Source organism: Mesocricetus auratus, unplaced genomic scaffold, assembly GCF_017639785.1.
Source record: "Mesocricetus auratus isolate SY011 unplaced genomic scaffold, BCM_Maur_2.0 Super-Scaffold_15014, whole genome shotgun sequence".
NCBI lineage: Eukaryota > Metazoa > Chordata > Mammalia > Rodentia > Cricetidae > Mesocricetus > Mesocricetus auratus.
In genome coordinates this window covers 6,307,704-6,369,728 of record NW_024429186.1, presented here as the reverse complement: position 1 = coordinate 6,369,728, position 62,025 = coordinate 6,307,704, and the positions used below count along the sequence as shown (strand labels likewise).

Below are 62,025 nucleotides of genomic sequence, written 5' to 3'. Positions count from 1 at the left end.
TACAGCTGGCACTCACTCAAGCGGTTCCTCAGCGGAGGCTCCTTCCTCTCTGGTGACTCTAGCTTGTTCACGCTGACACACAAGCACAGCCGGTCCGCTCTGGATACCTGGAACAGAGAGAGGCTTCCGGCAGCTGACTCTTGCAGCGCCGGGCTGCTGGGGCACCTAGGAGATGTCGTTCGCAGCTGTCTGTGCACGCCACTACATAGGAGACTAATTCATGGGCTTTGTAAAAACACTTGCTCAAAACTAACCACGCATTTTCTTTAAGGCAGCCTGATTGCTAAAGTGAGGACTGTTCACATCAGGTAGAGGTCATCCCAGCTATGACTGCGACATCTGTGGGGATGAAATGATGGGAATTCTAAAGCACCGAGCTGCTGCTTACACTTTTAAAAAAATTACGCTAAGGAGAGAAAAGTAAAACTATTTAAGATGGAAAAACCCAATGACAAGATGGTATAATGCCAGGTGTGGTGATGCCTGCCTATAATCTGAAAACTCAAGACGACAGCAGGAAGAGGGATACAAATCTGAGACTAACCTGGGCTGTCCAGTGAGAACTTGTCTCAAAAAAAAAAAAAGGATGGCTGTTTTTAGGAAGTGTAAATTGTTTTTAGGAAGTATAAATGCATTGAGGGATGAGTACCACTTTTTTTTCAGTGCAGACAACACTGGTTTTTGGTTGGGTATTGAATGCCATGGGACTTCCCCACTCTGCCCTGGCCTTCCTCAGTCAACCCATGCAAGCAAGACGACTGTATTTACCTTCCATTCCAACTCCCCTGCCCTTGTCCCGCCCTCCCGTGACCAGCTTCCCTCCAGAACTTGGGCCATTTGCATTCTTTGGTTTATATTTTTTTAATTGGCGGAGATTGAGGTCAGCTCCTATGTTTTATTCCTTCCATACTCTGTGTCCAAGTGCCTGCATGTGTGTGCACCATGAACTGGAGTGCCCAAGGCAGCCAGAAGAGAGCATCAGATCCCCGGAAACCGGAGTTGCAGAAAGTTGTAGAATATCACATGGGTGCTGGGAACTGATCCACAGTCTCCTGAAAGAGCTGCAAGTGCTGAGCCATCTCTCCAGGCCCCCAAAGTGATTATTATTATTATTGTTATTATTCTATTTTATTGGCTTTTTGAGGCAAGGTTTCTCTGTGTAGCCCTGGATGTCCCGGAACTGGCTCTGTAGACCAGGCTGGCCTAGAACTCACAGAGATCCACCTGCCTCTGCCTTCCAAGTGCTGGGATCAGAGGTGGTTGACTAAGTTTTTATTTTTAGTTTGTTTCTTTTAGATATGGTCTCATGTAACCCAGGCTGGCCTTAAACTATGTGGCTTGTCTTCTGCCCTGCCTCTACCTCTTAAGGGCTGGGATTACAGCTGTGTATCACCATACCTGGTCAATTGTTTTTTTTTTCCTTTTTGATGTTATAATTCCATCATTTCCTCCTCTCCTCTCTTTTCTCCAAACCCTCTCATATCCTACCTTGCTTTCTCTCAAATTCATGACTTCTTTTTGCATCGATTATTGTTACATGCATATATGTATGTACACACACACACACAAATTATAACCTGCTCAGTCTGTACAACGTGACTAGTGTGTATGTTTTCAGGGCTGTCCATTTGGTATTGGATAACCAGTTGGTGTGTCCTCCCTGGGGAGGAGCATTCCTCAGTTGCCTTTAGTTCTTTGTGTGGAGTTGAGACCCTCCTGGTCTTTCCCCTGCCCACTTTGGTCACTGGAATTTTGAAAGAGCTTTTTCCTCTCCCTGTATGTCTGGAAAGCGTTCTTGATGGCCTTATATATGCAAGAAAATCTGTCTGGGTAAAAACTGTGGGTTATATTTTCTTCTCAAGAGCTGTTTCTCTAAGCTTTGAGTGCTGCTAGGGAAAAAAAAGGTCAATTTTCTATTTTTGTGGGGGAGGAGGAAGGACGAAAGGGCTTATTTTAGCTTACAGTCCATCATCAAAGAAAGCCAGGACAGGAACTCAAAACAGGAACCTGGAGGCAGGAGCTGAACCAGAGGCTGTGGAGGATGCTGCTCACTGATTTGCTCTATGGCTGGCTCAGTCTGCTTCCTTGTATACCCAGGACCACTTCCTGGAGTGGCCTACAGGCCAGTCTAATGGCGCAATTCCTCAGGGGAAGTTCTTCCCAGATGACTCTAGTTTGGGTCAAGTTGGAAAAAATGATCCTCAATTGGCCCCTTGTCAAGTTAAGACACAAACACAACACAAAATATAATCTTACCTGTTTGTCCTCAAGATCATGACAACATGCAGTATAACTTTGAAAGGCCTATAATCTTTAAACATTTCAATACTTAAAAGTCAAAGTTCTCTAGCCTCCAAAACAACACACGAGAAACCCTGTCTCGTAAAAACCAAAAAAAAAAAAAAGTCAAAGTTCTCTTTAAAAATCCAAAGTTTCTTTTTTGTTTGTTTTTAGGTTTTTTTTTCCTTTTTTTGTGAGACAGGGTTTCTCTGTGTAGCTTTGGAGTCTGTCCTGGAACTTGCTCTGTAGACCAGGCTGGCCTTGAACTCACAGAGATCCACCTGTCTCTGCCTCCCAAGTGCTGGGATTAAAGGCGTGCGCTGCCACCACCTGGCAAAAATCAAGTTTCTTAATTGTGGGCCCCTGTAGTAAAATGAATTAAACACTTTCTTATTCCAATAGGGAGGAGCCAGGGCACAAGGATAACCATATTAAAGCAAACCAAAAGCAACAGTGTGGAAATCTGGCATCTGGAGCTCACGCATGATCTTCTGGGCTCCAAAAGGCTTTCGATGCCCTACCATGCTGGTTCTCCATCTCCAGCAAACACAGCTTGTGCATTAGGCTCAGACCAGGTCCACTCCACAGCTCAGCCAAGATCATGGGGAGAGGAGGGAGATTTGACACAGTCTCTGTTATAGCCCTGGTTGTCCCAGAACGCACTCTGCAAACCAGGCTGGCTTCAAACTCAGAGTTTAATTCAGTGCTGGAATTAAAGGTATGTACCACCACACCAAGTGCTCCTTTTTGTTTTGTTTTTTGTCCTTGTCTGTGATATTCTTTTTCTGAAAGGTGGTTTCCGTTATCCTTAGAGTTCAATGACACACACGAGGCAGACGTCTGATGGCTTTGCTGTGTCGATGTGCTGGAACATGCTGTGGGCCTCTCCCACACAGGCTTCTCCCACACTTGTCTGCAGCTTAACTAACTCTGAGCGCTTTTGATTTCCTAGGTACCATAGGCTGGGCTTCTCCCATCCCTCAGCATGCAGCAGCTGGAGACATTGCTTTCAACAGGGCAGCTCAGGTCACCAGAGCACCCAGGGGCAAGCCCCATATCCCACAACACAAGAAAGTCCTGAAATGGGATGTGGTCCCACTTCCCCGCCGCTGGGGACCCCATATGCCTTTTTTCCTGACCCCTCTGGAGATAACAGTGCCTCTGCTGCTGCACCTCCTCGGCTGCCTTAAGACCACATGGCGTTGCCCGCTCGCTGTCTGCACCGCTGCTATGTGGTAAGCTCCCATGGCAGAGGCGGTGTGACCCCCTAGTGTCTGACACTGTTTGTAGCATGAAAAGAGGCACTCAGAAAGTTGAATGGGTTCCACTGATAGTTTCCATAGTTTTGTCTTCTCCTGAAGTGACATGAAACTGTTCTCCTCTTACTTGTTCAACAGTTTGCCTCTGAGGTGTGCTGTGACACATAGGCACTCCCTGGCACCAAGTCCCCCCCCCCAGTTTGCTTTGCCATCGTCTGATGCCTCCACATTGCTAGGATCTAGAAGGCAACGCACCCCAGTGACAGAATCTTCTGTCCCTTCCATGGCGTTTTCTTTTCTGCAGGATGTCCACTGTGCCTCTTGTGAAAGGTATTCCTATCAAACGACTTGGTGGTGGCCTTGCCACTTCCTGAGTCACCCCTCCCCACTGCACAAGCAGCTCTCCTGTTCCTGTCGAGTGGCTCTGCTCCCTTCTTCCCTTCTGCGCTGAGATCTGCTAGCTTCTGAGCTAGGTCGTCTGCCTTCTCTAGCCTGGAGAAAGGAAGACCGTCAGTTGAGCTCCACCCTGGGGAGCTCTGGAGATCGCCAGCTTGGGATTCAGAAGTCTCCTTCCGACGTCTCTCCCCAAGGAAAAGGACTGAGACCGAACCTGGGGCCAAAGGGCCGCCATGTTATCCGCCTGTGGAGTGGGGCAAATGGAGATACTACGGGGTATGCCAATTCTATGCCCCCACTGCCTGGTGTTATGTGGTAGTTTTGTAGGAGTTCATTTTGCAGTGGTGTGGGGGGGGATTCAAGACAGGGTTTCTCTGTGGCTTTGGAGCCTCTCCTGGCACTCGCTCTCGTAGACCAGGCCGGTCTCGAACTCACAGAGATCTGCCTGCCTCTGCCTCCCAAGTGCTGGGATTAAAGGCATCGTGCACTGCCACCACTGTTCAGCAGTACTTTTGTTTTGTTTGCTTTTAAAGACAGGACTTTTCTGTGTAGCCTTACTGTCCCGGGACTCATTCTGTACACCAGACTGGCCTCTGCCTCCCAAGGGCTGGAATTAAAGGTGTGTGCTTCCACTGGCTGGGTGTTTGATTTTTTGAGACAGGGTCTATTTAGTCCTGCCTGTCTTGAAATTCACTATGTAGACGAGGCTGGCTTTGAACTTACAGAGATCTGCCTTCCTCTGTCTCGAGTGCTTTGATTAAAGCCATGTGCCGTCAGGCTAGGCCCCGTTTGGAAGCTCTGTTGGCCGGTTTGTCAGGCAGTGATAAAAAGAGAGGCCCTATGCTGCATTCACCTGAGGTAGCCCCGGGAGACCAGCTCTCTCACTTTCCCCACATGGGGAAGACGGCCTGCTTGTGGTTTTCTGTTCTCCCGAACTCCGACCAGTGCCCAACAGAACACAAGCACCTGGGTCATCTGTCCCCTGCCCCCTTCTCCCAGGCCCCTCTCAGCAGCTTTGTAAAGCTACAGTTCCTGACTGGTAAGGCTGCTTCCAGTGGCGTTTCCTCTCAGCACTCAAGGAGGTGGCCTAGGCCTTGAGACCCTTCCTAGCTTGGGTCCAAGTGCAATGCAGATTTCTTGCCTTGGTGATGTGCAGGGCATCAGCCCTGACTCCTTGCCCCTTCCCCCCTGTCCTCCCGTGGTGGCCTGCAGTGCTTTGCCCAGATCCATTACTGGGCTCCACTTCGTGCTCCACAAGGGTGCTCCCACTGACTTTTGGCAGCCATGGGCTTTCTCTGTCAAAGTGACCCACAAACTCAACCAGGACACCACCTTTTATCCTCTGCCCTTGGGGTAATGCCTCAAGTACGCCACTCTCCACAGACCTCAGATGAGCACAAAGGCTAGCCCATAGTCACAAATGCTTCTGGATGCTACAACGAGGTGTCTTCCTCCACAGAGAACTCACTACTGCAGCCCTAGTGTGTGGGTGAGGTGTGTGTGTGGGGGGGGGTTGTCTGAGGCTGGAGGCTTATGTGGAGACTTCAGCTGGCGCCCTTGGGAGGGATTTGAAGGCAGAAGGTTCACCGAGGCTTGGCAGTTCAGGAGCACACCTGCCTCATTAGAGGATAGTTATGATGTTTAAGGATGACCAAGGAGGTTGGATGATCAGGACCCCTCTAGGATTTGGAGAGTATCCCTATGAGAGATTCAGAGAAGGGCTCACATAAGAAACTCCCAGGGAGCCCCAGAAGGGCCCACCTCGACAGGTCACCCAGGTATGCTGAGGGCCTTTTGGAAGGGTACTCCCTGGAGGGCCACCTGGGGGGATGCTGAAGGCTAGGTGGGCATGGGGGTCAGGAGGACCACGTTCAACGGCTGCTGAGGTCCAGGATGCATGGGCTACTGGAGGAAGCCAACTAGCACTCCGGAGGGGTCTCGGGGGACCATGGGTGATGCCTAGGTTCACTCTGGAAGGGTTGCAGGACGGCTTCCCGGGGATGCAGGGCTTGGGCCTCCTGAGGACCACCTGGGGATGCCACGGGCCACTCAAGCTTCGAAGCACCTCCCAGGAAGAAAGAGCAGCTGGAAGGCCTCCCCGGGATGCCCAGGGCCAGGTGGGAGGGCCACGCGGGGATGCTGAGGACCACTCAGGAGAGGATGCGGGAGGGCCACCCGGAGATGCCAGGGCCCGGCGGGCGCGGGGCCAACCCCAGGATGCCGAGGGCCGGGCGGGAGGGGTCGTGGGAGGGCTACCCGGGGCAGCCGAGGACCAGGCGGGCCGAGGGAGGGCTCAGGAGGACCACTCGGCCAGGCGCGCGCGGGCCGGCTCGGCGCGGGGTCGGGTAACGGCCCGCGCGGTGGGCGGCGGCGCCCGAGGCCCCTCCCCGCCGCCCGCGGCCGCTCCTCCTCTTCCTCTCCCGCCCGCGCCGCGGCCCTCCCGTCCCTGCGCGGCCTCGGCGGCCTCGGAGGCGGCGGCGGCGGCGGCGGCGGAGCAGCGCGGTCCCTTTAAACCGCCCGCCGGCGCCCCCGCGCCCGCCCCCGCCCCCGCGCCCGGCCCCGCGCCCGGCCCGCCGCCCGCGCCCAGTTCCCCGCGCCCCGCGGCCCCGCCGCCGGCCCGGACATGGCCGCCAACATGTACAGGGTCGGAGGTAAGGCCCCGCCACGGCCTTTATGCGCCGCGGGCCCGCCGCCCGCTCTCCTGCTCTCCCGCTCTCCCTCGCTCGCTCGCTCGCCAGCCTCCCGGCCCCGCGCCCCGCGGCCTCCGCGCCTCCCCCCACGCCGCCCTCGCGCGCGGCCCGCGCCCCTCCCCCCCGGCCCGCCCCCGTCGCGCTCGCGCCCCGCCCGCGAGGCTCGGTTCTGGTCTCCGGTGCCCGTCCCGGCCCAAAATGGCCCCTGGGCCGCCGGAGCCTCCGGAGCGGCCGGGAGCCGGGCGCGCGCGCTCGCGCGGGGGACGAGCGGCGTTGGGAGGGGGCTCTGCCCACCTGTTGGGGGCCGGGGGTGGCCCGCGGGACGCGGGCGGAGTAGCGGCGAGTGGCCGGGGCATCCCGGGGGCCGGCGGGCCCGGCGGCGCGAGGCCTGGGCCTGGGTCCGGGCCGGAGTCCCCGAGCCGGAGCACGTGCCTCTCTCCCGAGCGCTGGCCGCCGTCCCGCGAGCCGGAGTTTGGGGGGTTTGGGGGGGCGAGCGGCGTCGTCAGGGGCCGCGCAGGGCGGGCTCGGTGTGCAGGCTCCGGGAGCCCCGCCGTCGCAGGGACCTCAAGCCGGTGGACGAGCCCCTGGAGCGCGGCCGAGGGGCTTTCCCGAGCAGGGGTTCCTGGGGGAGGGTTGGCCACAGCAGGAGGGGGGGACCTTCATTCCCAAGCGCGGGTCTGAGCCACCCCAAACTTTTCTCAGCCCGCTGCTCACCCTTAGCCCAGCAAGGAGGCACTTTGCAGCTAGCCTTTGGGAGGGCAGAGGTCCCCACGGGGCCGGGCCCCCCCTGTTTGTTGGCCCCTAGGAAGCCCTCTCCCGGCTTGCGTGTGGGTGATGGGGACACTCTGGGATGGCCTTGCACACATTGAGTCCAACGCTGACCCCCTAGGCATCTCATCCCATAGCCTTCTGCTCCCTCCCTGCACTTCCAGACCCTTCCTGGGGTCACAGCCTAGATGCGCATGGGTCTCTGCTGTTGTCTCCCCCACTAGCGGAATTGGGCTCTGCTGTGAGACTGATGGAGTGGGAGAGGCCGCCCAGAAGCACCCATCCCCACTACCTCATGTGACCCCGGCCCATCTCACAGCAGCAGGACCCAGCCAGCCCAGGTCTGGCCTTGGGCACAGTGGTGCAGCTGTCCCCACCCGGATGGGTCACCACCCACTCACACAGCAGGCGCCCTGAGGGGCTCTTGTGCCCTGTCAGGGAGTTCCTGGCCTTACACCTTCCTTCCCACCACAGGGCACACAGGCTGGAGTGTTGGGGCCCTGTGAGGAGGGGCCGGTCCTCACTGAAGCTTCACAGCCTTGCCAATCCCAAAGGAGGGGGTCAGAGCACTGGCTGCTCCAGGCTTACTGGCCTGCCTCTGCCCCGCTCCTGACTCCCCTGGTGGCCCTCTTCCAGATGCTGTGGCAGGTGGACCATCTTTCCCTCATTCACCTGTGGAAGGGTCCCGTTATCCTAGTCCCTGGTCACCCCTTCCCTTCCTGGCCATCATGCTGAAGAAATGAATGAGTGAATGAATGAATGGCGAGAGCGGGGAGATCTGGGCTCCTGTATCTGACTCAGGTAGGGGGAGGTGATGAGAGCCAGGACGATGGGCTGCAGGGCACTGGGTCCTCAGCCCACATGCACACGACAGCCCTCCAGAGCCCTTCTTACCCAGGCCTGCCTGGCAGAGCAGTCTGCTAGAGAACTTCAGCCAAGGCCCCAGCAGGCTGATGAGGAAGAGCTGCCCATGCCTCAGTTTCCCCGTGGATAGGCATCCATCTCTGTTTTCGCCCTGTGTCCTGTGGCTGTTCCCCCAGGGCATGCCTGGTGCCCCGGCCTGTCTGTGGTCCCATACGGGTGGGCGTCCGGACCCTGAGCTTCCGTGCCAGGCAAGGGGTAGGTTGGCATTCCTGTGCGTATGCTGGCTGAGGGGCACAGCCTCGCTGGGCCAGGGGTGCTTCTGCAGTGCACCAGTCCCCAGAGCTAGCCCTGAGGTGTCTGTGGCAGGAGAAGGGTCAGCACCTGTAGAAGGAGTGTCGTCATGCCCTGCTGTCTAGATAGGGAACTCCAGTGCCATCCTGTGGGGCCCGGCAGGGCCTTGTGATGATGACACTCTGGGTGTCAAGCCCCCAGATGAGGGACACACGGGCTCTCTGAGCAGGCCTTGGTTCCATCAGTTTTTGCCATCCGGGATTTAACCCTCTGGGAAGTCTGCTTTGTCCTGAGGGAGAGCTGGCAGGGACCTAGCTTGGGAAATCTGCCCGAACCTGCACTCCCCTCTTTCCACACGTGTAGCAAAATACAGGTTTAAATTGCAGAAAAACAGCCATGCCCTAACGTGTGTCCCAAATGTTGTCAAGGCTTGGACACTAGAAGAATTGGATTTGCAGCACAGTGTGTGGGCGCCCTGTGTTCTTCCTGGCATGCTGTCTGGGGACCTTGTCAGGGTGGCCCAGGCTGGGTGACGGTGTAGGAGAGGTTGCAGAAGACCACTTGGGACAGGTAGTCAGCCAGGGAGGGATCGTGGACTGCCACTTTCTCAAGAAGTGGTCTCGCTGAATAGTTTCTGCCTGTCAGTGCTAGGCAGGTAGCAGATCTGAGGCTGTTCCTCTGAGAGCTGGGATCTTGCCAAACCAGAACCAGCCTGTGACGGCTGAGGGGTTTCTTACCTGTGCGTCTATTATGAAACCAGCTGGCATTTGTGAACAGAAGACTCTGCCTTAGAGCTGCCTGCACGTGGGAGCCTTTTCCCTTCCCTGAGGGGCTGCCGCTGTTCCCTCTGGAGTATTTTTTCCCTCTCATTGCAAGAAGCTAACCCCTATACTTTTGAGTGGCTTTTGCTTTTATTTTATTGTGCTTGTGAAAGATGACAGGAAGTGACAACCTGCAGACCACAGCCACATCATAGCTGGCCGTGTCCTGCGTTGGTATGGTGTTTCATGAGTCCAAAGCCAGCCCCTTGGTTTCCTACCTTGGGGTTTTCATTTAAAATCATCAATTTGTTGTTTTGTTGTATTTAATCGTGGTGTTAGACACAGTTTTGGGTTCTGCTTCAGTATTTTTGTTTTTATTTGTTTGCTTTGGTTTTTTTGAGACAGGGTTTCTCTGTGTGGCCCTGACTGTCCTGGAACTCTGTAGTCCAGGCTGGCCTTGAACTCAGGGTGCCTCCAGAGCGCTGGGATCAAAGGTGTGTGCCACCATTGTCCAGCCTGGTTTTGTTTGCTTGTTTTTTAATATAGTGTGTGGTGCTGGGGACCAAACCCAGGCCTTGTGTGAAATAGTGAAGACTAGGACCACGGAGCTATAGATTCAGTCCCAACAATTTTTTTCAGTTGAAAGTTTTTACTAATATGTTTCCATAATTGAAAACTAGGGAATACCCATACTGTCAGCCAGTGCAGTGTCCTAGTGTCTCTGGTATCCCCTAGCACAGGGCAGGTTTTGAAGAGCCCTGTTGAAGCTCTGGGTCCTGCCCAACTCTTTGTCACAGCACGTGCTTCAGGGAAGACCCCACAAGTGTTGACTCTTCCCCCAAGCCTGCATCTGTAGCAGGAGTTGCAGAAGTCGGCCCCGCCCAGGGCTGCAGCGCCTCTGGAGTCTGCACAGCCTCTGAGCCGCAGAACTCTCCGCTGAACTTGGGCTGGAGGGCTGCAGGACCTTGCTGCCCTTCCTCTCTCCCTGCTGAGCACAGCTAGCCTACCCCCATGTGGGGCCGGAGGTGGGCTGTGTGCCTGCTTCTAGCCTTCGGAATTGTTTTGGTTGAGAGGGAAGATCTTGGCGTTGAACTCCTGTATTAACAACAAAACTGACATAAATGGTCCAAAGACACAGCTCTCAGGGCTGAAGCCTAAAACATGGCGCCTCCTTCCATATAGGCTCATGGGGCTGGTGCCATCTACAGTGACCTCCAAGGGGGTCCCAACTGGGCAGGGTGCTGGTGACCTAGGAAGCAGAATGTCACTTGAACATGTCGTAAGGGATGCTAGGGTGAATTCCTGAGACAGGTATAGTATAGGCCCTCTCTGCCCGAGGCTGGCTCTAATGAGCTCTTGGATGCTCTTGGCCAATTATCAAGCTTGATCCCGCTTGACTGTCCAGGCCCCTGCTTGTCCTGTCCCAGCATGCACTGTGCCTCACACCTGTGTTCTCAGGAAGTTAAGATTGAAGGTGTCTTTCCTTGCTTCCTGACCTAGAGTTGCCTGCTCAGAGCAGTCTTTGGGCTCCACATCAGCTGGGGCATGCGTGAGGGCTGCTGGCATTACCTTCATGGGTGGGATCTGGGAGAGCTATGGCTCTGACCACTAGCCTGTGAGGCAGGGTCAGATGTGGCCCCTGTGCCTGCTCCTGGGCAGGATTTCCTTGGCAAGTCTAGACCTGGGAGGCCTTATGCATCGATAGGGTGCAGCCCCCTGTAGCCCCTCCTGGCTCGGGCTGTGACCCCTAATGGGTAATCCTCCCGAGGGGCTCTGATCTGTCCATGCTCCTGCTTATGACCACTTAGGGGCCTGTTAGCCAGTTTCCTGCTCAGACCCTGCTGTTTTCTTTGCCCCTGGGGCCCTGGTGGCCTGCAGGACTTGGCGCTTGCTCTAGCCCTGTGCTGTTCTGCTTCAGCCTAGAGGAGCCTTTAGGATTTTGCAGGTAGGGTCTTGGCCTCTTCCCCACCTTAGATTTTGTGGGGCCGGTGAGGTGGTCCCCCATGCTGGCTGCCCTCCAAGGTCATTACTGTGTTACCAAAGGCCCTCTGAGGGTTAGTGGGGTGCTGGTAGGGTGACATGCCCGCGGGCCAGGATGGAGTGTGGTACCCCTAGAGGCTGAAGCTGCAGCTACGGGAATGCTGAGGGTAGATGGTGGAGCGCAGTCTGAGATCTCAAGCATGTGGCTTCAGAGGTGCCAAGTGCTTTCCTGAACACGGATTGGTCAGTCTCGTTGGACAGTCTGTCCTTAAACTGGAGATGGAAAACAACTGAGCCACAGACTGGCTGGGCCTGGCTGAATGAGACGCAGGCTTTGGACGTGGGTGCTGCAGCTGGAGTCTGGAGGGTTTAACGAGCTAAGGGTTCGCAGGACCTTGCCTCTTGGCTGGGCGTGGAGGGCCAGTGCTGTCTGTGGGTTCTGGTGCGCTCCCCACCCCACTCTGGGGGTGAGGCAGCAGCTGTGCTAGCCAGACCAGCTGCCCTTGAACCGCTGAGCTTATAGTACCCTCGTGTCCCAGTTCTTGGTGCTAGAACTGCAAGTGTGCACCCCACCCTGTTAGAGCTGTGCTTCTTGACAAATGTCGCTACGGACCTTCAGACATCCCCACAATCCCACACATTTCCTGGTGTCCTCTCTCACCTACCCCTGTGCTCTGCCCCAGACTGACGGCTAGAGGGAACGGTCCGTTGAGGTGGTTTCTTTACCAGACACTGAATATGGGAGTCAGTTTTACACGAGGTTGGCTTTCCCTCGCTGCATAGCGCTCCTCTCCAGGTGTGTCACCGGGTATCCACCAGTCCATGGACATTTGGGGTGTTTTCAGGTTTCCCAAGGTGAAAAACAGTGGACATGGGTTCTCGTGTCTCCTGAATAAAAATGTACAACTGTGCAGTTGTAGGTTGAATGGTCCGTCGACATGTAGCTCTTGAGAGTCCGGCAGGTGGCGATCTAAAATGCTCTGAGCAAGAGTCCAGGCCCAGCCTTCCCTCGGCACAAGCCTGCCATCTCTGCTTGCACAGTGCTTTGCAGGTATATAGGGTACGCTCCTCTGTGTAGCCCTGGCTGGCCTCGAACTCACAGAGATCTGCCTGCCTCTGCCCCCGAGTGCTGGGATTAAAGGCATGCGCCCAGCACCCTTGCTGTTTTCAATTTGAGCTCCCTGGTGGCGATGGTGTTTGGCGTCTCATGAGTTCAGAGTGCCATGTATGTGTTACTGTTCCTGTCCCTGTCAATTTGTTTGTTTGGGTCTTTGAGATAGGATCTTGCTATTTAGCCCCCGTGCCTGTGAACTTGTGACATCATGCCTCTGCTGCCCCCGTGCCTGTGAACTTGTGACATCATGCCTCTGCTGCCCCCGTGCCTGTGAACTTGTGACGGTCATGCCTCTGCTGCCCCCGTGCCTGTGAACTTGTGACGGTCATGCCTCTGCTGCCCCCGTGCCTGTGAACTTGTGACATCATGCCTCTGCTGCCCCCGTGCCTGTGAACTTGTGACATCATGCCTCTGCTGCCCCCGTGCCTGTGAACTTGTGACGGTCATGCCTCTGCTGCCCCCGTGCCTGTGAACTTGTGCCGGTCATGCCTCTGCTGCCCCCGTGCCTGTGAACTTGTGACATCATGCCTCTGCTGCCCCCGTGCCTGTGAACTTGTGCCGGTCATGCCTCTGCTGCATGGGATCAAAGGTGTAGCTGCCATATTCAGCTGCTTAGGTTTGACTTTTGGTTTTTGTTTGGTTTTGGCTGTGGTTTTGTTTTTTAACACAGTCTCCATGTAGCTAATTGTCCTGGAATTCCTTAAATCTACCAGGCTGGCCTAGAACTAACTCAGAGATTCATACACCTCTGTGCCAGCAGACGTTTCCCTGGTTTTATTTATTTATTTGTTTGTTTGTTTTTTTCGAGACAGGGTTTCTCTGTGGCTTTGGAGGCTGTCCTGGAACTCCCTTGGTAGTCCAGGCTGGTCTCGAACTTACAGAGATCCGCCTGCCTGTGCCTCCCGAGTGCTGGGATTAAAGGTGTGCGCCACCAACGCCCGGCTATTTCCCTGGTTTTAAAGTTGGGTTGTTTCTTGCTGCTAGAAGCTGGGAGCTGACTACTTAGTTATTATCTGCGGTGTAGAAGCTCAAGGCCCGGCTCACACTGGACGGCGCTGTACCCCAGCCCCAGGAGTTGGCTTATACTCTACCGCAGTCCCTTTCAGAGGACTGAAAGTGTTCTGTGTATCGGGAACCAGGATCACAAAGTCCTTTTTATTATGGAGTCCTTATATATTATGGACTATTACAGAAAAGCAAGATTTTGAGCTTGTCTTTTCTATTCTCCTGGTTCCCGTGCAAGGGTTCCTGCACGAGTGTCCAGTCCTGCCCTCTGGATCATCTGGGCAGCGGCGCCGACAGAAGTGAGGTTGCTGGTGCTGTGGTGGACGGTGTCTGTGTCAGCTTCCGCCGGTGCGCGGCTACATCACTGTGGCTTTACTGTAGTGTTGGAAGTCAGCTGGCGTGAGTCCTCCAGCTGTGCTCTTTTACAAAAGAGTACACACCGTCCTGGTTTCTGGGCTTCCCTTAAGAAGTGTAGAATTGGCTTGTCCGTTTTTGTTTGTTTGTTGTTGTTTATCCAAGACAGTGTCTCCCTGTATAGTTCTGGATGTTCTGTAACTCACTGTAACTAGTGAGTTAGTTAGGATAGGTTGCCCTCGATGGAACTCACAGAGATCCTCCTGCCTCTGCCCCATGAGCACTGGGATCAAAGGTGTGCATCAATGACTTTGCTCTTTTTGTTCGTTTTGGCTTTTGAGTCAGGCTTTCTCTGTGCAGCCTTGGCTGTCCTGGAACTTGCTCTGTAGACCAGGCTGGCCTCGAACTCACAGAGATTGCCTTGTCTCTGCCTCCTGAGTGCTAGGATTAAAGGTGTGCACCATTACTGCCCAGCGTCTTGTTGATTTTATTTACACACGCGTGTGTGTGTGCGTGCGCATGCGCCCACGCGTGTGCATGTGTGTGCGTGTATTGTGAGGGATGTCCCAGTTTAGGTTCCGTCGGGTTTGACTACAAGTGTTCTTGGTCGCTGGCCTTGGCCTGTTGCTCTACAAAGCAAACAAGCAGGCACGTTGGTGAGATTCAGATGACCCTGGCTCACGTCAGGGCCTCTTGGAGACTGGCAAACTGCATTGGCAAGCCGCACTGCCTAGGTTTGTGTGACTCATGAGCTAAGAATGGCGTTTACATTTTTATGTGGTTGAGGAAAAAAATCATAAGAATACTTCATGACATGAAAAGATTTTATGAAATTCAAATTACTTTGCCCATAAATAAAGTTTTATTGGAACAAGGCCACTGTGAAGCTAATGTATGTATGTTCCGTGGCTGACTGTGGGTTCTAACCAGCAAGCTTTTCCTCCTCAGGCTCAGCACAGAGCACTGTGTCTCTGCTGTCAAGCCTGGTGGTGTGGGGCTCTCACAGCAGCAGCCATCCAGGTCTGCATGGGTCACTGGCTGGGTATATTATGATTAAATAGAGCTCTGATACCATCTGCCTGGAGACAGCACAGACCTTGTAGCTGAGGGCTCAGACCCATCAGGCGCGTGCACGCGCGCGCGCACACATACGTACACACACACACCGCATTTCACAGGCTAGTTGTGCACCCCTGTTTGTGGCCTGTGCTCCTAACTGAGCCGCCGTGGCTCACCCACCGCTCTCCCTGCACTGCTCAGGCTCCATTAATTTGCTGGGGCAGCTTGCAGGTGTGTTTGCTGGACACAGGGAGGCGCTCAGATGCAGAGCTGAGATCTCTACCCTCTGGTCCTGCTGGTCTCTGGGGTTAGCTCTGTGATAGGCAACAGAAAGCCTCCGGTGTAACCATCCCACCTCGTCCTGTCTAGTATAACCATCTCACGGTGTCCTGTGTTAGCCAACTTTTTATTGTCACAGTTTGAGACTACCACTTTACAAGGAAGAAAGGCTTTTCTTGGCTTACAGTTTCTGAGGTTTTTGGTATCTGTCACTTGTCCTTGCTGCTGTTGGGCCTGTGACACAGCAGAGTATTTGGATAGAAATGCAAGATGGTAAGCCAGGCGGTGGTGGCGCATGCCTTTAATCCCAGCACTGGGGAGGCAGAGGCAGTCGGATCTCTGTGAGTTCGAGGCCAGCCTGGTCTACAGAGTGAGTTCCAGGACAGCCTAGAAAGCCACAGAGAAACCCTGTCTCAAAAAACCAAAATAAATAAATAAATAAATAAAAAGAAATGCAAGATGGTACAAAACTGAACATCTCATGGTGCTTTGGAGCATTAAAAGAAAACAAGAAAGGAACCCAGGCCCTATCTATCCTTCCCTCCCTGGGCATGCCTGCTGTGGCCTGAAGACCTGTTATGCCCCACCCCTAACACCATCAAGCTGGGGACCAGGCCTTTCTGTGTGGGCTCATATCTTGTAGTAGCACATGAAAAGGACACTCTTATCTCTCTGAAGGTCCCAAGGTTTTTAGGAGCCATGTGCCAGGAAGTGGGGATGGAGACCAAATACGCATTTCCTTTGTCAACAGTATCACAGTAGCAGTTGCTTTTATGTGTGCTCAACACCACAGGTCCCACAGACACGGTGGCCTCACCGTTCTGAGTCCATGTGTGCTGTGGATACACTTGTGGCATAAATTGGAGACCTTGTAATTTTAAGGCAGGACTAATCAGTCATTGATTACTTCAAATGGTAAAGCCTTGCTCAATAACCAGAACTCCGTTACTGCGTGGGAGGGGTACAGTATGTATTGATGTTACAGTGGCCTCAGCTTGAGGAAGCAGAGTGGTCAGGACAGTTAGGAAAATCGAAGAGAATCTGCTACCAAGGGGCCCTCCTCAGGAAACCAGGGTTCAATAGAAGTGAATGTCGAAGCAGTGTACTTACTAGCCCTATAGCCCCCGGAGTGAAGTGTCAGACGATGAGCGTGTGTGTGTGTGTGTGTGTGTGTGTGTGTGTGCGCGCGCGCGTGCGCGCGCGTGTTGTTGCGAGGTGACAGTGTGCAGCCTTAGTGAACTCCTTGCCGAGGTAAGGGTGCTGCTGGTGCGGTCCAGTCATTGGTTTGAGGCGTCAGAAGCCTCTGGCACAGTCTGTGAGCCTAGCTGGAAGAAGCTAGGAAAGTACTGATGAGAGAGGAGTATGCTAAGATGTATGACAGGCGGGATGGGGGGCAGAGAAGGATGGGACTAGATAAATGAAGAAACTTGGTTTAAAAGAAGTATCAAGAGCCAGAAAGGCAGCCAGGCTCCCCTGAGCCAGTACCACAGACGACTGCAAAGGCTTGGTTCTGCAGACGGTGTGACCTGACCCAGTGTGCGACTCAGAGGGTAGCTTGTTAGGGCTTCAACTTGGACCAGAGTGCAAGATTCCCAAATGAAGGCAAACCACTTACAGTCGCTGTCATTAACACAATGAATGCCTTTCTGAGTTAGATCTTGCTACACACACCTGGTAACGCTGTTAATTCATTGTAAAGTACTACCTAGCAGTCATGGCTGAGCAGCACTTACTTGAGAAGCTTATACGGTGTAGGTTCACTCTTACTGGGGGCAGATAAAGTGGGAAGGTCTGATCAGGAATGTTTCCTAGTTCATGTTGCCACATCAGCAGGAGCCCGAGTCTGCTGGGAGTCCTCACCTCAGCAGCTCTGTGAGGTTGGCCTGCACTCCTTGCCGTGAGGTGTGGGGTGTTCCCCAAGACTGCCATCAGGGCCCGGACTTTGCTAGAAAGACTCATGAGGCTATAGTGCTCTTGAACGCAGTTGTGTGCTCCTTGAAGTGGAATGGCGTGCCAGACCAGCCAAGGCCATGGTTGGGTCTCGGGAGGGGAAGGTGTGCAGGCCAGCATGTGGTTCCTAATGATGGAAACACACATGGGGATGGGCCTTGGGACCTGGGCGCTTACTGGAGGTTGGTCATGGTGACTTCATCACTCGGTCTCTGCCTCCTCAGGGGGCTTGTTACCAAGGACTGTTGGGCGTGGCCGAGGTCTGGGAAGGAGACACTCCCAGGTGTGGGGAGAGCTTACATTGGACATCCTGGGAGAACAGGCCCATAAAAAGAACATACAGAGATCCGCAGCAGCTGTGTCTGTTCAGACCCCTGTCTGCATACAGACCCCATGCTAGTGGTCCTGTTGGAGGCCTGCGTGCAGTTATTAGGTCTGCGCCATAGCAGCCTTGATACATGAGCAGCACAGTAACCACCATGAGCTGCTGCCCCCCCCAAAGCCACTCGTTTTCGCATTAATTCGTCTGTACTTTGTAATTTCATCAGTTTGATTGTATCTACTACGTATTGCACTCAGTTCAGACTTGACCTACGTGCCTAAATTCTACTGTCTGGACCACTGCAGAAGGTCTCTGTTGTAGCCCGTGGGCACCTCGTGCAGTGCCTGCGATTTTAATTGTGTGTGTGGGTGTGTGCACAGTACCTGTGGAGGCCAGAAGAGGGCATTGGATCCTTGAGCTGGAACTTATAGGCATTTGTCAGTCACTCCTTGGGGTGTTGCTGTGCATATTAACCACGAGCCAGCTCTCCAGCCCAGCTACTGTTTGTACTTTTATCATACAGGCCTTTTGACGGTGTGTGTGTGTGTGTGTGTGTGTGTGTGTGTGTGTGTGTGTGTGTGTGTGTGTGTGTGTGTGTGACTGGGTATGTGTGTATCTGTCTTCTGCAGGTGTGTGCTGGCCTCTGCTCCCGGGTAAGCTGTACTGGCTTGCTTCTAGGTGGTTGGTCCATTTCATCAGAGTTGTCCCAGTGATTGGTGTAAAACATCTCCTCACCTCCTTGTCACCTTACCTCCTCACAACCCTGGGGCCTGTTGGGATGTCCCTGCTGTCATGGCCGATGGTGGTTTTCTGTAGCTTTTTATCAGCTTAATGTTTGTTACCGTTTTGATCACGATTGGGTTTCCTTCTTACTAGCGTGAGGTTTGGAGAAGGTGTGTGGTTGAGTCACGCAGCCACAGACCTAACATGTGGCCCTGTCCGTGAGGGAGCCCTCCTGCCTTGGTGCCACCTCTCATGTGTCACCCCGGGCACCAGTTTGCTCGTTCTCTACTTGGGAGGCATTAGATTTTATCCCAGGGTTTGGCAAGTATAAATAATTTGGGGATTAATTTGTTGTGATTTGTGATCACGGAAGTTTAGATTGTGGATGTCTCTTTCCTTTTTAAAACTTTTTTGTTTTTTGAGATAGGATTTTTCCATAAAGCTCTGGCTGTCTGGGACTTGCTCTGTAGACAAGACTGGCTCCAAGCTCACAGAGATCCGCCTGCCTCTGCCTCTTGAGTGCTGGGATCAAAGGCGTGCATCACCACCACCTGACTCAAAGTGTATTTTTTTCTGCATTGTCTGGCAATGGAGCCTGGGGCCTCCTGTACTGCAGGCAAGCACCACTGAACCACCAATGCTTTTGAATGCCCTTTTTAAAAACTAGCTTTATTAAGAAATGATCCACATTGGTGGAATTCATCAGGGTGTTTTCACAGGGGGCCCCAGGAGGGCCCCAGATCTAAGCCCAGTGACTTGCTCCAGTTCCGTACGCCTTCCTTCCCGTGGGCCTTGCTTTTCCAGGTGACCCTTTGAATGCCGCTGAGCACTAGCTGCTGGAGTTGTAGCAATGTGGCTGACCTGCTGGGCGGCACAGGCTCGGGAAGCAATGTGGTGACAGGTCTGCAAGCGCATGCCTGCACAGGGACAGGGAACTGCAGTTGCTGCTGCTGCCCATTTCAGCCAGAGGAACCTTCTAGTCAGCTCGGCTAAGGAGGGGTTCAGTGCCAAGGACTTCTGCCAGCCTGGCAGGATGACATCCAGCATACTCTCTGCCCTGGGATTCCTGGGGCACTGTGGTAGTGGGGTGATCTGAGCTGTCTAGGCTGCGTCTGCCAGTTTTGAAAGTCTTGGTGTCTGTCTGTGGAGCCCGGCCTGTGGTGGTGAATGGGAGACATAGTGTTCTTGCCTGCAGCAGCTGCTTGGAGAGGTGTCCAGTAGTTTGAGCAGGGGCCTCGGGTATTTGGAGTTGGGCTTTAAGGGGACGCTGCAGTCAGCTTTCCCAGGAGGCTTGTGCTCCTGGAGGCAGTTGACATTAGATGCTTGAGAGCTCCAGGCCTTTCCCAGGATAGCCCCTCAATCCCACCTCTCCCACGCCCATCAGCAGCTGTGATCTGGCCTGGCACCCTTCTCTGGGACTGTCCATCCAATAGAAGAGGCTTTGCCTCCTGTGTTTGCCAGCTCTCTGACCCCCTAGCAGAGCGGGCCTAGGACTTAGAGGGTCTGCTTGGGGCTCCCCATCAGGTTTTTGGGATCCTGAGAACAGCGGGGATGGCTTAGAGACCTGGTGCTATGTTTGATGACTTCTCTGTTTGCAGACTATGTCTACTTTGAGAACTCCTCCAGCAACCCGTACCTGATCCGCAGGATTGAAGAGCTCAATAAGGTAAGAGCTCCACACAGTGTCGCTGCTGCCTGGCCCTGGCAGGGAGAGGTGGAGCCTCCCCTGTTGCGGGTGGGCAGGGTCTTCCTGCCTGGATTTTGATGTCCCTTCCAGGAGAGGCTGTAAGTGAGTTCCTGTGGCTCTTGGGCCAAGTCTAGGCTTTTTTTTTTTTCTTTGATGTGTATGGGTGTTTTGTCTGCGTGGCTATCTGTGCTTTAGGAAGCGGAAGAAGGAGTTGGATGCCCTGGAACTCGATGGAGTTATAGATGATTGTGAGCTGCAGTGTGGGTGCTGGGAATCCAAAGCAAACTCTGGAAGAGCAGCCGGTGCTCCTAACCACCAAGTTGCTTCTCCGGCCTGTGCTTAAGCTTTATTTGTTTGTTTTGGTTTTTCGAGACCGGGTTTCTCTGTAGCTTTGGAGGCTGTCCTGGAACTTGTTCTGTAAACCAGGTTGGCCTCGAACTCACAGAGATCGGCCTGCCTCTGCCTCCCGAGTGCTGGGATTAAAGGGGTGTGCCACCAACGCCCAGCATGCCTAGGCTTCTTGAGGACAAACTCAGGGCGACCTTGAGGTGTTACCAGTTCCCCCACCCCATCTCCAGGCAAGCGCTGGTCTGTCCGAGGCAGGTGCCCTCATGGACTTGAGCGCACCCAGGGCTCGGGGGTCTGGATGGTTCTGGAGAATAGTCACAGACCAAGGGCTGCGGCCCTCTGTGCTCTTGGTTCCACCCATACACACACTCTGGCCACAGGACTACCATGAACACTGAGAAGTTGTCTGCTCTGTGCATTACAGTGTTGAGGGTGCATGTAGTGTTTATACACTGCGGTCCTGTTGGTGTCTTACCCCAGGCACTGCTTCTACCATGGTTTGTGTCTGCTGGGAATCCTTGGCAGGTACTTACTCCTTGGTCTGGGGGCATGGTTGTTCCATTACTGGAGCCCTGGGATATCCACACACCACCTAGGGTGATGGCTAGGAGTGTGGAGAAATGGGTGCCATTCCTTGGCATCCATTTGCTTGGAGTGACCTCCTGGCTCTTTGGAGAGTGGGGTGGGGTCATGTCAGCCAAAGTCATAGCTTGCATACACAGTAGGAGTCTTCTTGTCCATTCTGGATTTCTAGGAGCTCATGGCCATATCCCTACTATGAGCCTCAAATGTAGCCCACCCACTCTTGGCTTTGAAGTAGACACATGATTTGAGACTTTCCTAGGGTGCTGGGGTAGGCAGGCACATTTCCTGCTCTGCTTCCTCTAGTGCCAGGTAGAGGACATGACCAATTTCCCAGAACTGTGTCTCTATAAACACACTCTTTCCTGCCAGCCCGGGTGGCCCTGAGGCCCCTGTAGCCTTCTTGAGTACCATAGGCCAGTGAGAGGGGCTGTTCTCGACCCCAGGCTTGCTGGAATGGTGGCTTGGGATTCTTGGGATCAAATGGGACAGGGAGGGCAAGGTTGGACGCTACCCCACAGGTGGCGCTGTTGAGCCTGGACCGGGCCCTGAGGGCTCTTGATGAAGGCGAAGGTGTAGCCCCAGCTTCCAGGGTCTGACCTTACCAGCTCCTTGGGACCCATGTGGCCAGGCTGTGCTAAGCCTTGTGCTGCTACAGCAGTATCTTCTGCAGCCCAGGGATGAGGGGTGTGTGTGTGCGTGCACGTGTCTACTTATGCACACATCTGGGGGTGTTTTGGGAAGATGAATTGGTCTGAGTATACAGGTAGCTTCTGGAGACTTGAGGCCCGTCATGGCATAGGTGGGCACTAGTGTTTCCTCTGATGTACTTCACTGGGACCAGATTCTGGACAGGTACCCCATGGTTGGCCCTGGCCACAGATGGCAATAGGCAAGATGATAGGTTTGAACAGTTGGCTACTATAGGTGTGGGCAAACAGGTTTGTAGAGGAGTATCCCAGCTTCAGTGAGTGGGCCAGGTCTGCGGCTGGCTGTGTCCCCTGTATCCTGCAGTGAGCAGCTGCCAGAGGGTATCCATTGTCCCAGCACATGTAGCTGTGTCAGCCCCACCATTTTGAGTGATGTTGTGGCATAAGTGTCACCTACCTCAAAGCCAAGTGCAGAGGACAAGTCATGTAGTAGGGAGTTGTGAGCTGGGCTGGCAGGCTCAGATTCCCAGCCCTGCTGTCTGTCAGTGTCAGACCTCTGTTACAGGGATAGGGCTCCTATCCGGGCTTCTGTTTGGGCTGTTGCCATGGACCTCTGTGGTGTGGTGCAGTATGGGTCTCTATGGTAGACCGCACCTCTGATCTCCACAGTCTGAGAGAGGTGCTCTAGGTTTCACCCTTCAATACTTGAGATTAACGAGGCACTATTACTTGCCTGATGTCCCTGACTGCCATCCACAGTTAGCACATTCAACACACATGAAATTGTCTCAGGACCCTGCTACAGAGCAAAGACAAGTAAGTCCTTCGGTGTTGAAAAACTCCTGGATTCTGGAGGCCAAGCAAGATTAATGCATAATGCATGAAAATGGGGCTAGGAGGGAAGGGACAGCTAGTGCAAGGGACAGTTCTTTCAGGGTGCAGGAAGGGAGAGGCAGACAGCACCAGGCCTGGGGACAGTGAGAGAGGCTCCCCAAAATAAGCATGGACTTCTGAAGTGAAAACAGAAAGGGAAGACTGGAGACAATGGAGAATTCTTTCTAGAAAGTAGGACAGGCGGGCTGGAGAGATGGCTCAGAGGTTAAGAGCACTGACTGCTCTTCCAGAGGTCCTGAGTTCAATTCCCAGCAACCACATGGTGGCTCACAACCATCTGTAATGAGGTCTGGTGCCTCTTCTGGTGTGTAGGTAAACACCAGGCAGGTAGAACACTGTATACATAATAAATAATAAAATGTTAAAGAAAGAAAGAAAGTAGGACGGGAAAACCAGACAGTTCCCTAACCCAGCACCCACTTAGAAGGAATTACCGGAAACGAGTCCCCACAACAGGTAGGAGTGACCGAAGGAATCAGGACCAAACAGAGGGTCTTCTTGGGTGTGTCTTGTCATTCAGAAAAGGAGGGAGAATAATTTAGAGGTGTTGGATGGGGGCTGTGCATGCCTTTAATCTCAGCACTTTGGAGACAGGGATGGTGGGGTTCTGATTTTGAAGCCAGCCTGGTCTACATAGTGAGTTCAAGTCGAGCCAGAGCTTTACATAGTGAGACCCTGTCTCAAATAAACACCCTACAGAAAACCTCCTCTCAGTTCGGAGGGCAGTGGGTGGCATGAACCTCATCAGTTCGGAGGGCAGTGGGTGGCATGAACCTCCTCTCAGTTCGGAGGGCAGTGGGTGGCATGAACCTCATCAGTTCGGAGGGCAGTGGGTGGCATGAACCTCCTCAGTTCAGGGGGCAGTGGGTGGCATGAACCTCCTCTCAGTTCGGAGGGCAGTGGGTGGCACGCACCCACAGCTGCACTTTGCATTCTCCATGCCTGTGCAGAAGGCAAGGCCTAGTCACCTACCCAGCCAATGACTACCTGCTGGCCTCTGAGAAGGCCGTGGAAGCTGCCCGCTATTACAGTGAGGCCATCACCCTGGGTGTACTAAGAGGTACCCCAGCTTAGACACCCGTAGAGATGATATGGAGTGTCTCCAATGACCAAAGCTCAGCATTGTCCCTGATCCCCACTTGTAAGCTGTTGGGAGGATTCCGTGATAGTTGAGTGGAAAATTAGGTAAATAGAGAAATGTGAGTGAACATGAATTTGGGGAATGGGGCGCAGCCATTTTTCTGTAGTTCTATGCAGTCAGAGTACGTGATGGTTGACTGGTATTGTCAGCTTGACAGAATCTGGGATCACGTGCCAGGCTGCCCTCTTGGCACACCTGGGGAGGGCAGGGGGTCTTATCTTGATTATGTTCGTTGAGTGGGGCCACTCTGGGGCACAATTCCCTGGCTGGGATCCCGGACCATGTGAGCAGAGACGGAGAGGTGAGCAGCAGAAGCCTTTGTTCGCTCTGCTGCCTGTGGGTACCATGTGACTAGCTCTTTCACACTCCTGATGCCGTGACTTCTCTGACATTGTGCACTCTGACATGGACCTATGAGCCGGGCTGTCCTTTCCTCCCTTAAGTTACTCTGTCAAAGTAACTTAGCACAGCAGCAGGAAGAGAAATGAAGGCAGTGTAAACGGGGCCATTAAAATGCTGTATTGAGGGATGTGTAACGGTGTTGGCCTGGATGCGAGGGAGCTCAGGCCCACAGGAACCTGAGGGAGTCAGGGCCCAAGTGGCTGTCTCGGGGTGTGGCTTCTGTTACCGCAGGACTCACTGCGTGTTGACGCTTCAGACTATGAACTGCTTCACCATGGTGGGGTCTGTCAGATACAAGAGCCAACCACAAGAGAAGGGTGGCCTGAGCATAGGAAGGATAGAGTTCTCATGGATGATGGCTCTGGGTACAGCGCGTGTTCACAGACCATGTCAGTGTGAGTGAGTATCAGGAGTGAGGAAACGAACCTGTGCCTGTATAGAGCTTAAAAGTAATTTATGCTTTCTCCATCCAGGGCGGGAACATTAGCCAGGGTTATAACCTTGCATCAGTATTATCTTATTAGTAGTTTTTAGACAGGGTCTCACCTCATGGGCCCAGATCTCTGGGTGGGAGGAAATCAATGTGCGTGTCTAGCCGAGGTTCATTCTATTTTGGTCACGTTTACCTGACTTTGGATGTGTCCTCAGCTCAGGTATTGGTGATTTGTCGTTTTTCTCCTGAATGTCGCTGGATGGGGGAAGTTGGTCCTGTCTTGAGGCTCCTTCTGGGGCCTCCATTGCTCAGACACCTCTGCCTTGCTGTTACAGACGGCCAACGGGAATGTGGAAGCCAAGGTGGTGTGTTTCTACAGAAGGCGGGACATTTCCAGCAGCCTCATCGCCCTGGCTGACAAGCATGCAAGTGAGTCTCGGCCTGTCCCCGGGGGTGATGTGCCTGTCCCCCGGGGTGATGTGCCTGTCCCCTCCAGTGCCTACTCCTGGGTCCTAACCTCACTGAGGCCATCTGCTGGCCTACTTTGTCCTCTACTGTCGTAGCTGGATTCTGGTGACACTTTTACAGCTCTGGACAAATGCATAGTCCCTCTTGGACCTCCTGTTTACTCAGGGCCTAGGGTAAAACATCCTTCTTCCTGCCTCTCGCCCCATGCCCGTAGTTATGGGCCAGTGTGGGATGCTGATGTACCTGGAGCCTGGCTCAGACCCATAGGGCAGATGATAAGGAAGGTACTGACCAGAGCGGAGGCTGTGGTCGTGTGTAGCCCTTGAGATAACTGTTTTCATTTCACTGGAAGATGGTTGTGTTTTCAGAAACAAAGACCTTCCCCTTTACTCAAGGGAGCTCAAACCAACCCTGATAAGCATGGTCCAAGGGCACTTTTCCTCCCCCGGAACCTTGCCTGGTCCTCACACTTAGGGTCTGACCTCTCACTGAAGCAGACCCGCATAGACCACTGTCATGTTCTATGCTGGGTGTCATGACTGGAGCAGAACTGTTGGACAACTGCTGAGCCCTGGGTGCTTGACCTGGGGGCCTGCCCTGCCTGAGTTGGGCGACTGTGAGGCTATGGTCACTGTGGGTACTGTCTCCGAGCAGGAGAGGAGCAGAGTTGCCTGGGCTGTCCACCCAGGAGGGTACTTTATGCACACACATACACACACACACACACACACACACACACACACACACACACACACACACACACTCACTCACTCACTCCCCTAACTGGTGCGAGCAGGGTTGCAGGAGCCAGGATATCCTTGTGGTGGCAGCCAGTCTTATGGGAGCCCTAGAAACCTACCCTGAGCAGGGGTGTTTGAAGAGGCAGGGTGTCCAGAACTGGCTGTTTTCCCCAGCTCTGGGTCTAGGTTAGGGAGGAGCGGGAAGGAGCCAGACCTGACCTTAGAGCAGGGTTGGTTGTACAGTGGAGCTGCTGTCACCCTGTGGGTAGCCTGGGTAACTTCACTGTGAGCCTGAGTTTTTGCCTCAGGTGGAAGTGCAGCTTTGGATACAGAGTTGGGCTCCTTCAACCCCTGTCCTCAAAGCCCATGCTATGGCCTGTGGGTACATAGGCTTCATGCACTAGAAATGTTTGGTATGATTGGGGTTCTGCAGGTGTGGGTCCTAGTCTGCAGTAAAGTTGGGGTCATCTTGTATCCACCACAGTGGAGGGTAGTGGTCTGCCGGAAAGACAGTGACCTACGGTAAGGATGGCTGCAGTCAGAGCCTCACTGCTACAGAGACACCCCCCACACACACACACACACTCACTCACACACACACTCTGCTCCCAGAAAAGCCGCTTGGGCGTCTCTGGCTAGGCCTCTGGTGAGCTTCATCAGGCCAAGGAGAGGCATCAAGGTGCCAGAGTCTGCTGTGACTGCCAAGTGCCCCAGTCCCTGGGCTGCCTCCTGACTGCATAGCCAGGACACACACAGCTGGTTCCACAGTAAGGAGCCATCTCACAGGAGCCCGGGAGTCCTTCCTCGTGCTCGCAGAGCCTCTGGCTTCCCAGTTGGTACCCTGCCAGGATGTCTAAGCCCAAGCCCTGCCCTCATGGGAAGCCGGACGCTGTAGTATGTGGTGCACCCGGAGCAGAAACCCCTTCCAGATGCCCACAGAGGGAAATGTGGCCTGGCCTCTCTCCTGTGCCCTCCAGAGCAAGGCTAGGGCTTAGCAGAGTGAGCCCGGGAGTGGCTGGGGGCCGGAGCCAGCACTTCTGGGCCTGGGGTGGGGAGGCTTGGATCCAGGGTGGGCCTGTCCCACCTGCTGTTGGATTTGTCCTTTGGAAGGTCTCTAGGGAGAGCTGGGGCCAGAGGCTGTACATGTAGCTCTGATGGGGTCTGGCTTGCTCCAGGTCCAGAAGAGATAAGGGCATCCTGGAACCACTTGGTACCTGTGTCAGTGTTTGTGGGGAACTGTACCTGGGACCTGGCACTGATGCAGGCCACAGGCCCCTCTCCCAGAGAGGGTGTGGCTATGTTCCTTAGATGGACTGTATAATAAATACAGAGTGGGCGTGCACAAAAGCTGGCCTCATGTAACTTGGTAGCTGGGCCTCATGACATCAGGCTCTAGCTGGTGTGTGCACAGCTCCTGTCTGCTGGGCAGGAGCTGCTCTGAACAGACCTGCTTGCCTTGTTTAGGAGGAAAATAGCTCAGTGGAGATGCCCCAGGATCCTGGGGCCCAGTCATACTAAGAAAAAAATCTCCCAGCCCTGGCCTCCATCTAAGGTGCCTAAGGCTTCCCCCAAAAAATGCCAGAATGCTGGGCTGTCACCACATGGGGGCAACAGAGAGCCGCCATGTCTGGCAGGCTTATTGGAGATGTGGGTGTTGGCAGGCCTGTCCCCCTGCTGACACTCTAGGGGAGCCTGGGCTGTCATTATGCACACACTGTTCCATACTCTCCTGTTTGGGGACCTGGGATAGGCAAAAAATACTTTGTTGATATATTTTGTTTGAATATTTTGTTGATCAGCCAAGCCACCTGAGGTGCTTGCTGTGACATTGGTATAGCCTGGGCTTCTCCCAATCGTCACTGTCCTCCTCCTGTCCTGTTGCTCTCTTGCCCTTCTTTGGGCAGTCTTGTCTGGAGGCCCCCACTCCTGTTCTTGTCATTCAGAGAGGGGCTAGGGCCAGACTGGTCGAGTATGTGTGAGCCTTCTGCTTGGGGCAGACAAGAGCTGCACTCACAGAAGGTCTCAGGCCGTAGTTTGAAGAGGGATGGGACTCGGGTGGGTAGCTGGAAAGTTGGAGCAGTCAGGAGGTACAGGCAGTCTTTCATGGGGTGGTGTTTGTCCTCTGTTGGGAGGCCTGTGGCCCCCATGTCTCCTCGGTCCGGGCCCTGGGCAGGGAGCAAGCGCTGGCACTGGCCCTAACCTGTCATCTGGGCGCTGTCTGTCTGTTATGTAGCCCTGTCAGTCTGCTATAGAGCCGGACCGGGGGCGGACACCGGCGAGGAAGGTAAGAGCCGACCTCTGCAAGGAGGGTGTCCTCGCGTCTGTGTCCCTGGGCTGGGGCGGGTGACACACAGGTGGATGTATCCTGGATGGGCTGCCTACATGCCCATCCCTGCATCCCCTGCCGGCCGGCTAAGGGCTGGGATTCCCTATGTTCAGCCTGTAGCCCAGACTTGGCTGTGGCCCAGGCCTCAAGGGGGTTACCCTGCTAGTGCAGGCAGTCTGCTGTGTTTGTATGGGGCCGTCTGGCCTCAGGCTGGCAGGTGAAACTTCCTGTCCTGAGTATGTAGTGTGCCCATGTTTTTCCTGCCTCTCTCTGCCTGCTGTTTCTAAGGCCAGTCTCAACACTGTCCTCCTCTTCCTGTCCTGATGCTGAGCCCTATATTCCAGGGTTGCCAGGCATCTACATCTATGGGGCCTGCCCAGAGCTCCCGAGCCACCTTGGAATGGGCGTGAGATGTGATGTCTAGGCAGGAGATGGCCCTTCCGTGCTTGGTGCCCTGCACGAGGGAGAACTACCTGGGGCTGGGGCTCTCAGCTGCCATCTACAGAGGTGACTGACAGGGCCTCTTTGTCCTCTAGGGGAGGTGGAGGAGGAGGTAGAGAACCCAGAGATGGTGGACCTGCCTGAGAAGCTGAAGCACCAGCTGCGGCATCGGGAGCTGTTCCTCTCTCGGCAGTTGGAGTCTCTGCCTGCCACCCACATCAGGTAATTCCCACCCCCACCTGGTGCCCTGCTGCCTGCCTGGCCCTCCTCCACTTACCCACCCTTCTCTTCCAGGGGCAAATGCAGCGTCACCCTGCTCAACGAGACCGAGTCGCTCAAGTCCTACCTGGAGCGTGAGGTAAGACCTGTCCTCCTGCCGTCTGCCCTTTGTGCTGCAGCTCCTTCCCTGCTCACAGTACCTGTCACCAGGACTCAGAGACGCTCGTCTGCATCCTGCTGGTCACAGCAGGTGTTGCTAGGCAGTCCCTCAGGATGACCCGTGTGGAGGTTCCGACTCAGGGGATAGGTGGTTGGAATTGGTGAGCACTTTATACCTTGTCTCTTACCTGGGTGCTTGGAAAAAAGCTCCGTAGGTGTCACATGGAAAACGGAAGCCTGTGCAGGCTGTCAGTGTCCACAGTCTAAAGTGACCTCAGTGACCTCAGGACTGGCTGCTGGCCTTCGAGCTTCTTTTTTTTTTTTTTTGGTTTTACGAGACAGGATTTCTCTGTATTGTTTTGGAGGCTGTCAGTCCAGCCCGGCCTCGAACTCACAGAGATCCGCCTGCCTCTGCCTCCCGAGTGCTGGGATTAAAGGTGTGAACCACCACCGCCCGGCGGGATAAGTAGCTTTTATGTAGGGTCACACTGCACAAAATGGTCACCCCCATTAGATGTCACCCCCGGTGTTGTACCACTGCTGGGAGGGTCAGATTTCTGAGGCTCGGTGGCTGGCATGTCAGTTACTTGGAGGATGTGGCGGTCGGAAGGAACCTGATAGTCAGGTGAGAAGCGGGTGTGTCCAGTTCACACCACCACATCCTCCTCCTCCCCCACTCTCCCCTCCTCCTCCCCCCGGCCCCCTGGGAGCTGCCTCTGGGACCCCACTAGCTCAGCTCGAACCTTGTGGCCTGAGGCTCCCATGTACAGCCAGCTCAGGCTGGCCTAGACATAGACAGCACCCCGTTTCCTGTGTGCCCCCAGGGAGTGCCATTGACGCTTAGAGTACCCGGATGGCAGAAGATGCCCTACGGTCAGCCACACCCCCCACTTGGGTGGTTTCTGAATATAGCTCTCACTGAGAACCTGCTCTGTAGGGAGACCCCCGTGTCCTCTGTCATACCCCACTCCGTCCTCCGTCATACCCCACTCCTGCCATACAGAGCCCTGAAAGAGCTGGACACGGTGGTCCAGCTACCACTACCTGAACCCCTTCAGAGCCGCAAGTCTGAGCAGCCATGAGACGCTCGGTGGCAGTCCTCTAGGCAAGCAGGGCCACGGGGGGAGCAGGGCATGAAGGACTGTTGCTGCACAGGCGTCTGGGGCAGGGGCTGGGGTTGCCGCCGCGAGTGTCTCTCTGGGCAGAGGGGACTTGGAAGGACCCCTGCTAACAGCTGTGGAGAAGGGGACTGCAGGATGGGCAGTCACGGCCTTTGTGGGCCACGGGCCGGTGGTAATGCGGCACAGCCAGTGGCAACCCCAGTGTCATGGGTGGCACACAGGCAGGCAGGCAGGCAGGCAGACAGACAGGCAGGCAGGCAGACAGACAGGCAGGCAGGCAGGCAGGCAGGCAGGCAGGCAGGCAGGCAGGCAGGCAGGCAGGCAGGCAGGCAGGCAGGGTTCCAGGCGCTGATGCCTACACCCAGGTGGAGAGGCCCATGTGCTCTTTGGTAGTGTTTTCCGTTTAGGTGTTTAGGAAACATGCAGTATTGAGCGATGAGAAGAGCAGGTTCCTGCTTCCTCTGCCCTGTGTGCCTGAGACTGCTCTCCCCCAGGCCATACCTGTGGCTTACCAGGCATAACTGCCAGTAGTCTCGGCCCTCACAGGCAAAGTCTCAAGAAACCAGGACTCTGCTGGGTCGTGGTGGCACACGCCTTTGATCTCAGCACTTGGGACTTAGGCAGGTGGATCTCTGTGAATTCAAGGCCAACCTGATCTACAGAGTGAGTTCTAGGACAGCCAGGGCTACATAGAGAAACCCTGTCTTGAACCCCCCATCACCCAAAAAACAAAAAGGAAAGAAACAGGAACCCTACCATGAAGAGTAATAGCCAACAGAAGGGATACCTAGCATGGTCGGGCCACCCAGGCCTTCCCACTAGTGGCATTTGGCATGGAACAGGCTGCGTGCTTTCTGTAATTCAGGGAAATGATATGGGTTTGAACAATGACAGGTCTGACGTCACCACTGTCTACTGGGTGGGCTGGGCCCCTTAGAAAGGCAGCATTGACAGGCCTTGTATGCGGTGCTAGCACCCCAATGCTGCAGTTGATTGACAGGTCTTGTGTGTGGTACTAGCACCCCAATGCTGCAGTTGATTGACAGGCCTTGTATGCGGTACTAGCACCCCAGTGCAGCGGTTGATTGACAGGCCTTGTGTGTGGTACTAACACCCCAATGCGGCAGTTGAGAGAAGTTAGTTATTTTCAGAAGTAGAATGGGGCGGGGGTGGGGAAGGTAGAGGAATTGCTAGTCACGGGAAGGAGTGCAAAGATGAGGACCAGCAGCCCTGGAGCTGTGGAAGAGCTGGGCAGCAAAGTGTGCAGGCACAGGCCAGGGACTAGAGATCCCAGGGAGCATTGAGAACCGGGTGATGGGGAGGCATTGATCTCAGGCCCAGGAGTCTACTACTCAGACCAGTGCTGTGCAGACTATAATTCTAGGACTGGCCGGGCGGTGGTGGCGCACACCTTTAATCCCAGCACTGGGGAGGCAGAGGCAGGTGGATCTCTGAGTTCGAGACCAGCCTGGTCTACAGAGCGAGTGCCAGGACAGCCTCCAAAGCTACACAGAGACCGCCCACCCCCAAAAAAACTAGGACTGGGGTAGTGGGCCTTAAAACTTGAGACAGGGAATGTTGAGAAAGGCTGATGTGTGAGTTTCAGCCTGGTGGCCAGGCACCGAGCTGGGTGAGCCATGAAAGCCTGCATCCTACATGGCGTGGAGCTCTGTACTTGGTGCATCTCCGTGCCTGCCTGCCTGCAGCCTGTAGATTCATTCCTAGGCACCTTGGTTTTTGTTGAACCCCACTCGCACACCCCTAGGGTGGTGGTAGTATTTGAGACAGGCTGTGTAGCCCTGACTGTCCTGGAACTCACTCTGTAGACCAGTCGGGTCTTAAATTTAGAGTCAGGCACCACTATGCCTAGCCTTCAGAAGTTGACTTTCAAATTGTGGCTTTTGTGAGGGGGTTGTGCCCAGTGACCTTGGCAAGCTCATGGCTCGCCAACGCTTAGTTGCTAACCGTACAGACACCTCTGCAGCAGTTTGGTGAAGACCCTTCCTCTCTTAACCCGTTTCTTCCTTTCTGTTGCTGTTGCTATAGGGACTTCTGCCCCCAGGGTCATGGGCAAGCAGGTTAACCCTCCCCCCCATAAGAACTGGAGGGCTTGTTGGGAGCCGCTGGAGGTAGAGGACCTGCCTGACGCCTCTGTCTTGTGTGTGGTGTCTTTCAGGATTTCTTCTTCTATTCTCTAGTCTACGACCCACAGCAGAAGACCCTCCTGGCTGACAAAGGGGAAATCCGAGTAGGGAACCGGTACCAGGCCGACATCACTGACTTGCTGAAAGAAGGTGAGGTTCGGGTGGGGCTGTGGCAAGGAGGAGCTGGAAGCAGTGTAGCTGCAGCCCCGGCCGCCTTGGCTTCCTAGTGGACGCTGGGATCCAGCAGCGGTCTCTGTTGAACCCCGTGGCTGCCCGGCCCCAGTCTCCCTTTGGCAGCTCATTATGAGTTGGATGTTACGTTGTTTCTGCTAGGCAAGTACTGTGTGCCACACCCCAGCCTCCTTCCTTGCTCGCTGGCTCGTTTATATTTTGTTTGCACGTGTACTGGTGCACCCCTTCTGTACAGTGCCCATGCCGTCAGAAGGCGCTGGAGCCCCTATGGCTGGAGTTACAGAAGCTCGTGAGCTGCCCTGTGGGTGCTGGGAGTTGAACCAGGATCCCTGGAAGAGCAGTCAGTGCTGTTAGCCACTGAGCCATCTCTCCAGCCCCCTACCGTGGTTTGAGACAGGGTCTCGGTCATTTGTATGTAGTTCAAGCTGACCTTAAGTTTGCCACCCTCTTGCTTCAGCCCTGAAAGGGCTGAGGTCACAGAAGCAAGTCTCCACACCTGGCTCATCACAGTTTTTAACTTTGTGTGCCATGGGTGCGTGCGTGTGTATGTACATGTGTGTATATGTACGTGTGTGCTGTTGTGCCCAAGTCTCAAAGTCCCCAGAGACCACCAGGAAGACAGACCCACTAAACTGCAAAAGCAAGGTTTAATGATTGTTCATCCACCCATGACAAGGACCCCATCTGGCTAGCTGTCACAGCAGCCCCCAGAGGGAGTGAAGTTCCCTGTCTACTGCTGGGTTTTAAAGACAAAAGTTACAGGATTACATCAGTAGGTACGTGTTGGTTTCTGATTGCTTGACATTTGGGAACAATTAGGAGCATTTCTCAAAGTCATATTTTGGCATGAAATACCTGTGTACCATTTATTTTCATTGGTCAGTGCTGAGAGGGAACATTCTGTGGTTTCTATGGCATTGTCTTGTTACTTGCAGGTGGCCTGTTGCACGTAGATACCAGTAGTTTTCAGAACTATATCCTGGAGACTACAGGGGAGGTTTTGGTCCCCTCTGGAGTTTCTTTTGTGGCCAAACAGTTCCCAGGAACCAAGCATTTAGGAGGCTGGGGGGGGGGGTCTGGAGTTTCTTTTGTGTTCAGTTTTGGCCCTAGACTCCTGGAGGCCAGGGGATCTGGAGTTTCCTGTGTCAGAGGCCTATGTGTCTCTTCTGTAGCCTGTCATGGCTACTAAAGCAGGGGCTGAGTGAGGGTGTGCTCCCTTTATTTCTAAATTATTAGAAGCGAGGCCCTTGAGTTTAGTTTACCCTTTCATGTGCAAGTCGGAAGACAGCTGTGGGGTCTGTTTTCTAAGTTTGGGAGGAGTGTGGAGGTCACCTCTCTCTGTCTCGTGTGGACCCTTGGGAGTGCACTCAAGCCATAGACTCGGCCGCAAGCTCCTTTGCATACCGAACTGTCTCACCGCCACCTCCTTTTTGGGGGGGTGTAAATTGCATGTGTTCATTCCGTAATCTGTATGTGGGCTTTGGTCAGAGGACACCCTGCAAGGTTCTACCCTGCTGTGGTGGCTCACAGAGGCAAAACAGGCCGTCAGGTTTTACCACCATCAGCAGATGGACATCTGTCAACTCCAACCTGTGTCTGAGGCTTCCCTGTTCCTCCCACATCCTCCTGCAGTAGCCCTGGCAGCGTGATCTGATAGGCTCAAGACCCTGGTCTCTGTCCCCTAGTAAAGTGCTCGGGCTCTGTCCATGTCCCATGTACCTGTTAGTTCATTCTAAGAGAGTACCTGGTCGGGGGCTGGAGAGATGGCTCAGAGGTTAAGAGCACTGGCTGCTCTTCCAGAGGACCTGAGCTCAATTCCCAGCACCCACATGGAGGCTCACAACCATCTGTAAGAGATCTGGTGCCCTCTGCTGGCCTGCAGGGATATGTGCAGACACAATGCTGCATACAAAATATTGAAAAAAGAAAGATCTACCCAAAGTGCTGCATAGGGACCTTGGGGGCCTTGGGGGGGGGGAGAGAGAGAGAGAGAGAGAGGGAGAGAGAGAGGGAGAGGGAGAGGGAGAGAGAGAGAGAGAGAGAGAGAGAGAGAGAGAGAGAGAGAGAGAGAGAGAGAGAGAGAGAGAGGAAGGGTCGGAGGAAAGTAACAGAGGCCTTGCTTGTGAAATCCCCATGAGCTTAGGTTACTCGGGAACCAGAGAGGAGGGAGAGGTCTCAGGTCAGAGGACCTCCACTGGAGCACCTCCTCAGAACCCAGCAGCCCCGTGAGTCCTGGCGTTTGTGGGCTCATTGGTGAGTGCTAGGGAAATCCCCAAGAGAGCCAGGCTGTGGCCGAAGGCCCCAGGGAGTGGCCTGCCACAGTGGCCTCTGCCCCAGCTGCTTCCCTTGGTGGCTTTCTTAGAAATTATTGGCTTTTTATCGTGTGCATGTATGCCATGTGCTGGGGGTGCCCGTTGAGACCCGAGGTGTTGGATCCCCTGGAATTGGAGGTACGGGTGTATGTGAGCTAGGCGTGGGTGCTGGGGATTCAGGTGCTGGGAACTGAACCCAGGGTCCTCTGCAAGAGCAGTTCATGCCCTTAACAGTTGAGCCATCTCTCCAGCCCCACAGTGTCTCTTTTGAATGACATGAAATTGAATACCTGCCTCCATTAACTGTGTTGGAAATTTGAAAGTGAGCAGTGTGGGTTGGAATCCCCTGGCATTTTTTGCTCTGTGTTCCGGGCAATTGCAAATCATTTGCTGTGAACAGTGTCTTGGTTTTTGGGACCTTGGAATGCCAGGGTTACACCCTGTAGCTCCAGGTGAAGGGTTGAGTGCAGTCCACTTCAAGATAGGATCCCACCCACAACCCTGAGGAAATGCCACTATACGAGGCCTGCACAGACAGGCTCAGTGCATAGAACCCGGCTGCGGACTATGACCGCCTCATTCCTTACCATGGCCCCTCTGGGTCTTCCTCGGTGGTGGGCTTCCAACTCAGGACCCTCATCCTCCGTGACTGGCTGATCATAAGACCTGCCCTGCCCCGGATTTAGGACCCAGAGATAGTAACTCTTTAAGAGGGTCAGAAACGTCTCCTTGGAGACATTCAGTCCTTTTGTTAAAGAGCTTGCTCAGTGCCCTGACTTGGAACCTAGTACTCTGCAGGCTGTTCACAGCCACATGGTGCATTGATGCCCAGGGCCAAAGGGGAGTTGATTGGATCTGATGCAAACTTTGAAGCTTGATACCCCCATTAAATTATGAATGGAGCCCTTGGCTGGTGAGTCAGACAATGGGTGATTGTGAGATTTTTCCTTGGGGCATCTCCCTAGAGTCAGGCCTGGCCTGGCTCATGGCTTAGTTCTCCTCAGGACTCTCGGTGCTGCCGTATGCTCTGAGTATACAGTTATTCCATCAGTAATTGTCCTGTAACTCCCAGAGTACTAGAGCAGAGTGCCTGACACCTCCCCTTCCCCAGGTCATTCCCAGCCGCAGATGTACAAGCCAGTTGTCAACCACGTGTGCCCTGGAGGCTGTGTGTAGGGTATATGGGTACTTGGGGCCCGGGGAGCAGGCAGACTTTCGCTTCCACTCTGGAGTCTTTTCCACAGCCTTCTCTGTTCTCACTGTTTTTCCCCACAGGTGAGGAGGATGGCCGTGATCAGTCGAAACTGGAGACCAAGGTGTGGGAAGCACATAATCCACTTGTGGATAAGCAGATTGACCAGTTCCTTGTAGTGGCCCGGTGAGTCCGGTAACCAGGGACAAGCAGGTTGTTGCTTGGAGCACAGTGGTGGGACTGGGGGCATGAGCCTTAGTTTGTATGTCCAACATGAGGTCCATGGTCTTGGCCTTGCCTCCTGCTCCGGCCTTTCCCTGAGTAGGGAAAGGCTGCAAATGTCCCTGGTCCCTGTGGATCCCATGACAGTGTGTCTGTGAATCTGGACCTATGTTCTCACTATGTGCCCTGGGGTCTGTCTCCCATAGGCAGGTGCTTCTTCCAGGGCTAGGCTGGGTGGGTGGCTGGAGGCTGCTTGAATGAAGGAGGTAGGACCCCAGAACCAGTGCTGAGCCTACAGAGCAGCACGGCTCAGGAGGAGGCCTGTCTGCATTTGCCACAGACAGTGAGGCTGAGGGTCCCCATAGAGATCTCCAGCAGACACACTGGAGATGGAGAACTCTCCTAACCAACACTGAGGCACTTTTCGTTTGCACACGGGGACTCATAGGCCATCAAGATGCTCATTCGGGTTCTGCCTGACCTCCTGTAAGGCTGGGCCCAGAGGCCCTTTGGCGGTGGGGTGCCACCTGGGTCCTGGCTGTCACTGACTTGCCTGGTGGAGGGCATCCCTCCAGGTCAGCTCTGGTGGTCAGTGAGTCTCCCTCTCCCCAGCTCCGTGGGCACTTTTGCACGGGCCCTGGATTGCAGCAGCTCCGTGCGGCAGCCTAGCCTGCACATGAGTGCCGCAGCAGCCTCCCGAGACATCACCCTGGTGAGTGGACCACTGCCACCTCCCCCGCTCTCTTCTGGGGTCCAACAGCCGCATAGGCACAGAGGGTCCTAGCTAGCTAACCGAGGACTTGAGCGTTCTGGTACACCTTAGATTTGACTACCATATGCTAAGGGAGTCAGGGAGGGATTCCCGCCCAGGGGCCTTGGCAGCCACTAGATGCTTGAGACCTGAAGGAGTGGGGGGGGGGGGTCACATCGCAGGTTCAGGGAGATCCTCCTTAGAGCCTGGGGACAGCCTGGACCCAGGGGAGCTGTGCTGTCTTCCAGTTCCATGCCATGGACACGCTGCACAAGAACATCTATGACATCTCCAAGGCCATCTCAGCCCTGGTACCGCAGGGCGGGCCTGTGCTCTGCAGGGATGAAATGGAGGAGTGGTCGGCGTCGGAAGCCAACCTTTTTGAGGAAGCTCTGGAAAAATATGGGAAAGATTTCACAGACATTCAACAAGATTTTGTAAGTGCGTAAGTGAGGTTGGGGTTCTGGCTAGCCAGGCCCCACCTCTCACCCAGGAAAGTGCCTGTGCCTTTGGCCAGGCCTCAGCCCTTTGAGTCCAGTGAGCACTGAGCAGGCATGGGCGCTCACTGTGGAGCTAGGATGCTACAGTGCAGGAGGTTCCCCGAGGCACCCTCAATACATCCCGGTCTTAACTACGCTGAACCTCCCTCCTGTGTGCAGTGCCAGCCGGTCTTCAGGGTCTTTACTATGATAGGGCCTAAGCCCTCAGAGCCCCCAACTCCCCAAAGGACTGAAGAGTTAACGTGACTGAAAGCCTGCAGGCACTCTGGAGGAGCATGTCTGTATGTGCTGAAGCAGCTGGGCCACCTTCCCCACAGCCATGAGGAGAGGGTTAGTAGTAGCCAGGATGTAGTGAGTGGAATGTTTTGTCCACTGGAGTACCGTCAGATAATGCCTGTAACCCCAGCGTTCAGGAGGCTGAGGCAGGATTATGAGTTTGAGACCAGCCTGGGAAATAGCAAGAGCCTGCTACAAACCGGCAAACAAACCCAGTAGTAGCAATCCCGGGCCAGGGTGGGAGAGCCAGGTGCAGGGTGCTGACTCAGGCATAGGCAGAAGGGCTGAGGGAGTGTCTGTTTCTGGGAGACCCAGGTGCCGGTCACTCCCATGGCCCACAAGAACCTACGCTCTCTGCCGGACAGCCTGGCATGTAACTGAATTAAAAATAATAATAAAGCAAGCACAACCTTTTGAGACAAAAAGTAGAGTTAGAACGGGATAGAAAACAGCGGAACAGAGCCGGCGGTGGGGGGGCTGGACCTGGCTGCTACAGGGGGCGGACAGCCCTGCGGAACCTGCACATTTCTAGATGCCGTTCAGCAGGTAAACTGAGTCTGTCAGAGACTCAGAAGAAAGGGCTGCAGAGCCACCTACTAGAGGGCAAGGCCTGCTGGCCAGATTGCCAGGTGACCCAAGTACAGAGACAGGGTTCTTGCACAGGGCAGACAAGCCCAACTTTATGTCGCTGCCCACGTGCCCCTAGACATGCTGTCACAGGTCTGCTCTCGGGAAATCATTCATGCAGGTCAAGCTGATAAATACTAAAGCAACATAACGTTTTGCATGACGTTTCTAACTAGCCATCATGCCAGACTTAAAGACTGAAGCCCTAACCTTGAGGTATAGCTCAGCGGTAGGATGCTTGCCTTTCACCGGCAAGACCCTCGGTTTGATCCCTAGCACTGCCAGAAAAACAACCTGTTGAGCCCTTTGAAATTATTTTTGTTTTATTTTATTTTATTTATTTTGTTTTTACGAGATAGGGTTTCTCTGTATTGTTTTCAAGGCTTTCGGTCCAGCCCAGCCTCGAACTCACAGCAATCCGCCTGCCTCTGCCTCCCAAGTGCTGGGATTAAAGGCATGCGCCACCACCGCCCGGGCCCCTTTGAAATTAAAAGTGCCATTTTAAACAGCAGCTTGAGGTGTGAAGACTAAACGTCAGGCATTTGGCCTGTGGCCCAGGAAGCACTGGAAGGAGGGGCAGGGTTAGGGGCTGTGTGCTGAAAGATAAGAACCACCCCAGCCCTCAGCACTGAGCTAAACTCGAAGGGGGGAGGACAGAGAATCTGTGGAGAAGCTGTAGCCTTAACTAACGCAGAGAAGCAGCAGATTTGACTTTCCAGCCAAGGTGAAGGGCAGCATGGAGAAATGGCTGGTACAGGGGGGCTCTCATCCTGTCGTGGACCCCCTTCCGCTGCCGGAACAAATCTCCTGAGAATGGGTAACTGTGACACCATCAGTCCACGGGCGAGCCTGCTTTTGGCAAAAGACTTTGTTCTATGTTGTCTCGTGGTAGGAGGCAGAGGCAGGCAACAAGGTCTGCCCATTTTGTCCTTTGTCTCTGGTCCTTAGTAAGGACAGAACCAAGTTCTTGTCATCTCGCTCAGACGCAGTGGAAATGGCTCTAGTCTGGGAGTCCAGGGGAAGGCCAGCCACACACTCCTGTGGTTAGCACTGAGTAAGGAGGGGAGCAGAATTGCCATCCCAGCACTGCCTGCCTCTGCCACCCTGCTCCCTAGTCTACGGGCAGTAGCCTAGTTCCTGCCACCTATAATGTTGTCTTTTCTCGCCCCAGCTCCCATGGAAATCACTCACCAGCATCATTGAATATTACTACATGTGGAAGACCACCGACAGATACGTCCAGCAGGTGGGCCCTCCCACCCCTACCTCATCCCTCCCCACAGTCTCCGTATAGTCACATTCATTTGTTTCCAAAGACCTCCCCCTAACCCTGGAGCAAAGAGGAAGGAGTCATGGTCACTAGAGGGTGCAGACGGGAGGAAGGAACATTCCTGAACCCTAGCCAGCCTGAAACCTCCACTTCCTGGCCCTAGGCTGGCAGAGAGGGCCATGCAAAATTTTCACGAGTCTTTCCCAGGGGAACCAGTGATGGAGAAGCAATGATGTCCCCCTCCCTGTGGTCTTACAGCCGGCCTGACCAGCCTAGTGACCTCCATAACCCTCTGTTTTGTTTTAAGAAACGTTTGAAAGCAGCCGAAGCAGAGAGCAAGTTAAAGCAGGTTTATATTCCCAACTAGTAAGTCCTTTCTCGTGGTCCTGGGGCCATTGGTGGATGGGCAGTGGGTGTGGGATTCTTGGGATCCACTGGGGTCAGGCGGCCTCCTGAGCTGTCAAGGAACCTCTGTCACCCTTTTCATGAACTTGCTTAGCTCGGGAGGAGGGATCAGGACTCAACTTCTTTTGGCCCAGGAGTCGAGCTGGGTTTAGTACTCGGAATATTGGGGCATGGGGTAGGGCATCGAAGACACAACGGACCAGGGGGACAGGGCTGTCTGTTGGGATACAGACACCCCAGGGCACCTGTGACTGATCCTTCTCCTCCATCAGTAACAAGCCAAATCCAAACCAGATCAGCGCCAACAGTGTCAAGGCCAGTGTAGTGAATGGGACAGGGACACCAGGCCAGAGCCCCGGGGCCGGCCGGGCCTGCGAGAGCTGTTACAGTAAGTGCTGTACCTGGCACCCACCCTGGGCAACAGGGGCCACGGGAATGCTACTGCGTGGCTGTGGGGCCCCTGAAGGCCCCTGTGCCCAGACCTGGAATGACTCATCACAATGGGGCCGCAGTGGGGGAGGGTGGCTTGTTTGAAAGAGTTCCTCAGGAACACGAAGTGGACCTACTTTGGCCCGGGCCAGCGGGTGGGATGGCTGTGGTGGCGGTGGGGACACTGTGGGATGCTCTCTGCACCGTTGGTTCTGCTTAAGAATCCGTCTATTTCCAACTTTGTTGTCCGTAGCCACACAGTCTTACCAGTGGTATTCTTGGGGTCCCCCTAACATGCAGTGTCGCCTCTGCGCATCTTGTTGGACATATTGGAAGAAATATGGTGGCTTGAAAATGCCAACCCGGTTAGATGGAGAGAGGCCGGGACCAAATCGCAATAACATGGTAAGTGGGACATGTCATGCTTGTCACCTGCTACATGTAGGCCTCAAGTCCTGGGCCTCTAGTCACGGCGCTGTGTTGGGGTGGTGTGCCCCGTTCCACAGAGTCCCCATGGCATCCCAGCCCGGAGCAGTGGGAGCCCCAAGTTTGCCATGAAGACAAGGCAGGCCTTCTACCTGCACACTACCAAGTTGACACGCATTGCCCGGCGCTTGTGCCGTGAGATCCTGCGCCCGTGGCATGCCGCACGCCACCCCTACATGCCCATCAACAGTGCAGCGATCAAGGCTGAGTGTGAGTCACACCGTTCCCTTTCTGAGGGCCAGTGGGAGCCCCACCCAGGCAGAGTGCTCAGGTTGGGGTCAAGGTAAGGGCCCCGACTCTTGAGGGACACAGCCAGCCCTTCACCCTACCTCGTTCCCCTGTAGGCACAGCACGGCTGCCTGAAGCTTCCCAGAGCCCACTGGTGCTGAAGCAGGCAGTGCGGAAACCCCTGGAGGCTGTGCTCCGGTATCTTGGTAAGCTGGAGGGACGGGACGTAGCTTTCTAACTGTCACCCTGGCCACCCATCTAGGAAACCTCGCGATCACCAGAACTACACTTTTGGCTTGGGCTGCACTGTGCCGGGCTCAGAGATACACACAGAGCAGTGCTGCCTCCTGTCCCTTCCTCGGGCCCAAGTCCCAGGCCCTCTGGTCTTCACATCCCTGGCATACCCAGTGCCCTGTGTCCTGTTTGAGACAGGGTTTCCGCCATGTAGCCCTGGCTGTCTTGGAACTCACTCTGTAGACCAGGCTGGCCTCAAACTCAAGAGATCCTCCTGCCTCTGTTTCCCAGGTATTAGGATTAAAGGCATATACCACACCTGAGTTATGACTAAGGTTCATGCCAGGTGTAACCCAATCTACAGCAAGTCCACAAAGGCCGGTGAACACCTGCTGTCTGCCAGGAGGCCTCTCCACAGCTGCGGGCCCTTTGCTGGCCTTTGTGAGCCCTTGGGGCCAAGGTGCTCACCTGGCTAGCAGCCTCGCAGGCATAGCTCCTTGCTTGTGTGGGTCTGAGCACTGCTGAGGTCCTCAGGCAGGGCCACTGCCGTTTAGAAAGGGCACACTCTGAGGTGGAGCCAGGCACTAGGGTTATTTGTTTGCAGTGTTTAAGTGGGCGCAAGTCCCTCCTCCAGCATGGAGGTAGCAGTCCTTCTAGAAAGGACATTCCAGAACCATGAGCTAAGTGTGTTCATTGCAGACACAAGTGTCTTTGGCTTTGCTCCCTATCCGGGGTCCTGGGCCCCAGGGTCAGCTTTGTGCTTGTTCCCCAGGAGGATGTGGTCAGTGCCAGGACCGCCTTCTGTGGGGCGGGCGGGTCCTCCTCACTCAGGCAGCCAGGCCGCTCTGGCCAGTAGCCAGTCTTCTGCCAGCAAACCTGGTGGCCTGGATGTAGAGGCGGCCTGATGGGACTGCTGTGTTTATGGGCTGTGTCTGGATCTTGTAAGCTCTTAGCACTTACCCAGCTACCCTGTCCAAGACAGCAGGCTGGACTCTGCTTGGCTCCCACCCCTCTGACAAGTTCCTAGGTAGCCCTCCTGTTAGGACTATTCTGATCCCTAGCTTCAGGGAGCTTTGGTGGATAGTGACTGTTTCCTTCCTCCCTCGTCAGTGGGGCTTCAGGGTGGGAAGGTATTACTGCGTGGAGCCTCCTGTGCTGCTGTTTCTGAATCACACACTTGCCTCTTACATTTCCAGAGAGCCATCCCCGCCCCCCTAAGCCTGACCCTGTGAAGAGTTCATCCAGTGTGCTCAGCAGTCTGACCCCCGCCAAGTCAGCTCCTGTTATCAACAATGGCTCCCCGACCATCCTGGGCAAGCGGAGCTATGAGCAGCACAACGGGGTGGACGGTGAGTCTGAGCTGCAGGGCTGGCCCTGTGGAGAGGCCAAGTCATGTCTGTTGGGAGCTGCAGGGTGACCCTGTAAGGAGGTCAGGCCCTCGGAGTGCCGTGGGGCTGGCCCTAGAGCTGTCCGTGAACCCTGTTCAAAAGGCTGTCTTAGTTGATGGTGTTTTCTCTCCCTCTCTCTCCTGTCCCTGGGCACTGCCAGGCAACATGAAGAAGCGTCTCTTGATGCCCAGTAGGGGTAAGGCCTGGGGCGGCCGCTGGTGGGGTACTGTGGCCGCGTCCTGTCGTGATGCCTGTGTGTGCTGTCTGCCAGCAGACTGGGAGGTTCCGGGCACGTACAGGGGCAGTCCATACAGACCCAGGCCACGGCCTGTGCTCCTGTGCTCCTGAAACTTGGTAGAGGGCCCGTGAGCCCTGGGTCTCTGGCTGTGACCCCTTTGGCCTGAGCCATGAGTGGACTGTCCTTGCATGAGGGCCCTGGCCCCCCCACTGCTGTCGCGCTGTGACTGCTCGCATGCCTTCAGCCTTGCTTGTAGGGCCGCTAGTGCTTCCTGCAGTTTTTGTGTGCCCTGCCTGATGGGGACAGTAGGGATGGGTTGGTGGCTGGGCTTACATATGGTCTTTGTGTCTACTGAAGATTAGCTCAGATTCCCCTGATGGGGTAAGGGCTGTGGGGCACGCGCCTGCTTAGGACATGATATAGATAGCACTGAGTCGTAAGTCAGCGTGCGGGTTAATGTTTAAGATTGGACCTAGGGGTAGCCAGGAAACACCAGCCAGCATGAACCCTCTCAGGCCCCTCCCCCAGCTCTCAGGACGAGAGCCCAGGAGGTAGCAGTGGGCAGGGACCGTCTGGTCATCCAATTGTACCTTTTCCTTCAGGACACTCCCCCTCAAGGTTGTTTTGAAAGCTTGCCAACTGTCAGGCACCCAGGCAGGCATATCCCTTTTGTCTGGTTGTGGGACTGGCTATGTCCTCTCCACCTCAATCCAGTGGTCCAGGCATAGCCTTCCCAGACCTTGCTTCTGGCCTCTGCAAAGAGCTGTTCACTTCCACTGATTTCTTGAAGTCTGTGATGCAAACCTAAAGTGTGTCCTGCAATGGAGACCCAACCAGGACATGGTGGGAACTCACGGGCCCTGTGAGTGGTCAAGGCAGGCCAGAGGGTCTAGCCACAAGAAAAGGGGCTGTCCTGAAATTGTAAAACCAGGTCTCGGTGCTGGGTCTAGCCTAGGAACCATGGGCTGGCTGCCTGGAGACAGCCCCAACCTTCTAGGGGTGCTGTGGCAGGCCTCAGGACTTGGCTTGTACAAGCAGGGCAGATGGAACTCTGGGCAAGGCGTTGGCCCCTGGCACCCTGGGTTCCTAACTCACTAACCCTGCCCCATGCTGCCTGCTGCTCTGCCCTGCCTGCGGCTTAGCTGCCACGTGCATGCCGCTCGCTCTAACTCGTGTGTATCTGTCTTCCCTCTCTGCCGCCCCATCACTCTGGCAGGCACTTATCTGGGTAAGTAGCTCTCGTGACAGGGCTTTGTGTGGGCGCAGGGTTGGGGTCCCTGCCTGGGTGCTGCAGATTAGGGAATTGGGGTCCTGAGAACTAAACGAGCTTTCAGGGGAAAGGCTGGGTGTGGGTCACTGGAATAGTCAGATTGCAGATAGACGAGGTGGGACAGCCTCGCTCTCGCTTCTTAAAAGATGGGCCAGACCTGTAATCCCCACCTTTGGGAGGCTAAAGATAGGAGGGTCTCTGGTTCCAGGTAGCTGAGATACGTGTTAAGTCCTTGTCTCAAAATATCAAAAGAGGGAAATAATCTCCGATGGGAAGTGTTGGATGATTGCAGGTTGCCATGGGGTCTACCGGCACTGGCCAGGCCTGGTAGAGTAGTTCCATCTTGTCCCCAGCTTGGGGTCAGGCCATTCAAAGACCTGTTTGGCACACATGGCTTACATGTGCCAGCAGACCTGGGGGGCCATGATTCCTGAGGTGGGCCAGCTGGGCTCCTGCTGGGCTGGGATGACAGCCTGGGTTTTGCCTCTCGGCCTTACTCTGTTGACGTCTCTTTAGGCCCTCAGCCTACAAGCATTCTATTGTAGTCCACCTAAAGTGCTTTTAGCATGTGAGCAGCCGCAGACAGCAGCTGCCCCAGGAAGGGATAGGGAGGTGCTTGCTTGGGGTGCCATACTTCACCTGTCTTCGCCTGGCTGGGGGTGGGTAGTCGTCTCACACCAAGGAGACATACCAGATCCAAGACCCCTGGCCTCCTACTTGGAGCCCAAACTGCTACATCTGCTGGCCAGGTATAGGTGACCCTCAGGGTTGCAGAGCTATGGGACCATCTGGGCTAGCTGAGACCATCTTACAGGCCCCTGGGGTGTGGCCTCAGGAGGGATCGCCCCCCACCCCAGCTCCATTAATGGCCTGGACTTGAACTTTGACAGGCAGTGTGCATCTGGAGCTTCCCCTGCCCTGACTCACTCTGTGTTCTTTTCATCAGGTCTGGCAAACCATGGACAGACCAGGCACATGGTAAGAGTGGGCGGCCTGGCATACTTCTCAGGTGTTGGGGAGTGGCCCGGGTAGCCCTTATTCCCCAACCGTGCCATGGAGAGAACCCGGGAGTCCTGGCTAGACCTAACCGGGGCTGCGGGCTGTAACGTGAGGCCAGGGCACTGTCTCAGTGTTCACATCCTTATATTACAGGGACCAAGTCGGAATCTCCTGCTTAATGGGAAGTCCTACCCCACCAAAGTGCGCCTAATCCGTGGAGGCTCCCTGCCTCCTGTCAAGCGGCGGCGGATGAACTGGATTGACGCCCCGGACGATGTATTTTACATGGCCACCGAGGAGACCAGGTTGGATGGACCCTTTCCTGGGACGGGATGGGGTCCTCAGCTACCGCCTTCTGGGGTTTATTGACTCATCTCTTCCCACAGGAAAATCCGCAAGCTGCTCTCGTCCTCAGAAACCAAGCGTGCTGCACGCCGGCCCTACAAGCCCATTGCCCTGCGCCAGAGCCAGGCCTTGCCGCTGCGGCCACCCCCACCTGCACCAGTCAACGATGAGCCCATTGTTATTGAGGACTAGGTGGCCGCCCACAGTGTGGCCTGCCTGGGCCTCTCCGTCAGCCCCAGAGTATCCAGTGAGGCCTGCAGAGGCCAAGTGGCCTCCCTCCCCCACCAGACTGCTGCCCACCCCACCCCCCCTCTGTTTAGTGCCCCAACTCCCGCCCTCACATGCAGAGAAACTGCTCCTCTGGTGGACATGTGGGGGAGAAGTGTGGTCTAACTTATTCCAAGACACCAGAAGAGGAGTCTTTTAGCTTTGTGTTTACTTTCTGGCTGGAGCAGAGATGAGGAATGCCCTGGGCCCCTGTGCTGCAGGCCTTCTCACCCGGGGTGGGCTCTGAGGTTTCGTTGTGTTCTGTTGAAGGTGCCATTTTAAATTTTATTTTTATTACTTTTTTTGTAGATGAACTTGAGCTCTGTAACTTACACCTGGAATGTTAGGATTGGTGCGGCCAGCAGCGGCCAAGCTGCCTGGCGGGGTTGGTCCCTTGTCTTTTCAAGTAATTTTCATATTAAACAAAAACAAAGAAAAAAATCTCATAAAAAGGAAAACCCCAGCAAACCCTTCTGCGTCTTTTGTTCCTGGTCCCTCTCCTGGTTTAGGGCCTTGAAGCCGCCCTGCCCCCAACACCTGGAGTATCCCTTGGCAGGTCCCTGGCTAGGCCCAGAAAGATGGGCAGTAGCCGCAGGAAGCCAGGTGCCACCCAGCTCAGTGCCGGTGGAGTGCAAAGTTCCGAGACCTTTGGCCCAGTGCCCGCTGCCCTTCCCATAGGGGCGGCGGGGCGCTGACTGGCCGTGGCGAGGACCTCGTGCTGTAACTGTCACATGGCACAATGGGAGCTGACCCTACCTGAGGCCCCGCAACCTTTAGGTTTACCTAGGTTGACTTGGCACGAAGACTTCAGGTCCTGGGCCACCCCCTTCCCTGGACTGATCCCTTGTCCAGCTGTCAGGCCTCCTGAACTAAGCCGCACTACCCAGCAGGTTACTTTTCTCAAGCATTTGCTCGTATTTCTGCTCAGAAATCTTATCTCTGCCTGTGCCTCTCCTTGCTGGCCCTGGGACAGGTGCGGGTCTGGCCAGCTACCAGGAGGAGGAGGGCTGGCTCTACAAGCCCTCATCCCTCAGGCCTCTCAGCTGGCGGAGAGAGGGTCAGCCAGCCCCTCCCTGGACACTGGGCACTTTTGGCCTCTGCCTCCCACTTCCGCCCTACTCAGGCGCCTGCGATCTGTGGGACTCTCAGATGGGGGATTAAAATAGAAGCCACTTAGGTTCCCACTCTGGGTACAGATAAGGGGGTATCTTGGCTTTCCTGCGCCTGTGATGGGGCTTATCAGGGTGGCAGGCCAGGTGTCCAGGACAGGGCTGTGACACATACCCCATCTTTGTAGGGTCATTGAGCTGCTTCTCCCGGTTGATCCTGGTCTCTGCCTTTGTCCTGCTGCTCTAGGACCTCCCGAGTCCTTCCATGTGGGAGTCTGCAGGGGGGTGGTGCAGATGAAGCCCCTGCGGACATAGTTCCCTTATCCTCAGGCACAGCGTCTTTCCCCAAAGGCTCTCCTTTTCGGGAGTCAGGCTGGGGAACGAGGCATTCCTAGGTCCTGGCCAAGACAAACCCAAGGGCGAGAGGGCCCCTCTCAGAAGACAGTTTCCAGGGCCGTCCTGGTATCCTCAACTTCCCTCAGGACCTCAGCTCCCGTGTCCATTTAGAAACAAAGCAAGTGTGTCTTGAGCTGTGTGTCTTCCTCTGGCTGCTTGGAAATGAAAGCCAAGACAAAGAAGGGTGGCTGGCGGGCCCCGGAAATTACTCTGCTCCATCCTGAAGCCCTTCTTGATGAAGAGAATGGGCAGGGGACATTCTATGAGGACCGGGCACTCATGACCTGGGGGGCTGGCACTGACGTGAAGACCTGTCCTAGAATCCGAGTGCATGCACCTACCTGCCTAAGTCACAGATCAGAGGCCCCAAGGAGGGCTTCATCTTAGCCCAGCCCAGCCCAGCCATGGGTTTCCTGCAGTCGATCTGTGCCCCTGCTCTAAGGGTGGGGCACATGGACATACAATTGCAAGGTAGTGTTTATCCTGCCAGGACCGTCGAGGAGAGCTGTGGCCTGCTGTACCCCTTGCTGTCTTCCACACTGCGTGGGAGGGCCCAGTAAACCATGATTCAGTTGGGAGCCAGGACACCTATGAACCTGGCTGTGAACAGTGGGATCGTGCCCGGGAAGGCACTGTGGAAGCCCTCGCCTCCCTCTCCTGGTGCGAGTCCAGAGGCGCCTTTCTGTCCCTCCCCATGCTGTCCTGTCACCCTGCCCTTCTGCACTCCACAGCCTCAGATGTGCAGGCCCGGGCCACTGCCTGTCGCTGGCCCAAGTGCCTCCGTGCCAGGCCCAGGACTACCCTATAGCCCTCTGCCCAGGGACCACGCAGAATAGGTAGGGGCGGCACAGCCATTCAGCTCTCTTGCCCCGCCCTGCTTGGCCTCCTTCTCGCCCCGGGCAGCCAGCCATTCCTTAGCTGCCACCCCTTGGAGGGGCCCTGCTCCCCTGAGACGTTTTCCGACGTTTCCTAGCCCAGTTAGCCCTGCCTTTCCGCTACAAATACTAGTGGTGGGTGATCACTCAGGCCGGTAGCTAGGGTCTGAAGGAGGCTCCTAAGATGGGGATCTGGGGAGGGCATGGTGGTGAATGCTGGGGTTGGGAGCCAGAGCACCCATGAATCCAGCCTGAACAGGAACCTGGCTATGAATGAAGGCACCCTGTCCAGGAAGGCACTGGGAGGCCTGCTTACCTGCCTCTTGGCTGGCATGTGCTCAGAGGTGCCCAGGGGGAGCTGGTCAGGCTGGTCAGTCAGGCTTGGAGGGGGGCGGCACATGTTTCTGGGCTGTTGTCACCATGGAAATGGCAGTAGCTGCGGGATATGTTGCAAGGAAGGAGGAGGGGCCACCACATGGAGCCATAGTAGTAGGCCAGGGATCACCAACAAGCCTGGCACCTGGGGTCACTTGGCTCCCGGTCCTTGGGCTGAGCCGAGAAATGAAATACGGGTGTTCAGCACAGCGGTGAAGGCTGGGCAGATGGCGTTTCTGGAGTCAGTTGCCCATACCGCGTCAGGTCGTCAGGGTTAGGGATATATAGGGTGTTTGTTTTCCAGACCCAAGGCTCAGAGAGAGGCCTGTGGGTCCCTGCTTCCTCTTCGGTCCATATCACCAGGAGTTCCAGGATGGAATCGGGAAGTAGGAATAGCTAAACATGCCCCTAATGGGAAGGAGGAATGGGAGGGGAACTGTTCGTGAGGACTAGCCAGGTGGGAGACAGCATCTGGCTAGCAGGATTTCTGGCTCTGCCACCCTGCAACATGCCTTGGATCCAGAATTCTGCCAGACCCGGGGCCCAGAAAGCCCGGCAGCAGTCATGAGCTTGGGGTGCTCACAGATGGGGAGTTAGCTCACAAACACTTCATGTCGAGGAAACTCGTAGGTACCCCACTTCTCCAAGGATATAACTGGGGAGGACCCGCAGGGCGCAAGTGCACCTGCGGGCCCCCTCAGGGCCAGCGCCGGCTGGCTCCACCCCGCCCCCACTCCTCCCAGTGGTTTCTCGGGCTGTTTTTGGAAGTGGCGGCGCTTACTAGGCGAGCCTCGCCCGCCCCTCCTTCAGCACCACAGACAGGACCGAGGCGCCCCGCCCGGAATCCGATGCTTCGAGCTTCTGTGCTGCGAGACCGTTGCTATGGAAACGAGGCAACAAAGGGAGGCGGCGCCGGGAGGCGGGAGTGGAGGGGCGTCCCCTCCCCGGGTTTCTCGCGCCCCCTCCCGCCATGAGCCAGCCGGGGCGTCCGGGCCTGGAGCTGGGGACCCCCAAGTCTGCTCTCCAGCTAGAGGCCACGATGTTGCCACGGAAACCTCGGGCGATCCCTGTAGACGCCGCCTCACTGTGGGGTAGGGGGCGCCAGGCCCGGCCCCTCCGACCGCGGCAGGTGCGCCCCGCCTGCCCTGCGCCCAGCTGCTGGCGTCCCGGGGGGCGGGCTCCAGAGGCCCCGCCCAGGCCTCGGAGCCAATCGGCGTCCGGGGCGGGCGGGGCAGGCGCGGGCGGCGGAGGAGAGACCAGCGCGGGTGGAGGGCGCGGACGGACCGAGCGCACCGTGCGACCATGGCCTCCAAGTGTCCCAAGTGTGACAAGACCGTGTACTTCGGTGAGTATTCACCCGCCGTCCGCCTTCGCCTCCAGGCCCCTGGCGCAGAGCCACACCCCGTAGTGTACAAGGATCCGGGCGCGCAGCTCGTCTTGGGATGCGCGGCGGGTCGCTAAGCTCGCCACGCTGCCCACGCGGGTGCGTCCCGAGGCTCCAAGGTGGGGCTGCTCCGGGCTAGGGAGGCCACCTGGGATCCTGGAGAGGCGCTGGCGTCGGTTGCGTTCGGAAGCGGCCAGTAGGCACCGGGCGAGGTACGCAAAGTCCTGGTCTGCCCGGGCTGGGAGCGCCCTCCTAGCTAGCCGCATGTTCGGCTCAGCGCCCTTCAGCCAACTATGCGGGGCGGGATCCAACGAAGTCAGAAGCCCGGGACTGGTCCGATAAGATCCCCTGGGTCCCGGCATCTCCGCCTCATCCTGTAGCTGCCTCCCAGCCTGCACGTGGGCCCAGTAGTGTGACCCGGAGTAGTGAGTGACCCCAGTCCTCCCTCCGACCTCTGCCCAGACCGCTGGACCAGGTCTGGGATCCGCTGGGATTCCGGATTCAGTCCAAGCGGGGGCGACCTTGGCCTCCGCCCCTTACGTGCCCCAGCTTGCTCCCTTTCTTGGCCATTTGCCTCGGCGGTTTCCACCCGGGGTGGGGCGCAAGAGACACGTAGGTCTCCGTAAGCTTGAGAGTGCACCTAGTGACTAGGACCCTGGCCTCTTAGAGGTCAAGGTCGTCTGGAAAGTAGGCAAGAGTATGCAGGAATGCTTGGGTCTTGCTAAGGCGGCCTTTGAAGGCCGTCACCTTTATCAGGCATCACTTGGTCCCTGAACTGCTCACCTCCGGGGGCTATGCTGCCGGCTGAGAACTTTTCCAGAGTAGCTGTGTCGCTGCCCACCGAAGAGAGACTCGGGGGCCGGGATAGACGACTTGGGGCCTGAAAAGACAGGGTTCCCTTCTATGGCCATTTCAGAACCGTAGAGAGTGTATGGGCCAGGGGTCTTCAGCTGACAGGAGGGAGGGGAGAGGCCACTTTTGTTTGTTCCCAGAGGGGAAGGACCGGATTTGGCTCGGAGTTGTTCTGGGTGGCCTGGAGCCAGGGGTTTCCTGTTGCCTCCTGGAGGGGACAGATTGCCTGATGTCAGACCTTTTCCTTAGAGGAATGTCTGACGGGTCTCAGGGTGAGGACAGTCCCCAGAGACGTTCTTCATGACTTTGCCCCTGGCCAGGCAAGCTCTGGACTCTGTGGGGCCTTGGCCAACAGGCCACCCGGAAAAAGCACACTGCCTGCTTGGGCGCCTCTGGCTCTCGGCAGAAAACAAAGGCTGCTCAGAGTGAGCTGGCTTCTGTTCTTTGGGGGGTTGGGGGTGTGGGGGGTCCAGAATGCTGCCCTTTCCACCCAGCTAGGCTGTGTGCTCCAGCAGGCCCACATCTGAGTGAACGCTAGACCAAAGGGACCCCAGGGTGTGTTCTGAGTCTGATTTCCCTCCAGAACACGTGGGCAGGTAGGAGACCATTCCCTCCCAGGCTATTAGACCCAATCGATGCTGTATTCCCAATGTACGTCTGTAATGGGGCCATCGACCCAACCAGTGGGTCTGAGGGTCAGTTCCCCGCCCCCACATGGCCCACATCCCAGAGCTGGCCAGAGCAGAGTGGATTTGGCAGCCCTGAGCTGCAGCTGCCACAGCCCCTGATGGCCATCCCAATAACCTCCCTAGATCACTGGGCAGAGAGAGGATGCCAGGCAGGCATGGGAGCCAAGCCTGCCCTACCCAGGTAGCTCTTGTCTGTTCTGGCTTGGGCATAGCCGGGCCGTGTCTGGCTCACCTGCTTCTTAGTGTCATCATAAAAGAGAGCTAAGTGACACTGTCCAGGGCCAGGGTCTGGGGGGTTCCTGGAGGACGCCCTGTCCTGTCCATGCGCAGCAAGTTAGGGCTGTAGAGAGAGCCAGTCTTGGCGGCATGGAGGATCCAGGCTCGCTGCCCAGCAGCAGCAGCTCCTGGAGGAGGGGGAGGCTCTCAGAGCTTGGCTCCCTGGCCCTAGGGTTGGCCAAGGTTGTCCAGAGGAGGCTTGGCCCCAAAGGGACCGCTGGACCACTCTTGAGAAAGGAAGGCTGGAGAGCTGTTTCTGCCGTCCTCAGAGCCCGAGTCCCAGAGCCAAGCAAGCATAACACCCCTCCCGCCTCCCCCGCCACTCTGGCCTGGCCCCTTCCCTTTGGAATTCCGGCCCTGCTCGCAGCTCAGGGCCTTCTTCCTGCCCACTTCTCCACCCTTTTCCTGCCTCACTCCCCTGGGGAGGCCCAGGCTTCCGTCCATTGGGATGCAGTGGAATCGACTCCACGGCAGTCATAGCCCTGGGGGGGGGGCGGGGGCGGGGAGCAAGCTCAGGACCCCGAGCTGCTGGCCGCAAACCTTTGGCGCCAAACTGGCAGCTGGAGACAGTGGGTGGAGAGAGATCACAGGGCCTAGGACAAGGAAGGCAAATAGGGACCCGCAGCCTGCGATTGGTGGCCCCTCACCCAGTGCTGGTGAAGATCGAGGGCTCCTTGCCTCGGCAGTGGGTCTCTGCCGGCTCGGTTAGGCTCTATGGGGAGGGGGACAGGTGTGGGGACGGGCACTAGCGAGTGTGAGGCGGGTGTTTTGAGGAAGGAGCGGGTGTCAGCAGACGCAGTCAGCAAGGGTTAGGGCGAGTGTGCGTGCTGAGACCGTTTGGCTTGAGCACGGAGAAGAGAGGGCTTCAGGATGGCTGGAAAGTCTCTGAATAGTAGCCTAGTCTTGGAGCCGCCATGGGTGGGGCGGGGCGTGGCGTCTACAAGGTGGTGGGAGATGGAGGGGCTGAAGAAGAGGAACGGGAATGCTGACCCAACCTCCTCCTCCTCCCTCCTCCCCCTCTCCCCTCCCTCCTTCTCCTCCTCCTCCTCCTCCTCCCCCTCCCCCACAGCTGAGAAGGTGAGCTCCCTGGGCAAGGACTGGCACAAGTTCTGTCTCAAGTGTGAGCGCTGTAACAAGACGCTGACCCCCGGGGGCCACGCTGAGCATGATGGGAAGCCTTTCTGCCACAAGCCCTGCTATGCCACGTTGTTTGGACCCAAAGGTAGGCAGGGTCGCAGCCAGGCCTGAGTCCTAGGACAGCTCTGGTGGTGGTGGTGTCTGTGTGTGTGTGTGTGTGTGTCTGTGTGAGAGATGGGTGGGTGGCGTCAAGGCCTCCAACCATTAATCTGCTGGCACGCCTGCCACCTCCAGGCGTGAACATAGGGGGCGCTGGCTCCTACATCTATGAGAAGCCTCTGACTGAGGGCCCTCAGGTCACCGGCCCCATCGAGGTCCCTGTGGCGCGAACCGAGGAGCAGCGGAAGGCCAGCGGACCCCCCAAGGGTCCCAGCAAAGGTGGGACGGGCACGGGACGGGCTCGGGATGGGGTTAAGCCCGGGCGGCCGAGGTCCACCCTGACCCTGACCCAGCTCCGCCTCCAGCCTCTAGTGTCACCACGTTCACTGGGGAGCCCAACATGTGTCCTCGATGCAACAAGAGGGTGTACTTCGGTGAGTGACGACTGCCCAGTCTCCTGCCTCCGGGGGGAGTGTGCCTGGGGGTGGGGTCGCCGCCTCACCACCCCCTCCCTTCCAGCTGAGAAGGTGACCTCTCTGGGCAAGGACTGGCACCGGCCCTGCCTGCGCTGTGAGCGCTGCTCCAAGACGCTGACCCCGGGCGGGCACGCCGAGGTGAGGGGTGCCGTGGGGATGTGGGTCGGGGGCGGCAGGAAAGCCATGCCGGAGTAAGGGTGCGGGAACCGGTGGCGGGGTGGGGGCCTGTGCGGGAATTCTGCTGCCGTCGCGCTCCCTGGCCTGGGGTCGCCCTAGGCTCTGCGGACGGCAGATTCTGCAGATGCTCCGTGGAGCTCTGCTATCCCCGTCAAGAGCGAGTGGGCCTGCGCGTGACCTTTAAGGCCTAAGTTCTCGGGGAGCAGACACCTACTGCTGAAGGTCTCACTGCATCTGGGGAAGTAAAGCAAGGGGGGTGGAGCAAAGCAAGGGGGTGGAGTAAAGCAAGGGGGTGGAGCAAAGCAAGGGGTGGAGTAACGCAAGGGGTGGAGCGGAGCAAGGGGGTGGAGTAACGCAAGGGGGTGGAGTAACGCAAGGGGGTGGGGCCGGTGCTCAGCATCTGTCTGCGCTGCCCGCAGCATGACGGCCAGCCCTACTGCCACAAGCCCTGCTATGGAATTCTCTTTGGACCCAAGGGTGAGTATAGTGGGCGGGGTGGGTAGAGGACACGGGGACTTCTTCCTCTTTCCTCTCCCGGATCCCTGTTTGTCCCTGCTCAGCCACCCCTGCCGCTTTTTCTCCGCAGGAGTGAATACCGGTGCTGTGGGCAGCTACATCTATGACAAGGACCCTGAAGGCACAGTTCAGCCTTAGGTCTGCAGATGCCTGTCCTCAGGGTCCCCTGCTTGACCCTGAGGGAGATGACCTGCTGCCTAGCCCTGCCTGCAAACCCCGGGGCCTGAGTGCCTGAGGAGGAAGCCTGCTGGGTAGTGTCCAGAACAGCCCGTGATTTCAACCCTTTTTTTTTTTGTCACTTCGGCATGTTCTGTGACACCCACTGCCCTCTCTGTCCCTGTGTCCCCATGTCCCCCGGGAGCTCTCCGAGGTGGCTGTCCTATGATATCCCTGATGCCCACCAGTATTATTTATGCTCTGCTTGCCGGTGATGGCCGTGAGCTCACAGCATTCCCGGGGTGGCAGCACCCTTGCAAGGAGCCCTTTGCTGGTTCCCGCACTACTCCCTACCCGCCCCTCACCTGGTTCACAGCTACGGAGACTTTTGCTGTCAATAAATGGTTTGAGGATTGCAAGGCTCAGTGTCGTGTGTGTGTGTGTGTGTGTGTGTGTGTGTGTGTGTGTGTGTGTGGTGAGGGGGGATGGGGGAGGGAGGTGTGAACCCAAGGCAGTATAGTGTCCCTTTGTCTCTTCACAGATGTCCCCTTGTACTCCTGGGCCCGGTATTGGTAGGGACGGACTCCAGAGAGACTGATCAGGCTTCAGTGCCAACGTTGAAATGGGTGGGAAGTAGGGGTGGGGGTGCGTCGCTCTGGGCAGAGGTGAGGAGGTGACTTGGACAAGGGGGTCCGTTGAAGACACACTGAAGCGTTTACAGGTGTGGTATACACAGTTGGAAGAGCCCAGGATCCTGGGACACAGCTCTGGGCTCCGGAGCCGTGGTGTGTGAGGTCCAACCTGAGAACAAGCAGGAACCAGGTGACCAGAGCTTGGATGGCTGGTGAGAGCTGGGTGGGACCTGACAGTCTAGGACCGGCCGTTTCCTGCTGTGCCCACGGGACAAAGCCTTTTGACCACCTTGTTTTTGTCTCTAGTGGGTGGACCACGAACAGAACGAGAGAAGTCGGCTAGGCGAGGGTCTAGGGATTCGTGTGACTGGGTTTGTAGTGAGGTAGTGAATGGTGCCTTCTGTGGCCCAGGATCGGGGACTGGAACCCCCTTCTTACAGCGGAGGTGTGTCCTTCCTCCACTTGTTTTCCCCCGAATGCCCACTAGACGGCGCCCCTATATTTCAGTTTGGCGCTTGGGGGAGGGGGGGCATCGTCTGATCCCGGGACCCGTGTAGTCCTGCTCCATATGCAGTCTAAGCCTCGGGTACCTAAAGCGACTGGGGCAAGTGGCTCCCAGATGTGGTCACTGCCACGGAGCACGAAGTCTTTTCAGGCTTGACCCTGACCTCTTGTCCAGCCTTCCAGGCCATCGACCCTGGTGTGGCTTTGTACGGGCCTACTGTCCTATGGGCAACGTTGTGTCCCTGGCCGCGGAGCTTGGGGCGGCTCCGGGGTCTGGAGCTCTCCACCCTCGCCGAGGGGAGCGCCAGCAGGTACTGGGCTCTGGGGCTCCCCCTCTCGCACCTAGACGCCGCTCCTTGGCTGCACATTTTGGATTGAGCTGGGCAGCCCACGCTCTTCCTGGTTGGCGATGCATGGGGCGGGGGGGGAGGGAACGATGAAATGTCCGCCCTCCGGAGCAGGAAGACTTCAACCAGCTCTGCCTGGAGGAGACAGAGGGGGCGGGCCCTCGGCTCTTCCCCAGTCCTGGGCGGGACTTTAAAGGCAAGAAGGGGACTCCCCTGGCTGGGCCGCGAGGGCAGGGGTCTTCCCAGGGCAGGCGGATCCATCCCCGCCCTGCGGCCAGCTTTGCTGTGCATCAGAGGGGCGGGGCAGGATCTGGCCTTTTCCTGCCGGGGAAGATGACGCTGCTGCGTGGTGTTTGTTTCCAAGGAGTTGTCGTGGAAACGTGGCGGCGCTGCGACTGTTTGTCTGGGCCTTGTTGCCAGGCGGTGTCCACTGCATTGCCAGGTCGCGTCAGTGGCACCGGCTTCCGATGCACCCGAGCCGGAGGAGAGAATGGAAGCCTTTGTCTCCTGCATCCGCCCTTCTCTGGGAGAGGGCCCTGAGCTTCTATCTCCCAAACGAAAGAGCGAACGCCTAGACCGGGAGATGACTCTAGATGCCATCTGAGCACCTCACATCATCCCAAATTCTGCCCTCTGAGTAGTCCAGGACCTCACAAGGAGCCTCACAGCCCAGGCTGCTCTGCACAGTTTAGCCATGTTCCGGGAGTTCCCCTGACACACCTCGCACTTTCTAGTCTTGCTGCACCCTCCCAGCCCCTCTCTGGACCCCTGCTAGTATGCTCAGTCTCTCTCTCTCTCCCCTGCTCTCCCTCTCTCCCTACCTACCTCCCCCCCCCCCTTAGTTTTATATCCTCTGACCAACATTCCAGATTCCTGGTTCCCTCCCTCCTGCCTTCTCTGTGTCTCCTGGGCCAGTGACACATCCGCATCTGCCCTGGTGACCCCTGTGCCAGGGTCTTCCTCAAGCTCCTGGCTGTCTGCAAATCCTGTTTATCTCTGGGTCTGGCGCAGCTGGTCGTGTTCTCCGGCTGCTGGCCGAAGCCTGTGGGCAGGGTATCAAAGAGATCACCATGTGCTAACTAACACTAGTGCTCTGGCCATGGAGTGGGTGCGGTGCAGGCTGGCCGGAGCCCAGGGTGCCAGGTGTAGGCGGCCCTTTTTCCTGGGGCCAGGCGGGCTTGGGGGGGGGGTGGGCTCCAGGCCTCCAGCTGCTGCTCTGGGGAAGCTGGAATGCCAGGCAGCTCTGCAGGAAGCAGTGACCGTGCCCGGGCCCAGCTGCACGGAAGGCAGGCTTCGGGGTACTCTGGATCTGACCAGATTACGGGTCCTAGGAAGGGAACACAGTCTTGCTGAGACAAGGAGCCCCGCTACCAATCTCTGCTGCCCACCTCCTGGCCTTGTCCTGTTACTGCTGGAAAAGGAGGAAGCTCATTGCCTTCCACCTAAGCCCAAGGGGCAGAGGGAGGGCAGCGTTCAACCCCCCTCTCCCTGGCCAGCCGACCCAGCAGGCCCACCCTAAGGCCAGATCTTATGCCAGACGGGGGTCCCCTGAGACAAGCTGCTGAAAATAGGTCCTGGGAACTTGGAGATGTCCTCAACTGGTCTGAGGGAGGGTGGGGAGAGTGAGCCCTAGGGAGGCCTGTGCTGCCTCTGAGCATGCCGGGCTGGGCATGCTCTCTGAAGTGTGTGCTGTCAGCCTGCGCACCTGAGAGCAGAGGACATAGGGCAGGCTCAGCTGACCTCTAGCCCTTAAATGAGCGTCCCCACAGGTGACTACTCCCTCAGTCAGGTACCTGCAGAGGCAGCAGATAAGGGTGGTTTTTGCCACACTGCAGAGGCCATTCGGCCCTTCCCTGGGTTGCTGAACTTTCCTGATGGGAGCGGGGATTGAGATTCCTCAGTGGTCATCCAGCCCACAGGGCCCATCCCTGCCTTCTCTGGCTGGCCTCGGGGCGTGGTACCCTAGCCAGTGGAGGGCGCATGGGTGTGTGCAGAGAAGGCTTGAGCCCATATATGATCCTGCAGCCTCCCCTCCCCCACACCCTCTATGCTGCCCTGGTTCAGGCAGTGGGGAGCTCAATGGGTGCCCTGTGAGTGGGCAGAGCACCCCAGGCCTCCACTTGACTTGGTAGTCCTGGTCAGTTGTCCTCCTCCAGGAATAGCCTGGGGTCAGAGGAAGCAGGTGAGTGTGTGGAGCTGGGCCTCGGGAAGGCTGACGAGGTTTGGGCACCAGCTGAGCCTCAGCCAAGAGCTGGGTGGAGGGCTAAGACTAGAGGCCCAGATAGAAGCAGCAGCAGGGAAACATTGGCTGACACTATGGAAACTTTGAAAGTTCTCCTCAAGTGTGTGTGTGTGTGTGTGTGTAGTGTATCTGTGTGTGTGGTGTGTGTGTGTGGTGTGTGTGTGGTGTGTGTGTGGTGTGTGTGTGTGTGTGTGTGTGTGTGTGTGTGGTGTGTGTGTGTGGTGTGTGTGTGTGTGTGTGGTGTGTGTGTGTGTGTGTGGTGTGTGTGTGTGTGGTGTGTGTGGTGTGTGTGTGTGTGTGGTGTGTGTGTGTGTGTGTGTGTGGTGTGTGTTTGTTGTCTCATTTAGCCAGGCTGACCTTAAATGTTTCATGTAGCTGAGGCTGACTGTGAATTCCTGATTCCCTTGCCTCCACCTCCAAGTGCTGTAAAGGGGTTCTCAGGCCAAGAGCAGGTTCAAGTCTCTAAGTCTTTTGGTAAAGCTTGGGGGAGTTTCTTTCTTTTGTCTTTCTTTCTTTCTTTCTTTCTTTCTTTCTTTCTTTCTTTCTTTCTGTCTTTATTTCTTTCTTTCTTTCTTTCTGTCTTTCTTTCTTTCTTTCTGTCTGTCTGTCTGTCTTTCTTTCTGTCTGTCTTTCTTTCTTTCTGTCTTTCTTTCTTTCGCAAGGCTTCTCTGTATAGCACTGGCTGTCCTGGAACTCACTCTGTGGACCAGGCTGGCTTCTGCCTCCCGAGTGCTGGGATTAAAGATGTGCCCCATCACTGCCCAGCTGGGGTAGAGCTGGGAAAGGCAAACAAAACAAAACAAAAACAAAACAAAAACCACCAAAGTCATAACTCACATCAAAGTTAGGTGAGACTCAGAGTAGCCTTGAAACATTTGCTTCTGGTAGAGCATAGACGTTATTTCAGACATAACATGGGCAATTAGTTTTGACTTATACCTTTTTCAGTTATTTTAGTTCATGGTAAGTTTATTAAACATGCATTATTCTGGTTAATGCGTCTGGACCATGGTCAAGGTCATGGAAATCTCAGTTGTGTTTCCAAGTCAGACAGGACTTTTGAGGGACTAAAGGGCTGAGAACTAGGTAAACAAAGATACCACTTCATACTTTATCCCCATCCCTGGCTTTCTCCTCTCTCCTGTTTTTCTTCTTCTTTTCTCTATTCCTTCCTCCCCTCCCTTTCTTTCTTGACAAGATTTGGCTCTGTAGATCAGGGTATTGAGCAGGTGACCCTCACCCAGGACAAGCCTGTGGAGCTGTACCAGCCTGTGGCTGCCTTTGTGTCTGGATCCAATGTTCTGGGAAAACTCCGTGTACCAACAAAGAAGATATCAGCCTTTGGCCCCTGTCTTGACACCCTCCCACGACGTGACCATGGCAGCAGGAAACAACAGTAGGGGAGGCCAAGAAGACTCATCGTGCTGTTTTGGAGGGAAGGCTCCCTAGTGCAGGGTGTGGCCTGAATCCAGGAAGGAGCTATCTCTGGGGTGGGGCAATGGATGGAAGGGGACATAGCCAAGATTAGTGACCAACCTGCCTTAGCGAGTGTCTCTTGGGTGAGAGGTGAGAAGGGTCTGTCAAGGAGTCCCCGGGTGCAGCAGGAGAGAAATGTGGACAAGCCACACCCAGGACCCTAGAGAGTCCTCCCAGAGGACGTCCCTCCCCCACAGGTATGCCTGCGGGGCCCCGGGTTATGCATGTGAATCCAAGCACTCAGCCTCCAGCACACACCCCTCCTGAGGGAGGCTGTCTGCCAGGTGCCCGGTGCCTCCGCCCAGCACGTGCCCCTGGCAGGCAGGGGTTCACTTCTCCCATGGACGGTGAGGTGGTGTGCTTTGTGGTCAGGCCCCAGAACTTGTGGTGGCAGAGACACCATCCTTCCAGATGGTCCTGGGCCTCCCCTGGTGTCTCCATCAGTCACCGAGGGTTTGCTCAGAATTCCCCTCCCAGAGCCTCTGCCCATAGGATGCCCACCCCGCCCCCCTCTCCTCTGTAGACTAGGTCAGGAGCTGTGAAGTTTGGGCTTTTTTTTTTTTCACCAGAAGGGCTGAAGACTACAATAAGTGACTAGGGGAGGCTTGGGTTGGTGGCTCTAAGTCCAGAAACCACTCAGTAGCGCCAACCCAGGCCTCCCGATGGGTCTTAAGTAACGGTAGGCTAGAGAATGGATGTCTGTCCTTGTAGGGCCTGTGAGCACGCTGCCCTGGATGCCCTAGCCGGTAGTAAAGGGCTTCAAATGTCTTTGTAGATCTGGGCATTTGTGGAACCCCAGTTTGGAGCAAAACTGCCCTCAAGTTAGGGTCCCTGGGTGGAGGGTAGAGTGTTCAGGGGATGGGTGTTTGCATCTGTGGGTGGTCCCCGAAGCGAGGCCTTTGTATTAGACACGGCACATCTGTAATCTCACAGCTTGAGAGTTCTGAGATGAAGTTACCCCGGTCCTCGCCACAGGCCCGGGACTGAAGACTGAATGTGGTGACCATGTTGTTCTGCAAGTCTACAGAGCTCTCTGAAACGCAGGTTCCCTGGGCCAGTGCAAGCCCAGCAGCCTCCTTATTTACTGCAGGGGTAGTCCAGTCTCTACCTGGTACCAATCACGGGTCAGCCTCCTCCTTGGCTGGGCGGTGGACTTGGACCGCTGAGCCGTGGGTGCCTTCCCAGAGATAAGGACAGATCCTCTTCGCTTGTGCCTCAAGGCATCAGGGAAGCGACCTGGGCGTGGCCTCGCCCGCATTCCTTGTCTGGACCTCTAGGGTCCAACCGCAAGTTGATGGGTCCTCAAGTTTAGATTCCGTTGTCTCTGTGGCGGGAAGGGCTTTCTGGGAGTCCCCTCTTCTGAATTCCCCCGGTTAAGTTGTGGCTGCAGTCCAGTCAGCTGGCAAAGGTCAGCGTGTTCACTTGTTTCTGGCTCTGCTAGACCTCCTGGCGTCTGCGTGGGTTAGATATGGGAAGGGCTGAGCGTGGGGTTGAGCTGCAAGGCTGAGTGCCCTCATCTCTCTCGGTGAAGGCAGGATCAAAATATATGCAAATCCTTGAATGATAATTTGTATCTATCTGCGCTTTATTTTACTCCTTTGTGTGTGTGTGTGTGTGTGTGTGTGTGTGTGTGTGTGTGTGTGTGTGTGTGTGTGTGTTTTGAGACGGGGTCTCAGAGACCAGACTACCCTCACCAGTTCTAGTAGTATGGGCAATCGCACCACGCCCGGCCTTACTGAACTTCGGAAGTTTCCCGTGACCACCCGGGTTCCTACAAGCTCTCGCAGGTGCAAGGCGCAAGGTGGCCCCTGATAGGGCGCTTCTTCTTTGGAGGGGAGGACCCAACGTCCCCATTCAGGACCGCAGGCTCGCCCTGCCCCAGGCGGGGGGCGGAGCCTGGGCCCGCGGGAACTGCCTGGATCCTCAGAGGGTCCCAGAAGACCCAACGCCCCTTGCATGGCACTTGGCCAGTTTGTCCTGCCAGAGGCGAGCCTGGACCAGATGACCATTCTTGGCCAGTCGGCCAGATTCAGAGATCCCAGGGGTCCAAGTCCCGGACTCAGGGGGCGGGGCGGGGGCGGGGCTTTTAAAGGGCAGGGCCGCGGGGTCCCTGAAAAGCACGGACCAGGCGGACGCCACCCAGTCCAGAGCCTCCAACCTACTTCCTTCTAGTTGCTGCCACTTGTGCAGGACCAAGTTCCGCCATGCCGAAGTGCCCCAAGTGTGACAAGGAGGTGTATTTCGGTGAGCGCGCTCGGGTATCCCCCCACCTCTCCGCATGCCCGCGGGTGCATAGCAGACGGTTCGCGAAAGCGTGGCCTGGAGGTGGACAGTGCTGGGTTGTTCAGGTGGGCGGGAGTGCCTAGAGTCCCGGGCATCGCCCAGGATCGAACCCATGGACCTTGCCCGTGGCGTCAGGGTGGGACGACTTGGTTCCGTCAAACGGAACCGACATCTGTGCCCACTCGCTGTCTTATGTTTCTGGGCCGGTGTCCTGGCCTCCTTGCGTCTGGGTCTCCAGATCTCCAAGAGTCCCATTCTTTTGGGTCTCCCCCTCCCTGTGTGACCCTCGCTTCTGTATCCCGCTGTCTCTCCCGCCTTCTCTCTGCGCGCCCTTGGGCGGGGTCCCTGCGGGATAGGAAGGAACGCGGGCCTGGGGCGGCCCCTCCCAACGCTAAGCAGAAACAGACGCGGAAAACCACGTCCGGGGGTGCGCTCTCGGGTGCGCTCATTTTCTTGCTCTTCGCGCGCCCTAGGGTCCCCACAAGAGGGTGTGTGAGCAAGTAGAGTGCCCTCGTCCCCGCTGCAGCCACCAGCACCGAGGCC

At 56.0% G+C, this 62,025-nt stretch overlaps 3 protein-coding genes and 1 long non-coding RNA gene across 13 annotated transcripts in view; 3 read left to right on the top strand and 1 right to left on the bottom strand.

Annotated features, from left to right (window-relative positions):
- Positions 1-6,482: 6,482 nt before the first annotated feature.
- Mta1 (metastasis associated 1) lies at positions 6,483-45,949 on the top strand. Of its 7 annotated transcripts, XM_040742346.1 has the most exons (22): positions 6,485-6,586; positions 19,694-19,761; positions 24,568-24,661; positions 27,674-27,724; positions 28,303-28,429; positions 28,502-28,565; positions 31,883-32,000; positions 35,630-35,732; positions 36,381-36,480; positions 36,768-36,956; positions 39,094-39,168; positions 39,500-39,558; positions 39,870-39,985; positions 40,280-40,431; positions 40,533-40,722; positions 40,857-40,946; positions 42,171-42,323; positions 42,523-42,558; positions 43,817-43,828; positions 44,817-44,848; positions 45,023-45,174; positions 45,256-45,949. In XM_040742346.1, exons 1-22 carry the CDS (start codon positions 6,559-6,561, stop codon positions 45,404-45,406), a joined length of 2,160 nt encoding a protein of 719 aa, XP_040598280.1. In that variant the 5' UTR covers positions 6,485-6,558; the 3' UTR covers positions 45,407-45,949. The 7 variants fall into 7 exon arrangements, with proteins under 7 accessions (XP_040598286.1, XP_040598280.1, XP_040598283.1 ...); XM_040742349.1 differs by lacking the exon at positions 27,674-27,724; XM_040742347.1 differs by lacking the exon at positions 43,817-43,828.
- LOC121139221 lies at positions 45,634-51,702 on the bottom strand. 3 transcript variants are annotated; one of them, XR_005876068.1, is made up of 3 exons: positions 51,394-51,702; positions 48,178-50,500; positions 45,634-47,138 (listed from the first exon to the last, which is right to left on the bottom strand). It is a non-coding gene; the product is annotated as an uncharacterized LOC121139221 (long non-coding RNA). The 3 variants fall into 3 exon arrangements; XR_005876069.1 differs by lacking the exon at positions 51,394-51,702 and having other exon boundaries at positions 45,634-47,141; positions 48,178-49,329; XR_005876070.1 differs by lacking the exon at positions 51,394-51,702 and having other exon boundaries at positions 45,634-46,988; positions 48,178-49,329.
- Positions 49,434-54,417, top strand: LOC101822827 (cysteine-rich protein 2). Of its 2 annotated transcripts, none has more exons than XM_005068293.4 (7): positions 49,434-49,581; positions 52,507-52,659; positions 52,809-52,952; positions 53,039-53,107; positions 53,193-53,287; positions 53,746-53,803; positions 53,913-54,417. In XM_005068293.4, the coding sequence occupies exons 1-7, from the start codon at positions 49,539-49,541 to the stop codon at positions 53,978-53,980; spliced, it is 630 nt and encodes a 209-aa protein (XP_005068350.1). In that variant the 5' UTR covers positions 49,434-49,538; the 3' UTR covers positions 53,981-54,417. The 2 variants fall into 2 exon arrangements, with proteins under 2 accessions (XP_005068350.1, XP_012967510.1); XM_013112056.2 differs by lacking the exon at positions 49,434-49,581 and adding an exon at positions 51,871-52,093.
- Positions 54,418-61,292: 6,875 nt separating this feature from the next.
- Positions 61,293-62,025, top strand: part of LOC101822555 (cysteine-rich protein 1) — a 1,994-nt gene continuing 1,261 nt past the window's right edge. Inside the window, exon 1 of the mRNA XM_005068292.4 lies at positions 61,293-61,443. Coding sequence (XP_005068349.1) covers positions 61,404-61,443 — 40 coding nt within the window. The 5' untranslated portion in view covers positions 61,293-61,403. The remainder of the gene's footprint in view (positions 61,444-62,025) is intronic.

What these genes read in the sequence shown, in the direction of transcription:
- Mta1 (XM_040742346.1), top strand. Translation starts at nt 6,559, where the DNA reads ATGGCCGCCAACATGTACAGGGTCGGAG. An exon ending in CTGCCTGCCACCCACATCAG is followed by an intron (nt 28,430 to 28,501) that starts GTAATTCCCACC and finishes CTTCTCTTCCAG; the next exon opens with GGGCAAATGCAGCGTCACCC. An exon ending in ATGGACAGACCAGGCACATG is followed by an intron (nt 44,849 to 45,022) that starts GTAAGAGTGGGC and finishes CTTATATTACAG; the next exon opens with GGACCAAGTCGGAATCTCCT.
- LOC101822827 (XM_013112056.2), top strand. Translation starts at nt 51,886, where the DNA reads ATGCAGTGGAATCGACTCCACGGCAGTCATAGCCCTGGGGGGGGGGCG. An exon ending in TGGCCCCTCACCCAGTGCTG is followed by an intron (nt 52,094 to 52,506) that starts GTGAAGATCGAG and finishes CCTCCCCCACAG; the next exon opens with CTGAGAAGGTGAGCTCCCTG. An exon ending in CACGTTGTTTGGACCCAAAG is followed by an intron (nt 52,660 to 52,808) that starts GTAGGCAGGGTC and finishes TGCCACCTCCAG; the next exon opens with GCGTGAACATAGGGGGCGCT.